Genomic DNA, 58,886 nt, shown 5'->3' with positions numbered 1-58,886 from the left:
AGAATTAATGTCAGTAATATCATATCAAAATTTTGTTAAAGACATGTACTATTACTTTATATATTAATGATAGATATATGTGATGCGGCTTCTGACTTGATTGGTACCCCATTAGGAGAGGTATTGTTCGTTTTGACTTCGTAAGAGCATCATGGGTTTATCTTGAAAAATGTGCATTGCTAAAGGAAGGAGGTCTTGGGGCTTATAAACCACTCAAACTTTTCGTCTGCGATCAATATCGAACGTTTGCCTATATCAATATATAACATGTATATAAAAAAAGTAATGATTGAGATGAAAATAATAATAAAATATTTTCAATAAAAATACATTTAAGCAAACATATTCAATTTTATTTTTATTAGTGTGTCAAAAATTGAAATGAAAATGACACCAAAACAAAGCTAATTTTGCAACAACTAGATACGTGCTTGGCAGCTGGCAGCCAGCTAGGCCAGTTTGAGTAGTAAAATTGAAATTGGTATAGATGTATTCGGATCCGAATGTGATACTTTGAGATGGAGCAGGTCCAGTTGGGTAGGCCCATGCCCATCCACCCTTCCTCGTCCTCCCTCATCAATTCCATCACTATCCTCGGTGACGCTGGATTAATTACACCAGCGGCCGAGGGACACCACAAGGACGGTATCTGAAAGCATATATATCCTTTCCTCCGGAGCAAATATAAAGCCCGACCCATTGCAGCAACAAATATCAACCCAACAACCCGAATTCGAAGACCAAGACCGTAGTGGTGGCCAGGGTCGAGGGGTCAGGAAAATCCAGTAAAGCACCTGATCAGGAAGATCCAAATTGCCCATATACTTGACCAGGACTATTGTACGTTACATCGCCGAAATTGTCAACGCGCCATGCATGATGTGATGTTTTTTTCACATGTTCACAAACCCGCTTAGCATATGTACGATTATTCTTGACATGGATGCACGAAATAAGTAATTCAATTGACAGGTTCAACCAACGTCTGAATTTGGACGTCCTCAAGGTTGCTTTATTTGCTTGCTTTATCATCATATACATGTAACATGGTCGTAAAACTAATAGAATTGGAGTTTGCGGATAGAATTTATAAAAAATTTAGACTTTTTTAAAATTTCATAAGAAACTGGACAAAACTTTCACTCCTTTGTTGAAAAATATAATTTTTATTTTTTTATTATTCATTTTCACACGTGACATGTGCATATCCCAGGTACATGTTTTTTTTTAGCATGAAATGAATGAATGAATTATGTTCTCTATCATTTCTTGATGGAAATCTTTTAACACATTTTGATATCGCATATTAGTATTACAACAATAAATAATTGACATAACTTCCTGTAAAAACATTAAAAATATGATGATAGCAAACAATAATTCAGAAGCAGGATATAATCCGCTAACCCCATGCTAGGTTTCATGCTTCCTTAGCTCTAGTCTACTACATTAATTTATTTCCGGTCTAAATCTTCTACATATAGACAAAGTGTTCAAACGTTAATGTCTCGTATTGGTATTGTGCTTCATATATACACTACCTCGTGCATAAAATCTGCGTTATATCTTTATATTCAAAACAAGATTTTATAGGCACGACGTGTATTATTAATTAATTGTATTTATTTCATATCCGCTAGGGAAGATGCTAGTTAGCCCCCCACAAAGTTAAGTCTATCACTTCATCTTCATCTTGAGAAGTCCAATTAAACCCTTTTTTCATAGCCGGTGGAGTTAGTAGCATGCCCTCCGCCATGCTATCTAGCAAAATCGGCATGCTAAATAACGCCTCCTCGTCCACGAACCCGTCTCTATATCCAATATTATCCTCATCTTCCCCACGATCACGTTCAAACTCATCTTCTCCATCATCAATCTTTTGCTGATCCGTAATCTCCGCATGAAGTGAATCCGAAGGATATTGAATGCCATTCTGATGACTTGCATTTTCCGACATTAACATTAATGAAATAGAAGCTGAAGAACTAAACTCCCTGGCTGCTTGGGCGGCGGCGCTTTTGATGTCTTGGTGGGAGGACGAGTGGGGGCGGGGGAGGCGGTAGGTGGAGCTGGGGAAATTGAGCATCGCGTTGTCCCCACGCAGTGCTAGGGCAGCGACGTCGTGTGCCACGGCGGCCATCTCCGGGTTGGAGAAAGTCCCAAGCCATATCTTTGATTTCTTGTTGGGCTCACGCACTTCACACACCCATTTGCCGCGGCTCCTCCGCCGCACGCCCCTGTAGACTGGGTGGCGCGTCTCCTTGAACACCTTCCTGCCGGAGCTTCTCTTGGGGTTGGGCGCCACCATTTGGAGTGAGGAAGAAGATGAACTTCAAGAATTGGCACTCATGTCTCCGAACTCCATTGATTGACTGAGAAATAATTATTAGAAATATATAAAAGTGGTGAGTTCTTTGAGAAATATTTATTATAAATACTGTTCTATATAAGTTTGCATGGGATTTACGATCAAGTATTGTACATATATATACACATGGTAAAGGAGATGAGTTGAACGTTTCAAAGTTAGAAACTATTACACTCTTCAAGAAGCAAATGCGGCCCCACAGTGTTGTCATTGGAAGACAACTCAAAAACACACACTTCTTCGTTTATACGTACAGTAAATGATTACAGTGTTAAAAATATATTGGGATAATTATATCATCCTTCCATGAAATTTAGGATAATTATATATAAATTCTATGTAATTTAAAAAATTATATGTATCACCCTTAAAGTTTACTTTCATCTAACAAATAAGTCTATTCGTTAATCAAACTTCGCCGAATTTATTGATATCAACAGAAATATAAAAAATATATATATATTTACCCCCAATTGACTTTTTACTGACTTATAACAGGTAAAATAAATTTTTTTATGATCAAATTATCCATATATGTTTTCAAGCGTTAATGCATGTGAGGAGGTATATCTTCACCGTTATAAGGGTAGTTTAGTCTGAAAAAATTTGTTTGACATTCAATAAGTTAATTAAGGATAAATATCAATTTTCATTCAGTGTTTTTTATTATTATCAGCAAATTTAGTGAATTTTGACTAATAGGGAATTCATTTGTTAGAGGAAAACAGACCTAAAAAATGGTAGTGTAATTACATCAAATCTCAAAAGATGAGAGTGTAATTATGCCAAATATATATAATTATACATCAAAATATACGTTCATATAAATAAAAATATAAAGAGAACAAACTCGAACATATATTTTTTTTAATTATGAGATTTCAGTCTCATTAATTCAAGATTTGTGTGTGTGTGTGTGTGACTTAGATATTGACAATGCCTAAGTTCGAAGTACTTATATTGTGAGTGGGATTTAATATTCGCATTATGTGATTAGTCGTTTTTCCATATATCATACATTAATTATATGATGGGTGTAATATTTAATCTGTCATTAATTTTAATTCAAATTAAAAATTTCCACATTTAGCAAAAATTGGAATTTCTTTTTCCATTTCTGTAAAGAATCAAATCTGGATAGTTTTGGTTATAATCATTATAACACTGCAGAAATTTAGGACACGTGAAACTGAGGTTTCGTAAACGCACGTGTGAGAGATGGGGACTCAAGAGGACGGTGTTGACTTCAACGCCGAAATGAATGGGGTGTGGTTTCATATTATCTGTTTCATTTTTGCAATTTATTTAGGAATACATTTTTTTTTTTAGATTTGATATAATTATACGTAAACCTCCTATAATTAGAAAAATTACATCTAATATTTTAAAGTTTGCTTCCGTTTAATAAATAAGTTACTTTATTAGTTAAAATTCATCGAATTTATTGATATTAACAAAAAAAAAATTATATATTTACCCCCAATTAACTTATTACTACTTATTGCAGGTTAAATAAAATTTTTTATGATCAAATTATCCCCATATATCTTCACGCATTAATTTCATTAAGGAGGTATATCTTCATCGTTATAAGGATAGAACAAAATAGTTTGAGCTACAATAAATTAGTATAAGTCAATTGAGGGGAAATATAATTTTTTATTCAATTTTTCTGTTAATATTAGCATATTCAGTAAATTTTGACTAACGGAGGGACTTATTTGTTAAAAGAAAACGAAATTCAGGGGTATTAGACGTAATTTCCCTAACCACAGGAGGTTTACGTGTATTACGCAAAACCTCGAGGGAGGAGAGTGTAATTATTCCTTTTATGTACGTATTTTATAGTACATTTAACTGTATATAGTATATTTTTACACTATAAAAAAATATCTCAATAGCTATAAAAAAAAAATTATTGCTATAATCAGCATAAAAAATTACTAAATTTATTGTTAATCTATTTAATATAAGAAATTTATTGAATATGAATTTAACAACGAATTGTTTAAATATTTAGCTCGGCACTACTGCATGTTAATATTTGAAATTTTCATAATTATTGAGTTATTTTCTTATAATGATCTCAGAGGTAAGTTATGGTTGTTTTGTATGCATACGTAAAATGAAATACAGGAGGAAAGATATTCCGGAATAAAGAATTCCAATTGCAAAAACATTTCCTTTGTTCTAAATATAAATGATCGATTTTTTTTTACTATGAATTTTCACTTTTGACCAAAATAATTAATTATAGTAAAAAATTTTATTAGCATTACTCGATAAATGGTCTGTTTATTTCAATCAGAAATTTCATATAAATGCGACAAATGTGAAACAGTTTGGAAAAAATAGGAGTCGTATTTTCTATTTGGGGAATATAATTAGAAGAAAACGTTACTTTTAACAAATACTTATTTCAGGTGATGTGCTGAAAAGTATGAATAATAAATTTATAATTAAAAAAAAGCCTTTCCTGCTGTCAAAATTGACCATTTCTTAATATGATGATTTCCGAGTTCCTGCAACACTTGGGGAGGGGGGAAAGATCACCTTAGTAACCCCTTCTGGCTTTGCTTTCCATTTTTGTCCGTTTTTTTCGTCTTTTATAAAGCAAATATATATGTTTCATAATAATTTGTTATTAAAAATTCAAGATTCAAATATTATTAACGAATAATAAATCACTTGTAATTTTTCACGAGAAATTTAAGAAAAAAAGCATAGCTCAACCTTATTTTTTATGAATAAATTTAAAAATCAAGAAAGATATGTTAATTTTTCTTCGACATGACGGTAGAATCCCCTACTGCCATGATAATTTTAGTTATAATAATATTTATTTGTTGATGAACACTTTAGTACAATTCGAAGCAGATCCTTATTTAAACGATTCGATTTCATAATTTATTCTATAAAAAAACACGTTCCATTCCACTTGAATTATCATTTTCGTGTTGATGGAAATGACCTACATTCTGTGTCTGACGTACGTAGAGGGCTCATTTACTTTTTAGGAGTTAATTGAGTTAGAATTAATTAGATTGTGATTATAATCATGATCATATAATAAAACCCTCAAGGTCTGGAGTCTTGGACCACAATTAAGTATGTTCAGTTCGGTGAACCAAATCGAATGATTGCTAAAATATATATAGGTCACTAGTACGTAAGTGCACTAGCTATTAAGTAAAATAATAAATATCGTTCCCACGAGTATTTAAATACAATAATTATCAAAACTATAACTAATTTACGATTAAAAAAAAACATGGAACAAAAATAAACATGAAGATTGTCCTAGGATTAAAAATATGGTAAACAGATTACTAATTAATCATATCCCAATTAGTCATCTTTACACTCACAAATTAATATTTAAACCTATTATCTCACATTGAGAGTAAAAACATGATCATAGCGAACAACATCAATGTGTGACATCATAGGTTCATAATCCGTTATTCGTCAGTTGGAACTTGGGAATTTTGAAAATCTGTCTTTGATATTGAAATCCTTCCATCGACCATCAACTTAAAACTAAGAAACAAAGCATACAAAAAAATTTATAAAACAAACGACAAGTATATTTATTTAATTAATAAATATAGAGATAACTAATTTATATAATTTAAATATATATAAAAACATTAATTTTTCGATTCGGTTCGACAATCAAACTACAAAAAAATGACCCATCGATTCAAATTAATTTATATATATAAAACTGAAAACCGAATCGATATTTCGATTCGATTTTTCAATCCAAACTAAAATTTCGGGTCGACCGATTATTAAAACTCTGAACAGCCCTAATCACAATTTTTGCATAATCCTAATTAGTAGCGGACAACATGTATTAATTGCTGGCTTAGGCGTTCAAAAGTAAATAGAATGTAAAAAAATAATTAAATGGGATATTTAACTCAAGATCAACAAGTAAATGGGGCCAGAGGGTTTTCTTGAAAGTCTTATTATTCTTTAATGTCTTCTTCTTTTTTTCAATCTTCTTCCCAATTCTGTTTATGAGAGAAACCTGTTTTTTCCTATATTATTAGGGCTCATTTACTTTTTGAGATATGGTAAATGCAAAATAGGATAGAGGGAGAGGTTAAATGTGTGATTTAATTATTTAATAAAATGTGTTTATTGTTTACTTAAATGTATTTAAAAATGGATAAGAATTAAGTGTGACTGATATAATGTATTATTTAAATGGTAGGATGATTTGAAGTGATTTGAGCCAATTTTCGAAAAATGCACTCAATTTAATTTCTAGATTTTTTTTTTGAACTTTTTACTACCCATTAATAACTTCTTATGTTGTATGCATGATAGGAGGGGTGATTTACATAATTTCACTATAATTTAGGGGTTGTCAGTGTAATTATTCTTATAATTTATTTAATTTTTGGTATTTTTTTAAAATAAAAACGATGAACTATTATTATTTAAATAAATTAATTATGATCATTTATCAAATATTTATATCTAATAATTACCAATAATTATAATAATCATACACTAATCATCAATAATAAATAACTATATCTGATCAACTACTACTATTAAAGTAGAATAACATTCCACGGGTGGGGTTCGAGAATTCATGGCCTTAAAATTATGGAGTCTCAACTTCATCAATTGAGTTAAACTTCTTAATTTTTGGTGTTTTAAGCACAGTATCTGAAGGGAGGGGTAAATTGATGCACTAAGAGTATGATTGGTCAGGGTGAAAATGGGAGTATAAGAGAAGTGGAAGTAAAAATAAATTGTATAAGAGACAATTTGTGTTTGGTTAGAAGGAAGAGATGGAAGTGAAGTAAAACTCGATGTATATGAAATTCTCTGAAGTCCAATTTTATTTTCGTATAAAATTGGATGGAAAAATGGAAGTAAAAGGCTCAAAAGACAAAAAAATACATTTTTTATTTTTACTTATTTGATTACCATATATATATAATTTTCTCAAAAGTTGTTTTTGGTATCAACAAAGAAATTGAAGTTTGAACTTGAATTCGTTAGTTGAAAACATTGTTAGTAATTTTTATTTTATTTAAACTAACAGTTTAAAATAAAAAAAATAATACTCATTTTGATAAATATTTTTATTAATAAAAAATATTCTTAGTTCTTATTTGACAAAATATTTTATTAATAAAGTTTTTAAATTTTTGATATACTAAAATTATATTGGTATAATATTAATTTATTTATTTTTTAATACAAAATGAAGAGAAGAGTTATTTAGTAAAATTACAAAAATTAGTTTTTTCTTCTCTATATATTTTTTTCGTACCAAATAAGGAAAAGTATTTGAGATTCTCTTTACAATCATACCAAACAACTTGAAAAAAAAAATAATTTTTTCCTTCCTTTCTCCCGTACACTTTCCTTTTCCTCTTATTTGAATCAAACGAATCCTAAAACTTAATATGAGGTACCCAAAAGAATGTTGTTAGAGATGAGGCTCAAGATTGAAGAAGCCTGTCCCAATATCAAGCAACTACTGGGCCCACAATGCCTAACGGGCTGATCAGTGGGCAACCAAGCAACTATGGACCATTATTGGGTATCTATCAGGCCCAATAAAGCCACACAGTTGGTTTCACAAGCCCAAAAACATGTGGGTCAACCCATATCTCTATATATTGGATTTTCTTATTTTTCTTTAAACGTCGAAATATTAAATTTCTTCAGTCAAAATATAATGTGAATTTAACGAAAAACATACTTCTATCTATATTTTACTATTTTTAACAAAAACTTGCATGTGTTAAAATGTTAAAGTGGAAAAAGTTGTATTTTTGGTCCCATATGTTAGAATTTTCTTCAGTTTAGTTTTATTTATTATAATTATATGATATTATATCCTATAATTTAAAATTTTTCTCAGTTTTAGTTCTCACGTGTATTTTCTGTCCAATAATTAATGGAGTCATTAGCATTTTCATACTTTTTCATACACTTTTCGTTGATCATTTTAAAAAATGCACGTGAATACTAACATTGAAAAAAATTTCAACTTATGAAATATAATGCAAGAAAATAGTAGCAAATGAGATTAAATCTAAAATGTTAAAGTGGTGTAGAATGTTGGCCCTACTAAATTCAATTAATCTCCCCAATAATAATAAATTTCATTTTCTCTCCTCTACTGATTTTCTTATTTGAAAAATTTAGATTCTCCTAAGATGGATTGGGATATGTTTTTACAGTACAGTTGTGTTTGTCTACCTCAAAATTATTGATAGATGAGGGGACCATTCTTATTTCTTACCTAGGTAGCTGCCTGAAATATGGTCTAAGGGACAAGATGAAGATGATTCTCCACAGTTGTCGACGAGCAAGAAATCGTGTTGTCACTTTCCATCCACCCACCTTTTGAAGGACTAGCGACTACACTTGAGACTTGGCATTCAAGGTGCACGGTGAATTAGATTGGTTCAAAATCGATACGAATCGATCGAGAAATATTTGATTCAGGATCAACGCACTACTATTTATTATCAGTTTTGAAGTGGTTTTGAACCTTTAAATGATCCCAATTTGGTTTACTTATAAATTCAGGCCCAACCCATGACCCAGTCCGATTGATGCCCAAACTAGGCTGGGATATGTGTGTTTTATTTTTATTTTTTTATGAAATTGAGATTTTTTTTTAAATAATTACTTAAATTTATGGTTGTACGTATTATGAGATAAATTAAATTACACAAAAAATAATAGTTAAACCTATATAATGAACTTAAAGAATAATCTGATGAACAAGCTTACAATAATAATAAACTTAGATGATAGTAAATTAAAAAAGGACTTGAACTTTGAAAAAAAATAAATAAAGAGTATTAATGAATTAAAGTATTGAAAATTTATAAGTAGCACAATAAAAATAATTATTTTTAGAGTTTCAAAAATATAAAAAAACTATTAGAATAATCAGTCTCAAGTTTCAATACTTAGGACCAGCTCAGGACCGGTCCGGTTCAAAGCGTTCCTGAGCCAACTCAGCTGATTTTTTATTGGTTTAATTCGATTCTGACTCGGATTGGCCTAGCTCGACCAATTGCGCATCTTGAATTGAGATATTGCTAAAGTCATCAATGGATAAGTACTTTAGTACAAAGAGAGCAAGACCAAAATTTTGAATATTATTAAGTAAAACTATGATGATATTATAAATTGAAATAGTGATGGTATATGACCATTAGTCTAACAAATTATAATTCATTTACATCATATTTGTAGGTAATATGTGAAGGGCGTTTGGGATTTAGCCTTTTCTTGGACGTTAATTGAAATTTCTCATCAGTACAGTATGAATCGGCTAATTAAAACCCTCTAATCTCTATCTACCAAACATCCCATTACATGCAGGGGTTTGTTTTTTTCTAGATTATTTATTTATTATTATGGTGTAGAGACAATTGCAGCATGAGAAGTAAAGATATGCGGACATATGATATTCCAAGTACAAAATGGCTTGTTCTTTTATCTTACATATTTAAGTTGGCAGTAGACGCAATATTTGATGTGCACGTGAAGGATCTAAAAATGGTGAGACTTGGGTAAATCTTGGAATGAGTAGGGTAAGTTGAAAAGGTGGTCCGTGAGGACCAAACCACATGCTAATGGTGATGAGAGTTGAGAGTAAAGTATATATGCCCAACATTCTATTCAAATCATTTGTGTTTCCATGTGAAATTTGACATTTGCAGCTCCCACTCACACTATCAATTATGATCTTAAATAAATTAAAAATTCCATTGAAAGAAAAATGTGCGTTTAGTGATGGCAGCACCCTCCTCATTATATATAAACTTTCCAGATACGGAATTCCGAAAAGAGAATACAACCTCGTTCTCATAGACGATGCTGAATAATATAACATGTAATACAATTGGATCTTGGGCATGAGGTAGAATCCATTTTGATTGTGATCTAGCTTTCGGCCCCATTTTGACAATCTTTGCTGCATTTAATTTAAATATCAAAATGCTTTAGTTAAGAGATGACTGCAACGAATCCGTCCAATATGATTTTAATTTCAAATCAACTCAATACAATAACACCTCCCATCTTAAATGCAATAGACCCTCAACACAACACCTCAAGTAGTAGGTATAGAAAAGTAGACGTAATGAAATATGAAATGTGGAAGTGGCATAAGAAGAAGAATGTGAGGTGGGGTGAATAATTGAAAAAACAGACTTTAGTAGTAAGAGGAGTGGGTGGCCTTATGAGTGTCGTCCATGATGTTGTGTTTGTCTCAGTTCTTTTGCCCAATGACTCTTCCCTTTCATTGGTACCCACTTTTTCTCTTCCCAAGAGATGCTCTTTCTCACTCTCACTCTCACTCTCTTGTATTTATGGGCCTTCACTAATATTTGATTGCGTTCTCTCTATTTTAGCAGACTACTGTTGTGGACAGATGCGCTAGTTCTTTAGCGTTTGCACGTTCATGCGCACGAGGGGCTGCCCTTCTCTGTCGGCGAACGCCTTGTCTCGACTCTCAACTGCAAAATTCCTGCCCACTTTTCATTTATTTTGCTTATCTCAAATTTATGTTATTATTTGAATTAAGGGGGTTCAGATCTTGTTGGACAATCACCTCCTTCAAAACATTCAATATTTGATATCTCTAATACCTCTTCTTACGTGCATGTGGTGTTTTTTTCTTTGCCAAATCTTGCGTGTGAATTTGTTTTCTTATTTTTTTTTTAAATTATGTATTACACAAAAATTTGAACCGTTAAAATTGTGAATTATTTTAATATTTAATTTAACAATTAAGCTTTGGATTCAATAATTTTTGGATAGTTTCACCAATCAATCTTAAGGGATTAACTTGAAATTTGGTCTATTATACGGTGACGAAAATATAATTTCTTAATTTGATGTCATGTATCGTTCATCAATTACTCAAGATCCGCATCAATTCATGAATCGAGTAAGGTAAGATTTAGGGTTTAATTACATCTAAATATCTTCTAAAAATATAAAAATTATACTCTTCTTAAGAACTTCTAAAATTAAATTTACACTCTCTCTGAAAATTCATTATTTATACTTAATCCCCTTTCGTGAACGTTTGGACAAAAAATATTGGCGTTAGCAGAAAAATTATATAAATTTTTAATTTGATGTAATAATTTGTACTTATAAGAAAAAATTATAATGATGTTAACCTCACTCCATATATATATATACTATATTTATTTCTTTATAAGTAAAAAGATATACATAAAAGTATTAAATGGTGAGTAAAATTAAAAATTATGCAATGTATATATATTTTCCTAAATTATTCAGTATATATAGTCGTGTAGTGGAGAGCATCTTATGTGAAGGCCCACCATAAGGCATTTACATCAAATAACATATATACTGGCAAATCAAATGATGTATCATTTATTTTACTGTTAAAAGAAATTAAAGGATGTATAATTTATTTATTTTATTAATTATGATACTAACAAGAGAATAATAAAAGGGTGTTTGCAAATATTTAAATAAAAGTCTATTAGCTTATTGCTGGAAAAAATGAAATAATTTTAATTTTAAATCTGTTTAATTTAAGTTGATTTAGACCAAAATTTATAAATGACTCCTTATTGATTTTTGCAGCATATTGATAAAAAATTATAAATCCTAAATTATTTTCCAAACACTCTAACTTCAACTTTTTTCACTTTTTATTTTTATTTTTAATTAAATTCGTTCAGTTTTCACTATTGCTTGATTTGCAACTTTTTTATTGAATTATTCCCACTATGAAATAGAAGTTGTTACAAACACTATTTAAATATTTTGTGGTTCCACAACTGAAATATTTCTCATCCTCACTTTTTTCCCCCTACATTTACTATTGGCAACAGTTGATCGGACTAAAATCATGGTAAATAATTATTATTAATTATAATTAAATAAAAATTAATATAAAAAACTAAATTAACATCATAAAAATTTTAATTATCATAATTTTTAGTCGTGACAAATACTTGAGCCTCGTTCGCAAAAATCATAACCAACAACCACTGTGTAGTCATTAGTCAATGATTATTTAATAATACGACTATTTATTTTTAACCATAGCAATTAATTATAGTGAAACGTTCAATTTCTTCTGATGATTGGAGCATATGCAAGTATAGTAGCAACGGACATAATTGTCATTATATTTCTATTCTCGCCAAATTGTTAACAATTATCTATAGTGATTATTTACTGCATAATTTTGGTAACTAATAGTGATATAATTCTTGAAACTGCATAAATTAAATTGATTTAAGGTCAAAAGTTATAATCAGCTCCTAACATCTAATATTATTAAGCAGTTTTCTCAAAGACTCCAAACTCCAACAATTTTCTATTTTTCACTTTTGTTTTTAAAATACTTTCAACTTTTTTCTACTGCTTAATTTAATTTACAACATATTTATACAGAAGAAACATAAATTATTGCAAACATTCCTTAAGTAACATGTTAACTATGAAGCATAAATATAAAAGTATAACAAAATACTAATATCACTAGAAATAATCAACGGTGCATATAGTGACAAGAAACATATTAATTGTTATACAATCGCTATAGATGTGTAGCGCTATCAATTGCTTTTAGTGATAATCATATTATGACAATAATAAATACATTCTTAGTTAATATATACATTCCAATAATATTTTAAAAAAAATCAAGTAATATATTTCATTACTGTTAATATATTTTGGTCCGTGGTTCTTGAAATTGCTTTTGACTAGTGGTTTTTGGGGTACCCTACCCTACAACCTAAGCGGCAGGCAAGTGATGTCATGTCATCAACTTAGTTTATTAATGTTTATTATTATAGTACTTGAGAGAGAGCACATGGGATGGAGGTGGAGACAGGAGTAGAGCCATTACCCCCCCTGCAAATTCTCAGTTTTTACACATTACTTAAAGTCACAAATGGTGGGAAAAAGTTAGTTTCATTTACTTCCAGTAGTGCTCATGCGGCTGCCTGCTTTCTTTCAAGATCAGTCAATTGAAATTGTCAAAGAGTTCATTCTATTACAATATTGTAGAATAAATTGTTGAAAAAAATATGAAAAAAGCAAGAGAATACAAAACATATCTTCTTATAATTATAATAGAATTTTATATAATTCTAAATATTAACTATTTGAATTAGGGTTTAATTAATTATGTGGGTTACATATATGACAAGTTATAAATTTACCCCTGATGATACTGCTCTATAGACGACAATGAGTGGGTTAGAGTGTGATGTTGGCTAGTCCACACTAGAACGAATTTGTGTATTATTATATTCAAGGACTTGGGGGTTGGAACCTTTTGTAGTAAAATCAGTCATCTTCATGTTTTGATATGATTGACATATATATTGACGTGGATTGTTGTGATAAATTCGTTGTTTCAGCAATAACAATATAGTGTATTCTGTATTATCAAAATTATAATTACAATCACGTGTAAAGAGAATTGTTAATGATCGTCGTATCCAGCTTTTTAAAGCTTGTAAAACTCTTAGAATGTCAAGAATAATGTCATGCATGCACTAGCTAGGGACCCCATCAACTGGGGGGAAAAAAGTAAAATTACAGGGAGGGTTAGTGGGACTTGGTCCCATTAAACAGTACCTTTACAAATATTGCATCTCAGATATTGTCTTGTAAAGGAGGGACTAGCTTCATGGTACATTGAGGTTTCACACTTGTGACTGTTGAAATTGACAAACACACACACAACACACACTGTTTGGTGTATATATTGACCGCTTCTTGCAGCCCATTTTTGCCTCATTGATTTGTATTCAAGTGGGCATCATGGCTGCTGAATTCAAGCACTTGGTGCTGGTTAAGTTCAAGGATGATGTGGTGGTGGAAGATGTCTTGAAGGGAATGGAAAAGCTTGTCTCGGAAATGGACAGTGTCAAATCCTTTGTTTGGTTCGTCTTACTCTTTAATGTGTTGAACTTGATTCGATGTTGTCTAAATTTATGTGTTTATGTCAAAAACGTTGTTTTTTGACCAGTTTCTTGCAGGGGTCAAGACGTGGAAAGCCACGAAATGCTTAGGCAAGGATTCACGCACGCTTTCTTGATGACGTTCAACAGCAAGGACGACTTCACGGCGTTCGCCAGGCACCCTAAGCACGTCGAGTTTTCATCGACGTTTTCCACCGCGATCGAGAAGGCCGTTCTCCTTGATTTCCCGGCTGTCAGTTTCAAACCTGCGGCCTGATCATTGGGAAATAATTAAGAAGCTAATAATAGTGTATATGTTGAGAGCGTCTTGTGTGTGTAATAATGATATGATGATGGTTTATTCTTCATGATCTCTGTCCCTTTAATCGCTTGAAGTGACTGTTTTGGATCTGCTACTGTTCTCAGCATTGATGTATCAGAACTCCTCATTTGCATTTATTAATGAATGGATAGTTCCCATCTTTTTTGACTTTGTTTGCTTCACCAAATCAGGGTTTTGATTGATGTTTTTGGGAGATGTAAACTCAGCAGCTCAATCATTGACAGATTAGCAGCTCTGTCTGCCACTTGAGACATCCTCTCAAGATGCTAATCACTTCAAATTCGATCCACTCTCTTGTTGAGACAATTTGCTGCAAGAATTTGACAACTTTTTGGAAAAGGGATTCATTTAAGAATTAAAAAAGAAGCAAAAACAACTCCTTTTCATGGTTTTTCAGAGTACATTGGAATAAGAATAAAGGAGGAGCAAAAGGCTGTATGGATCATAAGAGAAAAAGCAGATTCTTTTAGATTACTATCAATTTCAGATTTTCGGACAAGTCCCTCAATTTTCTAGACATCTGAACATCAGGAGGAAAAGGGAAAGATCTGTAAGAATGAAGGGCTGCAAGAAACACCATCTCCTTCAACTCCTATTCCTTCTCAACATGTCCTTTCCAAGATCATCAGTGTCCGGAGAAACCCCTGTAAGTTACTGTGGAGGCATTAGAGTAAAATCACAATTCTTGCATCAACATCCTTCAAATTCGTCCCTGTTGAGCCACATGATCATCTGCAAATCTGATAAGCTCTATTACAGAACATCCATTGGCCTGTTCAAGATTTCTCACATTGACTACGACAACAAACTCCTCACAGTTTCTCACAGTTCGTGTTCTTCTGCATCCAGCTTTGTCTCCCCTCATAATCTCTCAGCAGGATTCGTAGGTTCTTCATCGCCGAACTCATTAGTTCTCTTCAACTGCTCGAACCGAAGTTCAAAGTTTTCGACTGTCCCATGTAATGTAACTCAGTTAAGCGGCTGCTATGATCACAAGCAAGAACTGACAAAAGGGCTGTCTCCTTGTTTGCTCGTTGACGACGTAGGAAAACTCGAGAGAAGTTTTCATCCCAGACAGCTGAGCTGCACACATTACAGCCTAGTTTATAGAAATAAGGAAATTCTTGAGTTGGGAACAAGGATTTCGTTCGATATTCCTGATCATGTACCTAATCCTTGCAACGAGTGTGAGAAGCCTGATGGGAATTGTGGGGTTGGATTGAGATGCGTTTGCCATCCGCAAAAATGCAGTGAGTGTTTGTTATTTTTTTACAGGTAGCTAGTAGTTCTTGGTTGCGTTGTCGTTTAACAATATCTTACTCGTTTTGGTTCTTCTATTGATGATTTGACAGAGGATAAGGTGATTTCAGCCGGAGCAGTTTTGAGGCCGTGTCATAACATAGTTTTTTGTCTGGTTTTGATCGTTGTAGTACTGGGCGTGTTCTGTCAATCTTAAGGTTGGAAACTCGAAAATTTGTTCAAGTTGGGAGAATTCTTGATTTTACAGAGTTCCAGAGGTGTGTTTGCTTGATTTAGCCTGTCTGTTCTATGCTGTTATGTAGTTTCATGAAGCTCAATTGTCAAGTGTTGGTATCTTTCTATGAGGACTATGTTGTTTCCAAAGTGACCGATGACTGAGAATATGTCTGAAAGATCATATTAGATCACATGAATCTTCATCATGTCCTGGGAGCACTATATAACTCTTTTGATCACACTTCCCTGTTGTGTTTGGAAACTAATTTGGTTCTTTTTTTTTTTTTTGAAAGGGAAAGTACATTGGTTCTGAGTTTAGGGAAATTGAGCAACAGGGCATTGTTCCATGATCTATTGTAAATTGTTTTCGGGATTTTCCCTATGTGTTATTAACTAGAAGAAAGAAATGGACAAGCAGCTCTTGATCCCAATCAAATAAGTATTAACACGGAAATTTCAGAATTGAACCAATTACATGATAAGTATAACTGATTAATGTAATTGCATTGTCGTAACATGATGAATTTTGTCCAACAAAATTTGGTTAAAATAAGAATTTCTTTGTACTAATGAAGAAATGAAATATGGAGAATCCTGTTTTGAGGAGTGGCATTTTAATTAATGTAACTCACAAAAACCTATCCTTGTAAAAAGATGTTGCGCCACTCAACGTTAATTCTTCAAGATGCCAGAGAAGTACAAAAAATGGATGGAAAGATGCAACATATATTTTCATAGGATCATTGCAAATAAAAAGTAGATTAAAGACATCATAGTTATGCCTGAGGAATAAACATGAATTTTCACCATCATGAAGACAAGCAGCTGGTCTACATTTTCCTTAAATGCTATCTATATATAGTCCACTTTTCAGAAAAAATAGGAGAATCCAATTTAAGGCATCATGGATTACAAATGCAGAAAAAAAAAAAAAATATAATCTTGCTATTTAGTTGAATTGCAGTAACCCCCTTTGGATCATCTCCCTCTTTCCAACTTTATATGTTAATTTTTCATTTTCCTAAATTTGCCTCTATAAGTGAAAATATTCAATAATAATAACAAGAATTACAAGAATTATGCCATGGCTCAGTTTGTAAAGACGAACTACTGCACTAACGAACAATTTATAGGTACACCTGTAAGTGACTTGTGATCCCCGTGGCCTAGTCTAACCTGTGACGTTGACCAGAACTGACGCATTTTCCCCAATTTCTGTCTTTTGGGCAGAGCAAACCGTTGGTTTTGCGTTTAGACTACGTTGATCTTTGTGGTCTGAACTTACTTCATTTTGAATGGATTTTGCTGGTTCTTTTGTCAATGGCTCCAGCTCTCCTCCTGATTCGATGTCTCCTTCCTGCTGTTTAGTATTGTCTTTGTCGGGCTCATGATGCCCGGAAACAACGTGAAACTGAACTGCAAGAAACAAACTAATTTTCATGAGGATTGTGGTGCAGAGGAAAAAGATTAACACAGACATCATGGGCTATATATCTTCTGATGTACTCAGCCTCATTCTGACAACATTTGATGTAGTTTTTAATACTCAGTTTGTGGATTCTCAACGTTTCACCAATTGCGAAGATTTATCTAATCCATAACTTAATTTTGTGAAAGAATCAGTTGATAGATTGTGAAACTTATGTCGAAAATAAGGAAAAAAAAATAAAGACAAGATGCCGATTTATGCAACCAACTCTTGTCCATAGAAGGGGAATGGGAAATCCCATTAAATGGAGAGAAAGGTAGTAATAATATATTAATAATAATGTGATAAAGATAGAAAAGAAGATAATCTCTTATTTATTGAAGAAATCTGAGGATGGGCAGCAGCAAATTAGGATTGCAAATAAGTATTGTTTTCTTTTTAGTAGAGGAAACATGTCTTGTTGGAGTGTGCTTCGGGTCAAATAATGCGAATTCAGGTAGTTCAAATTTGAGATTTAGCTATTTTAACTACTCCATCTGGACATGAATTTCGTTGGGTACTTAATTTCAGAATTCATGTTTCTTTTTCTTTTTCTTAACTTAAAATACTTGTTGCTTCTTTTGGTTTTTAATTAAAATTTCAGTTTTTTTAGTTTATAAATGATAGAAATTTGAATATATTATTAAATAAAACAACAAATTTAATGAAGAAAAAAATAACTCTAACCTTTGAATTTGGTAATCTCAATTTCTTTTCTTCTTATAATATTATCGAAATTTAAGTCTTGTGAGATAAAAAAACGATGAATTTTGTTTGGTGTTTGGAAATTGGAAGTGAAGAAAAAGATTTGAAGGTAAAGTAATCCTTAGACTCAAACAATCTTTTATTTACACATCTTTTCAAAAAAAAAAAATAAACTTTGGATAGCTGACGAGTAGGAGAATTCTACTCGAACTCTAACTTGATATTTTAAGTCAGATAACCTTATACTCGAAATATTTTTAAAAAATTTCAAAAGAACTACCCGAACTTAAATGGATTGTGTCGGCATGTGAACTATCAATACCATCAATCGATACTATAAATCACAATAAGAAAAATTAATTAAATTTTGACTATGATTAATCAAACTTTATGACGATCTCATTACATTTCAAGTTAACCAAAATATATTTTTACGGTTGTTCATTAATTATAATAAAAAAAAATTCTATGATCTTTTATTATAATTCATTTTTTATCCCACCTACTAAATAGCACCCGAGAATTGTCACTGAACTGTAATTAATTACTATTTAACTACATGTTTTCGCTTCCAATCATAATTATTAATTGTATAATATTTTTTGCTTTATAAGTTAGGCCGTTTCACTTTTGGTCATATTCTTTACGAGATTAGCGTTTTTAGTCGCTAACTTATAAAAATTAACACTTTTGGTCCTGATCCACTTTTTTTGTCTATTATTTAACAGTGTAGTGCACGTGTTTAAGCATGTGATTGATAGGTATTTTTGGCTGGAGAAAAAATTGGTTTGTTTCCAACTTGGGACCATTTTGGGGGAAATATAACTACATTTGGGGGGGGGGGGGGGAATAATTCTTGAAAGAAATTAGGATAAAAATCATAGCAATTTCTCTCTTCTCTCACAAAAAATTGAATCATATACTTCTTATATTTAACACCAACAATCATGTCTTTCATAGGTGAATGAAATAGACCAAATGAAGCAATCATATGCTATTATTGGAAAAAGAGCCAATTTTTCTTCCAACAAAAAATATTTAGTGTCAATGTACTAGGCATGTAATCTACATCGTTGGCCCCTCTTATAGCATTAAAAATGCTATTTCCCAACAAAAAGGTATAAGATACTTCGTATATTGAAATTTGAAATTTAAAATCATCAGACATTAAATTTGAAATTTAAGATCAAACACTATAAAAGAAGCCTCTCCCCAGTCTCCTTAACGCGGGTCGTCTTGTCATATACACCAAAACGTAACATAAAAGTTATTCAAAGAAAAACACACACAAACGAAAACAAAAAGAGTAGGCTGAGCTGTCACCATCACCATAACTTTTTTACCTATATGTTCATGCAGATATAAAATGAATAGAATTTATTTAAAAAAAGCATCAATTCCGATCAATTATTATTTAATTTATTTTTGTTTTCTTTTTTATAATTAAATAAATATAATGAAATTTAAATTATTGATATACACATCAAATATGACAGGTGAAATGAAAGAAAATCCTTAAATAGCGTTAAAAATCGTACTTGCAAAGGTCTCGACACGATCATTGATTGTGAGAGTGAGTTTTCTTGGATTCTTGTATGGAGCTAATTACCCTTAAAAAAACCGAAGAAAGAATGTAGAGTCAGTGAGAAGCAATATGTGGTAATTATTGGTTCAATATTGTCGGAGTTGAGTCAAAATGTGGCAAATGGAATTTCTCAATGTATATTATCAATTATTGCATTTTTACATTTTTAAAAAACATTAATAGATACAAAGACTTCATTTGAATTTAAACTTCACAATAATCTCGTATGCGATTTGTAGCTATCGTTGATTTAAGTGATAAAATATAATTTAATACTTCTATGCATGTTTATCTCGAACATTTTATAAAAATTTTATTGCATACATCCTTGAATTATATATATTTGAACGTAGGAGGTGTTGTGACAAGATTTAACAAAATGGAGTAAAAATAACTTATTTAGACTTGGAAAGTGATGAAAGAAAACGAGGGATAAAAACAGACTTAAACTGTGACCAATGCCATATTGAGTGCCCAAATTTATTCTCGTGAAAATGGGAGATGTAACAAAATTTTGACCAAGACTAAATTCCTTTTACCCCTTTATGCAGAGAAGGCAACTCAAATAACAAGCCCTTCAAAAACTATTTTTAAGAAATGATTAAGAAAATATTGTGTAAATTGAAAAACCAAAACAGGGTTTCATAATTTCATCCGTTCTTACAAGCACAGATCATTAACGAGAACTGATCATCAACCTTATCTTCCTCATTCTGCACCTGTTTCTCTTCCATCCACAGTCTGCTGTCCGAACCACTTCTTGTCCTGAACATAAACACCCCACATCCCAAGTCGGGGGGACCATGAAACCAATCATGGACATCCCACATCAGATCAACCAGCAAATCGTCCAAGAATATTGTCTGATTCCCCCTGAAATTCCACTGCAGCCTCTTCACCAGAATCACCATCTTACCGTCGATGCTCACAGACAAAACTGGATGCTTCAGCCCCTCGTTTTCCCCGCTGCAATGAATCGAAATCTCATGGGCGGGGCCAGTTTCAGAGAATTGGGCCCTGGTTGAGTAGAGGGCATTCCCCGAAAAGTATTCTTGACGCGAAACTAATGAGAATTTAGCCTTTCGGGTCCCGGTTCTGAGCTTCTTTGTCATCACTTCGCGGGCCATGCATGTGTCTCCGAGAACTAGGCTGAGTTCTGAGTCGACAGCAACAACGACGTAGAAACAGTCGACAGGTTCGGGCCTGGAGGCTTGGTACCGGGCCGTGGAGAGATCCCAGAATACTTCAATTTTAGAGGCCTGGAATTCAAGTGATTTGCTGCCCTTCAACTTTCTAAACAACCTCGGGTTCGTGCTGAGCTTGAGGGGCGTCGATTCCTCATCGCCGAAGGTTATGCTCAGGCCTTGAGACAAACTGTTCTTGCTCCACGTGACTCTGATCAAAACCTGTTCCTGTGTAGAGAAAACAGTTCTGTATATACATGTCACGGCATTTTGAACTGAAGGGACCGAACTTTGAGAAACCGAGAAGTTGTTAGAATTGCTGGAACCTGAACTACTAGAGACCTCTACTGCGTATTCACTGAAACAAGATCCAAAGTCTCTCATTTTGGGAAGAAATATTGTTAAACAAAAAAAATTGAGAGGAAGACAGGAAACAAGATCGGTATCGGGTATCTGACGGGCCGTTTAATAGGCCCGTATAATAGAAGATTCGAACTGCTTTCACGTCTTACCTCTAATGATAGAGGAAACAAACTGTGGTATAAATGTGAGAAAGATGGAGAGAATTGAGATGCAGCAATGTGATGATCACGACAATGCTGTAAAATTGTATTTTTTTTTTTAATATTGTTGTTGCGTTGGGGATGGATGGTTGACTAGAATGTAAAGATAGTGCGTTATGGCGAACGTGGTGGTATTATGTTATAAATTCAACCTTATTAGGTACAGAAAATCGATGGTAGTCAATAGTCATGGTAAGAAAAAAACTCACTTTATATAAAAATTGAGAAGTCGTAATGATGCAACGAATTCCTGGTGTTAATCTTGATTTATGTAGATCTATATATAGAATGTTTATTTCGTTCACGCCTCCAATGTCGCCAGAAAACAATATTATTTATCGAATTTCTAAAAAGATAGTTCAATCTTTTTATTGCAAAATAATATTATATATATGCGTTTCATGTTATAAAATATTTTGTTATATATATTAATCATGTGAACTTTATGCATATCATTTTATAATAAAAGATCTGAACTGCAGAAGAAAATTTTGATCTTTATTTTGTATTAAAATGCACACATGTGTATTAATTAATTTTAAGTGTACATTTAAGATAATATATTACATATTTTTGCTTGTCTGTGTTATATATGTTAAATAAAATGAAATACAAAATTGAAATATATAATATCATATTTGTTATTGTATATGAAAATAGTTACGAAGAGAAAATAACTATTTAATATTAACGTAATAAAAGATATTTTGCAGAGAATTCAAATGTGCATATTCATTATCGAATCTTAATAGAAAATAAAAAAAATCTAACATTTATCCACACCAATCAATTATATTGTGAACATGATTGTATTTATCATGTTGGGATTGTTTTTTATAAATTGTATATCAATTATACGAGATATAAATCATGTTATTTATTAAATATATAATTATTTTTATCGTAATGCAATATATTCGAGTTAGTGGACGACTTCTTAATGTGAGAGAAGTAAAGTCGTGGTAGCGCCTTTAAATCCGGAAGTGGGAATTGCATTCCTATTGGTAGTGGTAATTAAGAGGGTGCAGGCGAGCATGAGAGTGAGTGTTTGGCCCCCCACAACTTAAAACCCTAGTCGACGCCTATGATTAAAACCCCAGGAATAACGTGAAACAACTAACTTTCCTTTTCATCTTTATGGTGGAAGTCACCAGAGCTCCATAATTACCCTAACATATTAAATCCACAGCAATTCTTTCTTTTATGACAAGATTGATATTTAGTGGGGGAATACTAATAGGATTGTATAGTATTCGAGTCGAGTTGAACACATATTGAAGTTTAAAAAATTGTGTTTGAATTTAGTTTGATTATTGATTTATTCGAGTTTAAATGGGTTTAATTGGATTAAATATAAAATAAGTTAGAGTAGTTTATTAATTTTTAAATATATTTTATTATTTTTGCAGTGATCGAATTGAGCTCGGTCGGGTTTAAAAGTTTATCGAATAAAAAATTTTGTTCAAGTTTGATTTATTTTGTGACCTTGAAGACGAGTAATATTGCGATGGTCTTGTTTTATGTAATTAGATGATCGATACGTATTTTACTTTGAAAAGACAAGTGATATATGGGAATAATTCATACATCTGATGTAGGGGTAATCTTCTGATCATGTATAGACCAAATGCCCTAATCCTGCCTTGCATTACGAAATAGGCTGGACTCATACTGACCATCTGATCATTTTTAGATTTTGTGATTCAAGGGACTAAGAAACTATAAATATTTGGTCCCAAAAAAAAAAAACAAAAACTATATAATATACACAATTCCCATTATAATAAAATATTTACGTGCCTCATTAAACTCAAAACTTGAGAATGAGTTATCATTTAGTGTTTTGACATTTTTCATATGACATGATCTACATTATTATTGATATTTTTACATTTGATATATGATTCTTTTTTCATAATAACACATAATTAAATATTTTCACGTGTCTTTTAATTAGCTTATTTAATTAGAGAGAATGTAAATATAATTATGTTTTAATTAAGAGATATAGCACATCATGTAGTAGGTAGATGGAGCATGTGCAACCTAATACTTAACATCTAGAAAAGTTGAATTGATGATATATATTGTTGCACCTTCAAATTCAATTAATTTTCCAAGTCAAAACTCAAAAGGGTATTGATCTGGATCAAAATGTTCGTGACGTCCATAGTCGGGTGAACAGGTCCTTCAAGCGATTCTAGGTCGCTATATCTCCCAAACTAATGTAAGAGTCCTGAAAAAGAGAAGCAGATCGTTAGGCTTGTTGGGGTGGCTCCCAATTAAGACCCTCCGACGTTAAGTCGGTGTGGTTTCGAGGTGGTGAAAGTAGGTCGCTGGCGAACTGTTGAGTCGAAGCGATCAAAAAGTAAAGAGTGGTAAAAAATATTAACCATATTTTTAATTTTGGTTGAAAAATATTAACCTCTTGGTGAAAAATTTATAATTTTGTATCGATTTTATTTAACTGTAGTCAGTAAAAAATATTAACCATATTTTTTAGTCCATAACTATTAAAATAATAGCCAATAGTCGTTCCCCACTAATGTTAGCAAAACTCTATTATAGGATTGACAAAAACCATGCCAATTGCCACCAATGAGGCTCTGCTCAAAATAATAAGATTGAGGTATTATAATAGCGTGGTTGTTGAATTGAGTCTCATAAATATAAATATATGTACATATATAACTTTATAATACTTCCATAATTTTTTGATTTTAAATTATTGTATTTGATAAGTTTTTTATGGGTTTAACGCAATTTACTTTTTTATAATATTATGAATGAGCAAATTACTTCATATAAAAAAATAATAACAAATTACCCCATATCCGTTCATGTATAATGAAACCCTCCACGTAAAATCCTTTTTTGTGCATAAGTGGATGGTTATGAAATTCAAATACAAAACTTAGATGTTAGGCTTGATTTTAATGTTTTTGGTCCCGAAATGGATTGGCAGCTGTTACCCCATTTCTTTTCCTAGTGGTTAGGTTTCCTTTCCCCGCACTGCCACTGCCACTGCCACTGCCAGCTATGCTATAGATATTGAACTATGAAGTCCGGTTTCCCTCTTTATCAGGCAATATACACAATCCCAATTCTGAACTGGGCATTAAAGGCGTGTGTCGCAGCCTAATTGGAATTTACCTAATGCTCCCTACAACACTGCTTTTTACATTCTAGGTCCTCCACTTCATTAAATTTGATCGGGACTAAGCGTGTTACGCTGAATTTATTTATAACGTTTTATAAGATGTTGGATTTAGTTTTGAGATAAGGTCTTAGACTATTTGAGTAAAATAAGGTTAGGGAACTTATAAAATCTTAGTTATAATGCTAACACCAGAAAAAAAAAATTACTATTAAATACAATAGTAGTAAATATAATTAAAAATCATGGTAAATGACTACTATATATTAACTACAATGCAAAATCGATGCTAAAAATTAGTTTTTCCACCATGAAAAAAGTTATTTGTCACGGCAAAGAGTAATGATTAAAATATTTATCATGATAAATGTTTCAGCCACCCTCGCAAAAATCACGACAACAACTGTTGTGTGACCGTGATCAATAATTATTTACTATGACTATTTATTATTGATTATGACAATTAATTGTAGTTAAATGTTATAATTCTTGTAATTTTATAAACAATCTTATAATCTAAAATAGTTCATTAAATATTCTCAACCTGCTATAACACGTTTTGAAAAATTTATAAGATGAACAAACACTCTCTAAATATGGTGTGGCATTCGGACCTAACTCACATGTTAAAAGTAAAACATAGAAATTTAGAAAATTTAGATTTAATGCATAAGTGAAAAGTTAATTACTTTTATAATAAATATTTTATTATATTCTTGATTAATTATTTGACATATAGTAATTCACAAAGTTCACTCTCTACCCTCTCTATTTTGATAAAATATTAATTATTCTTGGAAATGCATTTTTATTCATGCACAAAATTTTGTAATACAAACATATTTTCAATCTCGTGTCAACTGAATCATCAGTTCCAACACTTTAATAAATTCACAATTAAGTAAAACGTATATAATTTAATCTTGTGTATGATGAAAATACTTAGTTTTAATTACAATATCACCAAATAGGCTAATTTTGCATTTCTTCATAATTGCAGGCATCTAGCTCTCAAATTAATGTTATTAAGTATTTAAAATTCAATCTTACAAATTCCAGAATTAAATTTAAATATGTGCTAAGCCCTCAAATTAAATTTATATATTTTCAAATTCAAGTTGGAAAGAAATTCGAATGGAGATTTCACCCCCTCAAATTGTCTAATTCCAATTTCTTATTCTTGAAAAGATGAATGAAATAATAGAGATTTACTATTATTATCCCCTAAATTCACTACACTTCATTTTTCATAATTATCTTATATTTTGATAATTAGACAAGACAAAATTTATATGTATAAAAAAAAAAAAAAAGACAATCTAACAAAAAAAATTAAATGATGTTTTTTTCTTAACCCAATAATTTCCTCGCAAAGTCATATTTCTCTAAATTCGAATTTACAATATATCCCAGTCCGTTGAGGGACACCCCAATGGATTGGGATGCAATACTTTGTTATGGAGATTTAATTTTAAAACTCGTTGGGAACATGTGTCATGTGTGCATGAGTGCGTACATGGTTAAAAAAAATTATAATACATTCCAAAAATTTGTATTTTTGGACTCATTCAAACTTTTAAGATCCATCAGCTTATCCGGGTCCAGACCCGAATTGGGCCAACAAGCTACAAGCTCATGGTTGGTTTTGCTTTCATACTCAGTTTTCAGTTTTCAAAGGAACTGTCTGTTTTTAAATTTGTATAGATTTTCGTGTAAAAATAAGCTATTGATTTTCGTAAATAATATATACAAATAGATCAACGATCGGTATATTATTCTACAGCAGTCGTCGAAGAATTTGACATATGATTCAAAATTGTGTTCAAACATTTGATTCCATCTACGTCCACAATTAATATTTTCTACGTAGCTGACCAAATTAAACAACATAAGCTGCTCTTCTTACTCTGCACTAAATGACGTTTTGATGTTATTTTGACTTCTCAAATTAGACCAACTTCGCACACTTTTCTTAAATGTCTCAACTCCAATCCCATCTCTAATAGATATATTCTAGTTTTTTATATGGGACATCTCCATCTTTATTTTTCCTTTTTTTCATTTAGGAAAAAATTGGGACAAAAATGATCATAAAAGTTGGAACATTTACGTGCACTATTTTCCATGTGGGATAATCTTCTAAACATGTGTACATAGCACATACACATAGTTTTATCTTTAATTATGAAATAAGCAAAGATTAAATATTTCTATTCAGCTCGTTTTGACCTAATTTTCATCGATTTTAAACTCGAATATGTATAAATTCATGATTATCGATCGACTATTCATAAAATTATATTTTACATAAAATTGTACAATTAAAAACATATATAAATATCAGTCGTTCATGTCTCAAATACAATTTTTGTTCCCTTAATACTTATTACTAATTTAAGTATTTCTATTTTACAATCTGTCTGACTTAGATATCGATGAACTATAACTAAGACCTTTTGAGAATGATTCTTACGATTTTTTGGCTTATAGGTCTTTTACCAGAAGAAATCCAACCATACATATACTATACAAGAGCATATTCTACTTAATGACATAAACAAGATCGAAGATTAAACTACGCACATTAATTTCATTTCGTTATGGATTTTGGAGTTTGTTATTTAATTTATCTAGCTAATGATGCATTTTTATAGTCGGATCCCCACAATAAATTCGGAGGATCTTCTGTCGCACCAATATGTGAATTAAAATATATTTTATTTTTGGAAATTAAATAAATGTAGACAGTAATACGTATTAGTGTAATAATACTAATATGTAATGTTAAAGTAGGATACAAAATCTTCACTTAATGTCAACTGCTCTGTACAATATAATGACACTATCGTAATTTTCATTTTGGACGTTGTCACCTAAATCGAGAACTTAAGAAGTGATATTAAATCCCACAAATGAGTAAGTTTTTGTTTATTTTGATAATAGTTGTTTGCTAATTATTAATTGTTATTTGATATTAATAATTAATATATTGATTAATGGTTGAAATTTATTATTTAAATGTAATCAATTCAATAAAAAAAATATAGAAAAAGAAAAAGAACTCGAGCAAATTAAGGTGTGCACAAGGATAATTTGACTCTATTTACACTTAAAATGAAGATAATTTAATGATGCCTTGATGTAGATTTAAATTTTAAATAAAAGAGATAATTATGTCGAGATATTAAATTATTAAAATTAACAATTACTCATATATATAATAAAATTATTTCATATAGGACCTCATATTTGTAGAACTATAAAACATTAATTTAAAACAAACCTTTTCAACAAGTGTACAAATTTAAGTTTGGAAGTTCCATACGTTTGGCCTTCATAACTTCCACGGAACTTCACCTTGTCTTTTACATTAATTTTGGTCCCTGGGTGGACAGCATAAAATTTTATGAAAACCCTAATTATATATGTTTAGAGTGTGTTTAGGAAACCTTGAGCAACCAGTTTAAGAATTGTAATTTTTACTTATCATGGCTAATTATTATGGTCGAAAATTAAAAATTATGATGCACTAATTGATTGTATATAGTTTCGCAATAGCTATGGGTCATTATTTTCACAAATGGAGTCTAACATAACAAATAATTTAATTGTAGTTATTAATTAATCATGATTTAACAAAAAACTAATGTTTTCACATTAATTTATTACCACATTTAATTTATTGAATCATGATAAATAATATCTCAATTTATTAGTGGTTGTCATTTATTTATTTATTTTTTTAGAAAACATTAGAAAAGTAATTAATGTTTACTTTTAAATGTTTCACCTACTTTTGAATATTGTCGTGTCGAATAACTTCTCTAAGTTAGGAGTACTAATTATATTAAAATATAAAGAAAAGATATTTGGAGGTATATATATAGATAATAAAAATAAAATAAAATAAAATAAGTAGGACGTGGAAGGAAAAATAAAGATCATCCCATTTTTTATGGAAACTTCTAGTAAAAAGTCAAAGTTTTTCTAGAATCTTAAGGTGGATAATTAGTGATGCACCAAGTAGGCAGTGGCTAAAACTTTAGATCTTGATGATTTTCCACCTGGCGCCTGCGAGTTTAATTAACGTTAATTAAATCATTAATTATTTTTACAACATGAATAATTAAATCTAGGAACAATGAACTTGAAACGAATTTAAGGTGAAGTCCTAAGTTGAACAAACACAGTTGGCAAAAGGGGGCTGCCTCCAACTGTATTTTCTTGTCCAAATTTAAAGAGGAAGTGTCGATTGGGATTATATTGCACGTTAATTTGGTTAGCAAACGTTGATGTATAAGGATATAAGTTATGGACTAATTATTTTGTGCAGTAATGATAAAATATTTTATGTATTTGAAATACGATCAGATTGAAATTAAAATTCGTCCCTTAATTTCTTATATAAGAATTTGGTAGATCGAGGTAATTAGAGGTGTTTGATATTCTATACATTGTTAAAGAAACTCATTTTTTGTTTTTTCATTTTTACTAACATAAAAAAGAGAAACCCTCTATACTCACAAACGACAATTAATAATACCATCGTACTTATTTTTTATGAAGCTAAAACTGCCCGTTAACTGATAAATTAGTTTTCTTTCCTTTTTTTATGTAATGTGGTGATCTATACATATTACTCTTATTTATATACTATATTTTAAAACGTGAAAAATTTATTTATTTTATACAAGTAAGAAAAACGCGTCACAACGGCAAGTCTTAATAATACTCTGGCAAACAATTGGCTGGTGTTGGTTTATTTGAATATAAATTATTGGTTATTTATAAACACCTGATATTGATAATCAATGTGTTTATTATTGATAATTGAAATTCATGATATAATTATAACTTATTCACTTTAATTTTTTTTAAATAATATTCCTCTTTTCCCCCTTTTTTTCTTTTTATTTTAAATGTAGACATATATATATATACAAGATTTATGAAATTATATCTGAAATAAATTTAAAAGACATGAATTATTTCTTATTGTATACTTGTATAGCTTTTTTCCCATTGACCTCATATTTTATTATTCTTTATGAGAATAATATTGCCAAAACTCTTCAATTGGCATTGGTGAATGGTCATGTGGACACGTAGTTTAGTGAAAATATGGTATAAATGCCAACATACTTATTAACGTGCCCCAGTCCTTTTAATTGGTGAAAGCTTGCTTCTTCCTCGAAAACCAACGGAAACATCATCTGAGTTAGGTAACAAAAAACACCCTATTTTTTTTTTAAGATATTATGTTTATTATTGAAATGAGATACAAAAAGTATTTCCATAATATAAAATTATATAGATAAATATATATTCAATAATTAATTAATATGATACTTGAATATATTATTTTTTTTCCATTAACCCACATAAATAAACAATATATAGATTTTTGAAAGAAAAAAGAAATGCAAAAATAATTTTTTTGAGAATATATATAAATACATTGCATGAAGAGTTGACCTTGTCAATACTTAAGGCCGTGGATCAGTCTGCGCTTTCCTTCACAAGTCGCTGATTGCGACTCTGTCGGCCCTCCCGCAGTGAAGATTTTATCTCTATTAATCTATGTCTAACTTTTGTTTTTTTTCACCAACATCTATATAAAAAAAATAAAATCGTGTTTTAAGGTCTCAAAATTCTATGATTATAAGATTTTGAGTTCAAATGTCTATATATTTGTTAATATTTCGCCTCATATATGTGAATTTTGTTTTAATTGTATTTGTTGATATGATGGTTAAATAACAGATATGCGGATTATTATTTTACATTTTGATGTAATATTATTAATTATTATTTCACAAGGAATTTTTTTTTGTTCATTTCTTACGTCACAGTGTGATAAATTGCATTTTGTACTTTTTGCATCTAAACAGTTTTGAATGCCTGCAAATTGCACGAAGATTTGGTTGGAACCAAGTCTCGTGGAATCATGTTGACCGTGATTTTTGTGAAAATAGTTAAAATATTTGTTATGGTTAAAAACATGGCAAATGTTTTGATCATGGCTCTTAGCCATGACAAATAATCTTTTCGTGAGGAAAAAATTAGTTTTTCATATCGATTTAATTTAACCGTAGTTAATAGTAGTTATTTATTATGATTTTTAGTCATAGTCACTAATAATTTTTTTTTCTAGTTTAAATTGTGTTTTCCCCCTTTTTTTGTATGAGGCTCTTTGCCTCTAAACGGTTTTGAATGCTTGCAGATCGACACAGAGATTTGGTCAAAACCAAGTTTCATGTCATAAAAAATCGTCTGTTGTCAATGAAACTTAAAAGAGAGGTTGGTGGAGCTGGATTTAGGGATTACATTCCCCGACGCATTAATCTAAGCTAATCGATGTGGGAAATAAAAGCGATTAGCATAACTCCAAAAGTGCTTTTAATTATTAAAAAAGAGAAATTACCCAATTCAATCCTTATCAGGCATATTATATTGTAATAATTATTATGCTCATTGATTAAAATTTCATTTCTGACCCATGTTTCGAGTCAATAAATATAAAAACTTTTGAAAATTTTATAGAGAAATTGTAAAATTAATAAAACATACATAATTATAATAAAATATTAAAAAATTTACTTTTCTATTTTGAATTCAAGGATATCTGATTTAATTTTTCAGCATGCCTACCAAAATAATTTATTTTATTTAGTATAATCATATATTTTGAGATATTATTTGATGCAGTAGATATTGAAACTAAATAATATAATATACTACTTATGTTTTAACTATGTGTTATACAATATCTTTATTACGTTGATATATATTCATATAACATTAAAAATTTAGCCTAATACTAAATCAATTACAATAAAATAAGATATTTATGTGGGATACAATTTTTTATATTTGTAGCAAAAATATGAAATAAATGTTCTGCTAAAAAAGTTTTAAAAAAATAAAAAGTTTTCTAGAAAAATTCAGAAAAATGGAGTGTTTCAAAGGAAACTAAATAATTCTGAAACTACTATCTATTTTTGTTTCCATAAAATTAAAAATAATTTTTTTTCTATAGTTTCTATGGAGATGTATGGAAATTTTGACCGATTATTATTGGGTAAATAATTAAATTCTTTAATATACTCATAATTTAATTGATTTGAACTTAAAGGCCACATGGTTAGTGCCTAATGGGTAATTAGCAAAATTAACCCCCCACCAAACACAATGTTGAGAAAGTTGGCACTTGGTGTGGGTTAAGACTTGAGATAAAATGTTACTTGACTTCCAATTGTGCCTCATTAACATTAGAAACTCTAATTCGAGAAATTTTTATTTGGATTCAACTTGATTAAATTTGAACCAATTACATAATAAATATAATTTATAATTAATGTATTCTTTAAATAAAATAATTAATTACATAACAAATATAATTAAATTGATTCGATCCAATTAAGTTTGGATAAGAATTTTCCCTCTAATCCACTTTTAGCAAAGGGTGGATGAATGGCAAAGAAGTGAAGTAGAAGCTCATTGGCTTAAACATCCCCAAGCTCCAATCTATGTCTGCCACATACTTAGGTTCATCTACATTGGACAGCCTTTCTCATGTCAAAGAGCTAATTATTACATAATAAGTGGATATATAATTTTTAGGCTATATTACATCTGGACTCTTTATTATTAGTTCTACGAATATTGTAAATTGAAAATTATAATTACTTCATTTAAGGTTTTGTTTTATAACTCCATATATAGAGGGGTCTCGATTGGCGATTGATTATATTTTTTATGCAACTTCTAACAATGAATGTTTGGTAAAGTGTGAGATGGGACTAAATTAACAAAGAAAGGAATAGACGAAAATGAACTGAAAAATACAATGTTGAACTTATAAAGAGATGTCGTGAGGTCGGAATTGAGTAATAATCTCATGATTAACGATCGATGATGACAGTTTGAACAATAGTGAATTGATGAAAAAGATATGAGTAGTGAAGTGATGAGAAGTATAAGAAAAACACGAGTGATACTCTGATAATATATATTTGAACAAGAATTCTTGATATTCTAATAATATATAATCTAAATTACATCAGTAGTTAATAATTTTTGAGTTTATATAACAAGAAGAAACACAATCACTTAGAAGTTGTTGAGGCACAAGAATTTATATTTTATATTTGAAACTTAAGGATTTTGTTCAAAATGAACTCTTCTAGATCAATTAATTACCCAAAATTAGGGCAATCCCACACTCAAACTAACTGGCCAATTAACCAAATTACCTCGTATCTTCTTTCTCCAAAAAAAAAAAAAAAAAAAGGAAAAATAAAAATGGAGGAAGAGCAAAAAATAAAGAAAAAAGAAAGGGGTGGGGGGTAGGTGAGAGATTGACCAAGAACCAACTTCACGCGCGCACACATCATCATCTCCCAAGTCTTGTCCGCTACATACCAATATATAAACCCCTTACTCCCCTTTCTTCCCTCTCAGCTTGCACGTTCCCTTCTCACGGCGAACTACAAGCTTTCTCTCTATTCATTCTCACTTTCTTCATTTCCAACCATGAAATCTTTAACTACTCTTTCCCCTATGGATCTCAAATCCATAACCCGGACTCCCCCTCTCGGCTTGACCCACAACCGGGTCGCTCCCGCCCGTCTGATCGTCCGGTCTGTCTCCCGGTATGATTCCGCCGACGTTGATTCCATCTCCGGTGCCACCACAATGACGGGATACAACTTCGGCGCCGGCCATGTTGGGAGGTCCCGCCACGAGTGGCAGACCGCCTGCGCTACTCTCGCCAGCAAAGTTATGTCGCAGCAGCAGGACATGGAGAAAAGCAGCGGCGGGGCCGATGGTATCTCCGCCGTCAACGGCCATCCGACGCTTGACCTCGTGCCTGTTAACAAGCCCAACTCCCCTGCTCCACTTCCTAAACCGCTGAGCATCGCTGACCTTTCCCCCGCGCCGATGCACGGCTCCCAGCTCCGAGTTGCTTACCAGGGAGTTCCTGGGGCGTACAGCGAGGCCGCCGCCGGGAAGGCTTATCCCAATTGCGAAGCCATCCCCTGTGATCAATTTGAAGTCGCATTCCAAGCTGTGGAGCTTTGGATAGCCGACAGAGCCGTGCTTCCGGTGGAGAACTCCTTAGGCGGCTCCATCCACCGGAACTACGATCTCCTTCTCCGCCATCGCCTCCACATAGTCGGAGAAGTTCAGCTTCCCGTCCACCACTGCCTCTTGGCTCTCCCCGGGGTCAGGAAAGAATACCTCACGCGCGTCATCAGCCACCCACAGGCGCTCTCCCAATGCGAGCACACGCTCACCAAAATGGGCCTCAACGTCGTCCGGGAAGCTGTGGACGACACCGCAGGCGCGGCAGAGTACATCGCAATGAACAACCTCCGGGACACGGCTGCAATCGCCTCCGCGCGGGCCGCCGAGCTCTACGGGCTACAGATCCTGGCTGACGGGATCCAGGACGATTCCGGCAACGTTACCCGATTCGTGATGCTAGCCCGAGAACCCATAATCCCACGTACCGACCGGCCATTCAAAACGAGCATCGTCTTCGCGCACGATAAGGGAACGAGCGTGCTGTTCAAGGTACTCTCAGCGTTCGCTTTCCGCAACATCAGCCTCACCAAAATCGAGTCGCGACCCCATCGGAACCGCCCAATCCGGCTGGTGGACGACGCCAACGTGGGAACAGCGAAGCACTTCGAGTACATGTTTTACATAGATTTCGAAGCGTCGATGGCGGAGCCCAGGGCGCAGAACGCCTTGGCAGAGGTGCAGGAATTCACCTCTTTCTTGAGAGTTCTCGGCAGCTACCCCATGGACATGACGCCATGGAACCCCTCTTCTTCAAGGGAAGACTGAAATTCACCTCCCAAAATTGAAGAAAACAGGGAAACAAGACCTGGATCCACTGCCATTGCATATTGAAATTTCCCTTTCTAGACCTTTCTTCATGTGTATAATTTGAAATATTTATTTTTGAATTTTCATATTTTTATTCAGAATAGTATGGGAAAATGAGGAGTAAATATGAGACTATGTCCATGAAATTTGTGGGACATTGCATCTATTTAATTATTGGGTGTATACAGAGTATGGTCCACTTCCTCAAATTCTTTGGAAGAGGTGGCTGCCTGCTACTTATATATGTACCATTTCTCCTTTTCTTTTTCTTCCCCCCTCCCTATAATCCAACAACTATAACTCAAATTTTGCAATTATAATGTGTTCTATTTTAATTCAACTCTTTTATTTTCTCTATTATTTTCTATAATACAAATATATCACCTGTATAAAAATTACATCGCTGATTTTATTAAAAAAAACTCATACCCGTAATACATGCGTATTAAATTAAAGGAAAAAATGCAAGCAATTCTCTTTTTATATTGCAAATGAGCAAATTACTTCATTATGAAAAACAAATAACGAATTTACCTCCTTGTATTTTTTAAAATACAATAATTTATCCTCCTATAATTTTTAAAATGAAGCAATTTACCTCCTTAAATTGCTTCATTTTAAAAATTTTAAGGGGATAAAATGCTAATTATTTTTTTCATAAAAGAGTAATATGTTCATTTTTAATATCATAGGGAGATAAATTATTATTCACCCTTAAATTAAATAAAAAAATACAATAAGATTCGCCTCATTTTGCATACACATTCCCATAATTTTATTACGAGAATCAAGATCTTCAATATTTCGTGAATAGTAATGAAGTGGGGTTGTATTGGTACTATCAAAATAAAATACTCACAGTCGTACATGTAAATATACGTAGCACCTTTAAGATCCTGCCCAAGATTTCATAATAATATTTGAAGGCAGCATTCCAAATTTTGCATATGAAACATTAATAGAAAATGGGGAGTATCAAGAATGGGTTAATTAATTAGGTGAGAAATTAATGAGTTGTTACATTACATGTGTTGACAGCGCAACCATTACAAGTTGGCTACAGTCGCAGTTCACATTAAACCAGACAGTCTAAGCTATCATTAGCAACACCCAAGACAGGTTTAAGGTGACAATCTCATTCACTTCTGAAATCTTTGTAACATCCCTATTCGCGTACGATCTTGTCTTATTAATAAAACTTACATTTACCCTAAAAAAAAAAAAAAAACATCCCTATTCACCTGTAAATCCCAAGCAAACATTTACTCATAACTTTATACATATATAATAAAATTATACGAGAAAAAATTCAATTTAAAATAGAGAAGAGAAGTAATAATTCAGATCATGTAAAATTACAATGCTTATCTCATACAGGGTTGTGCATGCATGCTGCACAACATATTATTAATTAATTTATTACCAACGATCAAATAATAATAACGTTCAATTGAAACCGTGAGTGTAGGGTCAAGCTCGTATTCATAGTTATGAATCACTGGATAGATTTCAATAATTGTTTTTTATTACTCAAAATTGAATAAAAAATCTTATATATACATTTTATGTATAGAGCATTTGTACGAACAGTCTACTTGAACTAATCACATCGAAATTCAATAACTAAATAAATTTTGATGATCTGTCAAGTCGACCCCACATGAATAAACGACTCCAAATAGTAAGATATTTAAAGTTAGATTAGCCAAAATATATTATTTGTATTTAATTCAATAAATGCTTTCTTTAATTTACCAACCGGTTTTATGCATAGGTATAGTTAATAGAAAGGGGGAAGGGGGCATGCTACTAAGTAGGGCAACCTCACTAACAAAGTAATAATTTTAAGAGTTTATAATTAAATTAGAATTATTGAAATCACATAAGAAATAATGAGGATGTAGAATTAAGTAATAATGTGGGGGCCTTAGCCCTTAGGAGTTTTCTTCAGAAGAGTTGGTGAAATAGTTCCCCCTGTCCCACTGTTATTACTCCACTACTCTCTTCCATGTAGGCCTATATATATATTTATTTTTAAATAAAATAATTAAAGTTACATTATGAATTTTAATTATTATTATTATTATATCGATTAATATATTAATTATCACCATGTAATGATAGTTATAACTAAGTAATTACTACTGGATATTATAATAAACAAAAGTAAGGAAAAATTTGGAGGAAAATTGTAATTCAAATTGAGTTTAATTGAATTTAAATCAATTATATGGAAAGTGCAATGTATTTGTTATATGATTGATATATAATTAAAAAAAATAACTAAGGATAATTATGTTGTGTGATTAATTTGAAGAAGAAATTTATAGGGTAATTATGAACTAAGGAATAAGGGTTTGGTGGGGGAAGAAAAAAGGGGAAGACGGCAGATGGTGTGGTTTGTGATTTGTGCGTGTGGTGGTAGGTGAAGAGAGGGGGGGGGGGGCGATTATATGTGTTTGTGGTGGTTGAGACTTGGATACCTTTGTATAATAGTGACTTCATGCTGCCGTACCCTTTCTTTTAGGTTGATTATCCCCTCTTGTCAAAAATAAATAAGGTTGCATTTGGATGGATTAGTTGCATGAGAATTATGAATTTTCAAATTTATAATAATAAATTCCTTACATTTATTTGGAAACTTCTCAATTTAAGATATTTCAAAAAAATTTAAATGTGATTTGCTTTATGTAATAGCATCACCTAATTGAGTTCGCGTGCAGTTTCTTGTGTTCTATCAAAGAGGAGAAAGTGCTAAGTCGAACTCATCTATTACAATAGTTTTAATTGGATGAAAACAACACCCGCCTTTTCAACTGTCTTTACTATATGTTTACTAGACATTAGCATTGAAGTAGGCAAGGCCAATTTGTACGAAGTCTGGACCAATATTGAGAGAAAGTGCAACTTCTAGAACATTTTCGTCTTGAAGAATTCAAACTTAAAGTGAAGAGGGTTATGTTGATTCATTTTGGATCTAGTTGAGACATCGAGAAATACGGGACATCTAAGTCATATAAGTAAACAGATATATTTATTGATAAAAAAACAGAAAAAAACGTGAATGGGGATTGATGACAAAACAAAATTTTGGATCACAAATAGTGATACGATTGATGATAAAAAAATATAATTTTTGATTCAGTTCTCTATTTAGATTACTATTTTTTGTCACAAAGAATAAATTATATTTAACACAGTATCAAACTATATTCTATTAACTATTGATGATTTTCATTTTTTCTTTATATGGAATTATTTGAAATTTATTGAAATCCAAGGATCCACATATGGGCCAAAAGATTTTGTTGGGTCAAAATTGGTCATGTGTCGATCCAACAAGCAAGAAAATGTCATTCTTGCATTCTTTTCGCCAAATTTTCTATTTCTACAAATTTAATTTCTTGTTATTGTTGTTGCAATTGATAAGAACAAAAACAAATAATAAAGTGTCTGAAAAGAAAAGGCCTATTGGGTGATGGTGGGCTGCTGCTGCTGCTGCTGACTGGGAAGTATACATGTACTTTTCCTGCCCTGTTTTCTTTTTCCTGGTTTAGATCAATAAAAATTAGGTTATCAAATTCAAAACAAGGGATTAGATAAGAATGTTGAGAGTGGGATTCGAACCCACGCCCTTTCGGACCAGAACCTTAATCTGGCGCCTTAGACCAACTCGGCCATCTCAACTTCTGTCTTACATCTTTCGGAACTATTTTCATCGATGCCCATGACATGAAAGAATCTTATATATCTTATAATTGGTCACTTGATTTGAAATGAATCAATCGATTATAAGTATTATTCATTTCATAAGTAGTTTAGTTTAAAACTCGATTCCAAGATAATATATTTCCCTCAATGAACTATCTAGATTCTACAAATAATGGAGGAAAAACTTAACAAAGGACAAAAAAGTTATTTCCACAAGAATATGATGAAAGATAGACCACATAATTCTAGAGTGGCATGTATTTACTAGATTAATCTTAGCAAAATAATTGTGTAAAAATAATTTTACACCCACCCCCCAATCCACTCCATATTAAATGTTTGAAATAGTATAAATAGCCCTTCAAACATCATAAAAAATAACATTTAACTGAATTTAGAGAGAAAATTTCTAATATGAGATATACCACATGTTTGAAGCAAATTTGAATTGCTTGCATCTAATTGATTTTCCATCATTGACAAAATAGAATATGGTTAATGGATCGATAAAAAGATGCATACTCACCTAATCATCAAGAATCTTACTCTTTTTTTTTCGGTACAATGGGAGTGGGGTGTCAGGATAATTCGATTTTGAATTTAGTACATTCCCTTCATCAATAAGAGTGATATTAATTCAATCAATTGATTGTTAGCTCAAGAATCTTACTCAACATATCATCTTTAATATTATTATTCAGTAATAAATTAATTGGGTGATCAATTCGACCCAAATTTTCTAACAGGTATTTGATTGTCGGTTGAAATGAGCCCATACTAGTTTACATGAACTGAGCCATCTACTGTTGGGCTCTGTAAATGAGGCCTTGCGCCCCAATCATCTTTCAGTCCATATCTGTTAGTAGTTAGGATATAATTTGGGCAGAGTTTTGTCAGGTCTAAGATCTACCCGAATTTGAAATTTGCCGTGATCGGCTTTTAGAACCACCTCGCTGCGCTCCGTCCCGCCATTAGTTGAGTTGGATTGTAGACTTGCCCTGCTCCAACCCAAACCCACCCTTAACCCAATTTGCCTCTAAAAGATAATTTATTTATAAATATATGTTATCAGATAAAACAAATATAAAAATATTATTTAAAACAAGTTGGGAAGAATCTTGAACTATATCCAAACCCAAACCCAAACCCGATAATCTGTAATGGAATGGGTTCGGTGCGGGGCCTCGCTCTACCACTACGGCACTACCCCATTCGTTATTCCTATCTATTTTAAATGATTCAAATTTTATAAAATTTAAAATTTGTCTTGTAATTAATAATTTGAATCGGAAGTAATCACACATATATGTTAATCATTTTATAACTCACCGGATTGAAACACAGATCAAGAACGAATGTTTTCTTGATAAAATATTGAGATTATAGAAAAATTGAGATTGGTGGAAAGAGATGCTACTTATAATTTCTTGGGCCACTTTTCCTCTCATTATGCTCTAGGGTATCACCATCATGCTACGTGTTTCTCCCTTAATCTCAAACATACTTCACTCCTTTCTCACCATTTTTTTATTAATTGTTTTTAAGAATTAATTCAAGAAATTTTGAACACTACAATAAAATAGTAAGATTTGAATGTCTAATAAGAACAAAAGTACTCGGCCATGTTTTATCAACCTAGATTGGATAGGATATTCACAGTCGTTCAGTCTAATGTATTATTTTTGAGTCAACTCCTTGATAAATCTTATATTGATATTGAACAAGTACATGTAATATTCTTACATACTCTCGTACAAATATCAATCAAGTGAGCTAACTCTCTCTCCTCCATTATCGTCTTGTTGCATCCTCTCTTCAAGGTTAATACATAAGATATTTATGTGTTCAATCTTGAAAAATTGATTTGTCAATTTGCTATCGCATTTCCACTTATGTTTTAGTATGATAAATAAAGGTGGTGGTGCAAATGACCAACCAACTATGAGAAATTAAAGATTACTTGTAAAGTGCGGTCATCAAGCTAATTTTTATGAACTTATGTTCACAAATCTCGATAAAAAAATATGGACGGGCCCTAGTTATATTCTTAGATGCTTAAGTTATACCAGATGGCTCAAAGTAATCGATATTGCATTAACTAAAGTAATTAAACAAAATTAAATCAATACGACTTGGATAATTGAACATCATTGATAGCAAGTAGATTGTATGATTTATATAAATGATGACCTGGCTGCGTCATGTTTGACCCAAATAAGTGCAATTATATATATATTAAAAAAATATTTTATTCACAATGCAAATTACAATTTAGAAGAAAGAATTTAAATTGGCGTAGGGCAAGAATTTCCCCTTCCACTGTATCCTTTTTCCCCAGAAACATAAAAGAAAAGAATGGGTGGAACTAGAAGTTCATAACACTCCACATGTCAGACAACTAGTGGTTCCCAACAGCCACAAGCTGCATGCCAATGATCGCGATAAGATATGGCGATAAACCAACGTTGGTAAATTAATAAAAATCTTTCTCCTCTTACATCGCCCGATTTCCTGTCCTAAATTGAGACCTCGATGGCCATCGCCAATTCCCTGGATTTTTCCTTAACTTCTAGCATCAACAGCAAGAACAGAAAAGCCCTCCAATTCTCTCACTACTCCCACTGTAAACGTAGAAGCAAAAGCCCTTTCCCCTTTATCTCACATTTCCTCTTCTTGAACCTGAATCCGAGAGCTGTAAGAGCAGATTCCTCGGCTTGTTCGCCGCCGGTGCTGGAAGACAACGCGCCAGTAATCGAGCTGGCTTTGAAGCTCCAAGATTTTCAGCCCGCCGATCATTTGCCCGAAGATTACAAAGAGTCAAACGCTCTGATTTGCAGTTTGTTGAAGGATTCTGAAACTGCACACCTTGGATACGAGTACTATGAGAAGGCCAAAGGAAAACCCAATTTCAGACCTCGGAGAAATACGCTGAAGCTGCTCGTCAGGTACCTGATTCGTTCCAAGAACTGGGGATTGTTGTTCTCTTTCTGTGAAGATCTTCAGGTCTTCCGGGTTTTGCCCGACAGGTCCACATGTTGTAGGTTGATTAGTGCTTGTCTTAAAGCTAGGAAATTGAGAGTTGTTAATAATTTGCTGGAGGTTTTCTTGGTTAACGATGTTGAGACTGCTGTTTTGGCCTTTGGGTTCGCGATGAAAGGCTATAACCAGCTGCATATGTACTGCAGCACTAACGATTTGTATCAGAGGATGAAGTCTGCGGGCCTGGATTTGGACCCTGCCTGTTATTTTCACATAATGGAAGCGCATTTGAAAATGAAACACTATGAGAAATGCATCACGATCTTTCAAGATTTCGAGAATCGGAGAATGATCGAAATTGGGAATCCACCACCGTTTTGCTCTCAAATTTACTGGATTCTGTGCGAGTCGTTGGGTAAAACAGGGCGCCCTTTTGAAGCGCTTGAGTACTTCAGGGAAATGTCTAAGAAAGGGATCCTGGAAGATCATTTCCTGTACTCGTCTTTGATCAGTTCTTTTGCAAGCTCCGGTGAATTAGAAATGGCTGAGGAGCTCCTGCAAGAAGCGGAGAGCAAGAAAATGCTGAGGGATCCAGCGCTTTTCTTGAAGCTTGTTCTGAGGTACGTCCAGGAAGGGATGATGGAGAAGACGCTCGACGTTGTTGCAGCGATGAGGCGTGTGGGAATCAGAGTTTCCGACTGCATTTTCTGCGCTATCATCAATGGCTTCTCCAAGAAAAGAGGGGCTAAAGCTGCAGCAAGAGTGTATGAGGAGCTTGTTCTGCAGGGGTGTGAACCAGGCCAAGTGACCTATGCCTCAATTCTAAGCGCATATATTAGACTTGGGCGGTATTCCAAGGCGGAATCCGTGTTTGCAGAGATGGAAAGAAAGGGTTTCGACAATTGCATAGTTGCCTACTCCAGCATGGTCGCAGCCTATGCCAAAATGGGGAGAACGAGGGACGCAATGAGGCTCGTTGCTAAGATGAAAGAGAGAGGCTGCGAGCCAAACGTGTGGACTTACAACTCCTTATTGGATATGAACGGGAGAGCGTTGAACTTGAGGTTCGTGGAGAAGACATGGAAGGAGATGAAAAGGAGGAAGATCATCCCGGACCGTGTTAGCTACACAACCGTGATCAGCGCTTATAACAGGGCGAGAGAGTTTGAAACGTGCGTGAAATACTACGAGGAGTTTAAGCTAACAGGTGGGAAGATGGACAGGGCGATGGCGGGTACTATGGTGGCGGTTTTCTCTAAAATGAACAGAGTTGAAGAGGTGATTGAGCTTTTGAGGGACATGAAATTGCAGGGGACTGAGTTGGATGCAAGGTTTTATAGGTCGGCGATGAATGCGTTGAGAGATGCAGGGCTTCAATCCCAGGCGAGATGGCTGCAAGAAACGTTTAAGCATTCTTGATTCATTGCAAGAAATTGAGAACCTTGGAAGATAGACAGAGATGTCTGAATTGGGAATTGGGGTGGGGATGGACATGTAGTTGAGTTTGATGAATGTCGGTTAATTGTTATTACAGAGAAGATGAAAACAACTTACCTGGAAAAAGAAATTGTAAAACAGAAAGAGCAGTGAATAGTCGGGCTCGGGCCTGTCTTACATCAAACATCAGTTAGAACTTAGAACCCTTTTTATTTTTAAACTAGTGTTTCGTTCTATATTTACTCCAAAATGTTAGAATGTATATTACACGGTAAGGCCCGTCCAGCCCCTGATTGCATAAATTACACTGTAAAGCCCGTCCAGCCCGTGACTGCAAGTAAAGGCCCGTTTTTTTAGTTGTAAAATCGTGACGAATGAAATGGGCTGGACTACAATCCGCCAGCCCATGTTCAAGGAATAAAATATAGGTATCACAATTCGTATGGATAATTGTGCCTCTTTTTTTTAATCGTAACTTTGGACATTTTGATAAAAATCCTAAATAATCATCTTTTTAATTAACTTATCAATTTATAATCATAATTTTATCACCTTTTTATCCCATCCTAAGCCCAGGCTGATCATGGAATTGAATTTCTATTAAATATTTTATTTCATTTTTTATTCCTTTAATATAATATTAAACAATCACGTATAGAATTTAATTTTTATTTATATATATTAAATAGAATAAAAAATACATAAAAAAACTCAGATCAATCATTTAGACTGTGAGGACAAAAGCAACACACCGTTTCAAGGCCCTTAAAGCATTCTGGACCGGACAAGAAAGGCCCAAATATTATTGGTCCATTATCTAACTTGGACTAAATCATACAAAAATATTGCAACAAAAGCCCTCCCACTTATAAATGGAGGTACTGCTGAACAGTACTTATTGTGTAATTACATTATAGAAACATTATCTTTTCATATTTACATGGATATGTTTTTCAAAATATATTTTCTAAAATATAACATAAGTCTAGGAGATATAATATAGTAGGTCTTAAGTTTAGATCGGGTCAACCCTCTATCACAAAAATATAGGGTTAAATCAATGATCCCTCTTTAATATGTGAAATGAGCAAATACCCCTATGTGAAAAAAGAATTAGTAAATTATTCATCTATGTTTCAAAAAATGAAGCAAATTACCTCCCTATCAATGGTTTAGACAGCGCGTAATTTGCTTCATATTTCAAACACAGGGGACGATTTGTTATTTTATTTTTTACAAGAGATATTTTATTCGTACATCGTATCGCAGCGGGATAAATTGTATTTTTTTGTTGAAACCATTAGCAGGTTGATTCCTGGACATGGTTATCTCCAAACTCATGGTGTTGCCATCCCTATCCCAAAAATCACCAGGAAATGCCAGCAAAAGTTAAAGGGGAATAGCATATATGGCATATTCGTATATTAGATGTTGGTATTACAAATGGAGATGCCACTTTGTGCATGTAAAAAGCTAGAAAGCAAAAAGCTGGAGAAACACATCTTTTGTTGATAGAAAGTAAGCATATGCTTCAATTTTGCAAGCACCTAATGATATGGACATAATTGAATCTGTTCCTTTTGTAATTTAGTTCAAATAATACTAACACCAAATCCTTATTTTATTGCATTCTAAATAATATTGATAGACATTAATTCAGATTTTATTTCATCTTATCTCGTTATAAAATGTAAATGTAGAAACGACACCTCACAGACTAATTGAGGAGGATTGTGTTTGTACCTGTCCGACTCGCCAAATTCTTATAATTAACTGATACTTACAGAAATTAAGGTCCAATAGTGTAGAAATCGACATACATAAATCAAATAAGAATGTTTAGTCCAAACAAATATTTAATCAAAATTTAGACCTATTATAAGAATGAGTATGACAACGTTGGATCCTAAACAAGTGTGGCGTGACATTTGGTGGTGTTGATGTTGCAAATCGATATAATAAAATTATGTGAGGTGTCAATATCACAAAGTCTATCACTAATAAATGTTGCATTTATTACTTAAGTCTTGTATTTGCATTAGAAAGGCAATTAATGCCAATTGGTGTGGAACTCAACTATCAATATGTTATGATGGCTGTGGAAAGCAAACCTAAAAAAAAAAAAAAAAAAGCTAATCTGTAAACATTAACAAATATTTATAAGTTAAAGAAAAGTTTTTAAATCCTACAACCCCTGTAACTGACAGACACGTTAACATAAAATCAACTCATTTAAAATTATTGGATGGAAGAAATAATTACAAAAATCAATAAACAATGAATGATCGGTGTCTTGCTCATCTATTCACCATCAAAAAGGCCCTTACTATTATAAATATATTCCAATCAATTATTTATTCTTAATTAATTAAATTCACGGTTGGGACAAGAATGTAATAGAACACTTTAAGACAACCAAATCCTACGAAAAGAGAAGTGTAATCTCCATCTCATTAATATGGTGACAACTAGTGGTTCTAGATATTCTAGAAGCATCTTCTTTTTCAAAAAGAAAAAATATCTTCTTAATTAATAATATTCATATAAACTTGTGAGCCACATGTCAAGGGGTGAAATTTTTGATCTCGCATATTTCGATCAAATTCATATTATTTGCAGTTTTATTAATGACTTATAACCAGCTTCCAATGTATAGAGCTTATTGACGTAAACATTAATTGAGTACTCACTGTACCGCTCTTATATATATAATAAAATAAAGGGATAAAATTATTTTATTTTTGAACTATGACTGTCTTTTTACTTTGTTATTTATTTATTTTTAATTTAGTTTGTCATACTAACTGCACGAGTTTTGTAAGTTACCACCTCATATCATTTTCATCTGGAAGTTTGCACCTAAAAATAGTCACAAGCAGCTCATATGTCTAATTTTCTAGAGCAAATCTCAAATCTGGTCTACATTTTTTAGGAATCCACCATGTTCTTATAACAAAAAATGAAATTAGATATAATTTTACAGAATTCACAAATGATTTTTTTTAGAAATAATGAAGATTCGCACATACTATAAAAAAAATAAATATTTCCGACATATTAATCACTACGGCTTAAAAATCGTAACGGAACAATATTATCACCACGATCATATAAAATTGATTTGAAAACTTAAGTTTTAACCACGTTTAATTAACATTTAGGTTTTAGCTATAACTAAAGTATATTTTACCATAGTTTGTAGTTGTACTAAATACTTTGGGCTTCACTTGCAAAAACAACAATTATAGCCATTGCGTAGGTGTGGTTCATTAGTATCCACTATAATTTTTAATTTTTAGCTGCAGTAATTAATCCTAGTAAATAGCCTATTTCTTCTAGTGACAAGTGCTGACCAGTTTTTGTTGAAAAATTTCACCGAGGAATGTTTTGAGGCGATAGTTTATACAACTCGTGTAATTGATATGACAAATTTATGAAATTAAAAAAAAGTTTAGATGACAAAGTACAAATTCGATCATAGTTCAAAGGCCAGAGGATTTTTTATTCCAAATAAAATTATAACATAAAATCTATTGACTAATAATGTTACTTGAACACCATCCAGTTAATGGATACTTTATCCTACTCCTTAGCTAATGAATTAATTTAAGAATAACATGGAGTGAGAGCAAAGAGCACAAGCCAACAATTTCCAAAAATAAGCCATGTTTTGCATGCCAAAAGGCAACAAATCAAGAAAATGAACTCCAAGAAAGTAGGTTTTTACTGTAGAAATTGAACATAAAATAATCAGATTGAAGGAAAAATTAGGTAAGATATTAGGAAGTAAGAGCACTTAGGATTGGTGGAGTTCCCACTGAACACACATATATACAAGGCTGCATACATGTTGGGAGCAATTTCATGTAGGGTTTGCAATTTTTTTACTTAGTTCTGTTAAACAAACACAACTAGGAGTTCCCACTAAACACACATAATATGTGAATGTTGTTTTCACAGGTTAAAATAACAAGACATCCAAAGTTGTCCTGGTGATGATGGGATACACTTGTCATCAATGTCCTAAAGGTTGACTTCTTGTAGATACTGTCAAAACACTACTGCACATTGATTTTTGGGAGAGGTTTGGACTTTACTTGGACCATTATTGACAATGACTAAAGCAAAAGCCTAATCACTAGTCTATCATCATCAGTGTACTACTTAGTGGTTGTATGATATCACATGAGTATGCCAAGAATATGATAAGATTGTGGTGGGGAAATTCATCTTGATGCATGCATTCAAAGTTAAAATTTGAAATAATCAAAATTTCAATTGCATTAACAGCTAAAATTATATTGTAACATTATGTATATATATAGCTATGATTTATATATAGTGTGTATACTATTACACTTGGTGCATATATAAAGATGATGTTATGACATTAAATTGTGAGATGTAAGCATGCAAGCATCACAATATTTATTATACAAAGGACAAATTTTTCATATTTAAGAAAACAACGGATTAAATAACATGGCAACTTCTCGAAGTTTCATATAATATTTACTAGAACAATAAAATATCTAAGTTTAACTATCACGACTGCATGCACAAACACCGTGCAGGTCAAGACATCCATTCAATGCCACATGTGAGATTGAAGCCGCTCTATCATATCTGGTAAATCCGATATAGCCAACACATGAACTCAATCTCGTAGCTTTTTTTAAAAAAATATATATTTTTAAAAATTTTTATTTAAATCATATCTCATGGAACAAAATCAAATCTGACATGATGGAACCAATCACATATATCATGTAACTAGTTAAAATCATGGTTGAGGAATATATAATCACAAAATGAAGCCCATTAAAGAGGGGCACATGATGGTGAAAAAGGGCAGTTGAGTTGAGTGGCATATGATGCATGGTATTTATACCGGGCATATGCTGCTCACTCCACCTCCCAACTCCCAACGATAACCTTCTTTCTCTCCATTAAGGCCTTGTACTCCTCACTCTCATAAACCCACACATTTCAGCACCTCAACTCTCTCTACTGCTATTCAAGAAACATGAAGCACAATTTTCAATCACTTGCACTTCTCATCTTCCTCCTTGCCATCCTTATCAGCACCTCCGCCAGAGAATTTGCACCAAAAGAAGGTGAAATATCAAAGAATTTCTCTCCAGATCAAAAAAAATAAAAATTCAAAGAATTTCTGCACATTTCTTACTTTATTATGTATTTTTTTTTTCTTGAAAATATTAAGAAAAGATATTGCAATTCTTGTGCAGGAGAAGTAGATGAAAAGATCAGCGGCAAGGGATTATCTGTTGAAAAGATGGGCAGCACCGACTCCTTTGATGTAATTTTCTAGTTCATTTCTTCTTCTTGATTTTCTTTTTGATAATTAAGATTTTTAAATGCTACTTTGCTGAATTTAAAGGGTGTTTTTGCCAAGTTTATTTAAATGGTCTTATAATCTGATACATCAATATGTTTTTAAAATTTATAAAATAAGTTCTTATATAAAAGTTTGGAATAAAATAAGATCACGAAACTTATAATAACGAGATGGTTTTAATTAATATGTTAATTTCAAATAGTTCAAGTAAATTAAAATCCAACTTAAGAGAAGTTTCAAGATTTTAACATTTTATGGTTAATTACCTACGTGGCAGAATCTGATGGGGTTAGAGGAGTGTGAAGGTGAAGATGAAGAGTGCTTAAAGAGGAGGGCTATTGCAGAGGCTCACCTCGACTACATCTACACTCAGCACCATAAACCTTAATCCAGATAGATACATCCTATGTAGAAATAAATTAATGAAGGTGGTGTTCGTGTTATCTGTATTCCCACTCTTTGAATTGGAATTTCCTATAATTTCAATTCTAAATTAATTACCCGATTAATTTATTTATTTTGATAGAAGCGATTAATTACTTCGTATAATATATCACGATATATACTCAAAACTCTATCAAGTAGTTTTCGAACATCAGTTTTACTATTGAAAGTTGAAACATAAAGGATGCGTTATAATTTGTCTAAATCGCCGATTATTTTTTACGTATCGAATAAGATAATAAATTATAAATATCCAAAAAATAAGGTAAATATGCACGCACATTTAATTAAAATTAAAGACATGCATGCATGGATTTTATTCATTCACGAGACCTCAAACTTAACAATAAAACAAAATTATGTGATACAAAAAATGTCTATAGCTAATGGCGTTATATATTTTCTAAAGTTAATTAGTGCGGAATTTGTGCAACTTCCTTAATTATAAGGTTATTTTATTTTCGCACTTTTATTTATTTGCTTCTTCATATTATATCAATTTATATATTTATCATATCCTTATACCTTTGCTTCATACATATCTAAATAGGATATATATTACTTTTACCAACGTTTTAATAAAAAATTACGTACTCTCTACATGTGAGTGAGTTATACATGCATTGCATTCCTTACAAGTTGAAAATATTAAGAAAGTATATGTCAATTACTCACCACTGTATAACAAATATTAATGATCCCTGCAATTATAATAATTAACGTATTTGCATCATGCCCATATACATTTTAATTAATTTAATTATAGTTGCATGTGTTTAATAGGAAAGTAATTAACGATTACTAGATACCTCTTTTTTTCACTATAAAAAAAGTAAATCTCAATCAATTACTAAATATATGATAAGTTAAATTTATATATATATATATAGGGTTAGTGAATAATTATACTCTATATATTTTGTAGTGGATTTTATTAATGTTCCAAACAGGATTTAATTTTGTGCATGACAAATTCTTTGGTGTTGGGCCAATTGGGTTGTTCGTAACCCGAAAGAAAAAGTAATTAAGTAGCGACCCATTTCATGCTCTTACACAAGACCCCAACTTTCATAATTTTGTGGTTTCTTTACTGCATTGCTTGAAATTAAATTGATCTGGAAATTGGCACCTTTAAGAGGGTCTGCAATTTTTTTTTCTAAGAAAAAATTATAAATTTAATTTTAGTTTGATTTTGTGGTGGGTATCATCCTTATAAGTATTAGTATATATATATATATATATATATGCAATATAATTCGTGGCATTTAGAAATCACTTGAAATATTGTAAAATATTTACCGAATAAAGGATAAAAATATTTATGTGATTCAATTATTACTGGTATGTTCATCGTCGTTCAGGTTCAGTTTTCACTAATATAAATTGTTCGTGTTTTATAATTAAAATTACTTATCAACTATTTATAATAAGTATTGTAAAGTTATAAATTCACCTCTAACCTAAATAAAACGTTGGGACAAATTGTACGATAAAATTCCATTATAGTATTTGTAGAATATCAATCATCTCAAAGTTAGCAAAATAACAAAATAAAACAAATTAGGAAAGTTGAAGAAAGAATAGATACAAATAAAGAACTTAGATTGTCGGTATAGAAGAAATACCATGGTTCAAAATTAAAAAATTATGGTGAATATTAATTATTTATAATTGCACGATAACTATATATTAGCGTTGTTTCTGCATAAATGTTTTGATTAAAATTAAATCATGACAACTCTGATCAAAATTTTAAATTTTTATTTGATTATAATAAATATTATCGATTTGTGATCATTTTTGAATTACTGATATTCCATCTCCTGCTGTTGAATGCTTGTTTTTTTTTATCTTCAAGTTGGATTATAGTTTGCTTTTCCGCTAAATTGGAAAGAAAAAAAAAAGGATTTATAATATAAATGTTTTAATTTAAATTAGATTAGACCGAATTTAAATTAATTATATAACAAGTTTAATATACTTGTCATATGGTTGGTATACAGTTTATGAAAAACAGAGACAAATCACATTGTAAGTATATTACAATTACTTTGTGATTGATTTAGTTCAATTAAAAAGTGAATCGGATAAGAATTTTATTTGAATCATTGATATGTGGTGTGTAAATTTATTCTTTTCAATCACAAAATAAATATAATATATTTATGATAATCATCTTTTCAAGTTATACATCAATAATATTAATATATAATTGATCTAATTTCGACCCAACACCAATTAAATTAGAATTTGTAATCAGAATTGTGTCTCCTTCTCAATCTCATTATCAGTCCTCTCTCTCTCTTTCTCTCTCTGTGAATAAAATGAAGACATTGATGCAGTGATAATAAGGTGGAGAAGAAGAAATTATAATAGCTTTTCCATTACAGTAGAATCAATCTTTACCAATGCCGTCGAATATGAATTGGAAGCCTGATCTTGCCGCCACCAGGCCTCGCCGACGGTCCCAGGCGCTACTACCGTTTGTCAAGGCTCCCGCCGCACAACCCCCACCGCCGCCGGGGGAAGATTCTCCTGAAGCACTCTTCAATCTCCAAGACGACAAGAAAAAAGCAGAAATTATTTTCATAGGGAGAAAGAAAAAGGGTTTGTTTGATATCGGTTTGAATGCTCTGCCTCAACATGGCTCCCGAGCGGCCGAGAAGGGTGACAATGATCCAGAACGCGGCCCGGATACGGCGGCCGCCACCGTCGCTTCTACTTCTGGAGATGAGAAAGCAAGATTTCATAGCGAATGTGGTTCAAGTTTTACTGCAGAGGAAGTTCTTGATGAACATAAAGAAGAGAAAGAAAGGAGACAGAGACGTTGGGAAGCACTTCTTGATGTGGCTGAGGATGCTTTACGCGAGTACGAGGAAAATCTCGGGAAGACAGAACAGAATCGGAGAACGAGTAGGGAACCGGGAGAAGGCGGCGAGTTGCTAAAAAGGTGGGCGAAGAAGACTACTATTGACCAATGTCGGATCATCGGAGAAGTGGGTAGTTGTGATCTTCAGGTGGCCGCGGAGGTAGTGGCGCCGCTTGTTGTGAGGTCGAAAAGGGAGACTTCCGTGGCGCTGCCGAATAAGTTCAGGGACTCATTACTCAGTTCCGTGGTGGCTGCCGAGGAATTTCCCCGGCGGAGTAGAAGCGGCAAATCGACCACCAACCGGAAATCAAGGTGACTCTTCGTTGCGGCCTGTTAATGGTCGGTATCGCCGTACATGGATTCTTACCAACAAATATCCATAACAAATTTTTCATTTTCTACTCATACTCTACCTTATAAAATACCTACAGAGTCTTATTGAAATTGTATCTAAAAGAATTAGATAGAATCTGGGTCTCACGATTTGAAACGATAAAGTGGAAATTTTATAAAATTAAAATGATAATTTAATACAAAAAAAAAATTAGATATCAAATTATAAAAACGATCATAATCCGAATAATAAAATATCTTAATGGATTTTCATAATATGTAGGTCGATAAAATAAAAGTATTTATTTAAATTTTAATATGCAAATTGATCATCAATAAAATTTAAACAATAAATTTGATTTTGTCCAAATAATGGGTAGATATTAATAAAATTTAAATAAGATTTTGTATTTGCATTCAACTTTGATTTGTTGAATTTTTAATAATTTGAGTTCAAATAAATTTTATTTATTTCATTGATTACTCAAATTTAACTAAATTATTTTTCATCCATTTTACTTTCTAAATGTCAAGTTAACTTTTGCATAATTTGATCAAAAAATTAATTTTGAGTAATTACGAAATCAATATAAAAAGTTCTAGCATATTGATCAAAATTTAAATACGTAAATAATATAAATAAAATATATAATGAAATGATTATATACTATTTAATTTTTTAAAATATTAAATAAATTTAATCAATTGATTTACTAAAAGTTTACGAATTCAATATTTTAAATTAATGAATAAATAAATATTTTTGGGCATTAGACTATCAATAATACCCATGAGTATTTTAGAATACTAAATCATTATTCCTACCCATGGGTATTTTAGGGTATTAAACCCTATCCATATCCATTCATTTAGTTTCATGAATTTAGGGGGTAGGGTAGGATCTTTTATTTATTAGGTAGGTTATGAGTATAACTATAGATATCAAAATTATTTTTAAGTATGATTAGGGTAATACTCTATTCATTGACAAGGTTATATTTATAGAGTTTGAAAAATTACATCTAACATCCCTACGTATTACTTCCGTCTACCAAATAAATTCTTCTATTAATTAAAATTCACTGAATTTATTTATATTAACAAAAAAATTGAAAAAAAATCTATATATATCTACAATTAACTTATTATTGATTTATTGCAAGTCAAATAAATCTTTTTATTACTATTTTTTATTTGATTTTTTGTAAACATCACTTTTTACTATGCAGTAAAAAATTGAACTGAATAGTGAACTAGAACTGGTGGTTGCCTTAATTACTTAACTACTTTTCTAGAAATTCTATCCCAGACTTGTTTGGGTCAAATCGAAACTAACAAGTGTAATATGATTAGCGAGCAATTTAGAAAAAGTGACCGATTACAAACATGTATATTATACTTATTTTGTGGTTGATTTGATTTGATCAAAACCAGATCAAAATTAAAAAAAAATTCTAATTTTCTCACTCAATTTTACTACCTAGTATATATATATATATATATATATATGATCTTGTCATCTAATTATCGAATATCAATATTTAATAATCATCATTTCATAAGGATGGGTTCAACCCTATGACCTTAACTAGGGCCTCATTGGCTACGCAATTTCACTTCTTTAAGTGGATATAGATTGGATAACTTTTAAGTGATCTATCATCATCTATCATGATCAAATCTGATTTGATTAAAAATTAATTTCTTTAATCACGTATGACGTACGTACATATATGTAGACGTTGATATCTGCCATCTATTCTATTTTATTATTTAATTTACCCTTTATATTAATAAAAGTGAAAATTTGATGATGACAAACAAAACCTTAACTAAACTTGAACTAGCAAGAAAGAACCATATAAAATGAAAGTGAAGTTTTCAAGTTAGAATGGATAATACCTTAATTAATTAGACATTGACTACATATCATGTCGTATCAGACTTAAATCTAAACGAAAATTTAAGAGTTTATTTGGCTGGAGTAAAAAATGAGTGTATAAGAAAAGTAAAAGTAAAGATGTACAAGAAAAAAGTTTGGTGTTTGGTTAGGAGAATAGTTTGAAGGAAGATAAAACTGGATGTTTATAAAATCCCTTGGAGCCTAATTTTAGTAAATTATGTGTAAAAGTGAAAGTATACTGCCAAAAATATAAAAATATATTTTTTTAATTTTTATTTACTATATTACCCATATATATAATTTTTCTCTAATTTTTTTTCTTTCCACTGGTAATACCAATACATAATTTTTGAAAAAAGATAAACAATACACAGTACTGATTCTGATGAATATTTTCATTAATGAAAAATAATTTTGTTCTTGTTTGATGAATATTTTAGGAATAAGATTTTTACATTTGTATATACTAAAATTATTTTAGTATAATATTAACTTATTTATTTTTTAATATAAAACACAGGTAAAGGGTTAATCAGTAAATCTATTATTATTTTCCTTTTCCCGCCTTTTGATTTTTCCTTTTCTCTCACTGAACTAACCCTAAGAGTATGTACTCTTTTACTCATTTGTCAAATTTGAATTCTTTTTTTGTTTGAAAATTGATTTGTCAATGAGCGGATCCCACTTACCTTGTGCGGATTTTAAATCATAAAGAATCTCCAACGTTAATTTTTTTTTCCGATCCTAAACCCAATCCAATATCGAGTGTTATAATAATTTTTTCTTTATTTAAATAAAAAATAAATTTGTCAGTAACATAATTCAATTTTTTTATATTTTATATAATTTTTATTGATTACCATATTAAAATTTAAATATTCTTTATGAATTAGACATATTATATAATATAAAATTTAAAATCTTTTGTAACTTTTTATTTATCAACTTTTTAGAAAAATAGAATTCTCCCATGCCAAGTACTAACTAATATTTAAATATAAACAAAAATGAATTAAAAAATAAAAACAATAAGAAACGGGTCGATCTGAATCCAAAATCTAAAACATAAAAATGCATTCCAAGACCCATTTATGGCTTCAGAATCCAAGTCCGGCCCAAACCCAAACATATGAACGGAGGATCCAGATTGTTGTAAATATGCAAGTGCAGAATTCGCTAACCCATCCCATACCCAATTTCTATTGGTTGGAAACAGTCCAAGAGTGACGTAAGCACACGTTTCATATTTATTGAGTTTAGAAAAATAATGTGGGGGAGAAGGAAGCAGGGGAATTGAGTGCGCAGATTATTGGGTTGCAGGGCTGAAAAGTTTGGGAAGACAGAGCCAACTTTTATTGCATTGAATTGCACTCCAACACGACTCCCATAGTCTCCATCTCCAATCTGCAATCCAACAAAATTTTGCCTAAATAAGACATGCCCTCTTCTTACACACTTCAAACTCCTACAATAATTGCATCCAATCTTTTCATAAGTTTTAAATTTTAAGATATATATAATTATTTGTACAATGAGATATGCCTGTATTAATAAGAATAATTATTTTTTATATTCGTGACACGTCATTTCTGTGTTTATATATAATATACAATATATATCATGAATAAGAAAAAATATATATAAACCAACATATTATATTTTTTAAAGATAAAAAGAAAGAAAAAAAAAGCAAAAATATAAAAGAAAATAAATTTTAAGGGTATTATCTGTATTACAATAAAATTGGTATTCGGTATTATAATCATCGTTTGTGAGATAAAAATGCATTCACTTATATATTAATATAGATTATAAACAATTGTCATTTAAAATTGCAGTAAATACTATCACAATAAATAAATACTTAAATAAAGTTGAGCAAAAGAATGTGAAAACATAAGTTTTAATCATATTTAATTAATATTTGTCATAATGTTAGTCACAACAACAATATTTGTCATGATCTGTAGCATTAGCAAAACTATTTTGTCATTAGAAAGACATCCCCATAAGGAAGAGAATGCTGTGGGGTTTATAAAACTCTCAAACTCTTCATCTGAAATTAAAGTGGGCGCGTGATAACATCATTAGATCCCCGTTAGACAAGAGGCCTCGGATGGGAACATAGCCTAATTCCACAAAAGATACCAAATAATACTGCGTGCAGTGTGAGCGGGGTCGTACTGCATGCAGTATTGGTTGTTACTAACGTCCCATTTTATAAAGTACTATTTACTCTCGATGTCTCATTGTATGAAATATTATTTATTGTGATATTATAGACCTTACTAATTTATCTTTAAAAATTTTTTATAAGAACAAAAAGATTTCAAACAGACAAATGCGTGAAGTTGCTCATTGCAACCAATGTAGAACGGCTAATAGGATGAGTTAATGAGTAGTGGGAGGTGGGATGGCAGGGGCAAGACCAGTTTGAGACATTACTACTCCAACCTTCACTAGTCCTCATTCCCCAGTCCCCATCCTAATTTGCCTCTTAGTGGTCCAATTCTAGCTGCCAAAATTATAATTACTAGTGGTAGCAGCCTCCCACACCCCACACGCATGATACATATTTTTTTTTATTTTTTATTTTTCTAAATAAGAATTGTTTAAATTCATCAAAATAAATGAAAAGTAAAAGTGATAGACTACCAATTGAAATATGACTAGCACATGCATAGCTATTAAAATTCTTTTATTATATTTAAATTTACAATATTTCTAAACGTGAAAACATACATATGTATGTATTCATATATTATGTTTTCTTTTTCACTTTTTTTCCTTTGAAATAAGATTATTCTGGTAATTTATTTGCTTGCATATCAAAATAGATATTTTTATGATCATCTAACATAATAAAATAATAATATAAATTTATTATTAATACCACCTCAAACCTTTTTCATCAAAGCCCAAAGAACAAGATAGTGAGTGGGACTTAGTGAGTGATAATTGAATCCCCAGATATTCTAACACACAAGGCAACACTAGATTAAAAGGTCATATCTTCATTTAGATAAGTCCAAATCCTTCGTTTTTTGTTATGTAGCTAATACATGCAGTTATCCAATGGTATTAGATTTACCCCAACTACCTTCCAGATTTTGCTCTATAAATATTTATAAATTCAAGCAGTATGCAGTCATTTTAGTAACACAAGCTATCATACTCATACTCTTATTCTCTCTCGATTTTTAGGTTATTTTTAGCATATTTTGGCACTCCACACAATTTTCATCACTTTTAATATTACTTCCAACAATTATTCTTGCTTTAACTCAAGTTTTCCTTTTATTTTTTCAGTAAATTCATTATCAATTTAAGTGTTGGAGTACTTACCTATGTTTTGCAGGTTAGTCCCTTGATAATTTTAGGATTTTCATGAAAGTCCTTTGATCTTGTGTTGTGGCTGAACTCAAGTAAGCATCAATTATTATTATTATTATTATTATTATTATTATTATTATTATTTGATGTATATTTATAAGCATACATCAATGTATATAATAAGTGAGTAACCAAATTAAAATTTAATTCCAATAGCGACTGCGCTAAGGAAAAGATAAAAGTTGGAAAACTATAACACTCACCTTAATTATTTTGTCAACAAAAAACTCTTGTATGTATTTAATGCATAAATACCAAAAAAAAAAAAAATCTATATTTTTGTTACATTGATAATATACTGGTCCCTTATATTGCCATTTTCACGACATCGTATATTATAATTTTCTTTAGTAGCTAAATTCATTCATTTTAATTTAAATTGAAATTGGTCAAATCATAATTTAGTCACATAATAATATATTATACTTATTATATAAGTGATGTACAGTTTAATTGGTATGATCATTCATATAAAAAAATATTTACTTATTATATAATTTAATCATTTATAAATATTATGTGGAAAAAAAACGAAATCATGTAAGAATTTGATACGATCATATATATTTTTCTTTTATATCCTATCCTTATTATATTCACTTTGGAAATTGTAAGGAGGTGGTCCGTGGGGCCGCTTATTAGCGATTACTATAAAATCAAAATCAAATGATACCTTATCCTTTACATTGTATCTTCTGCAGACTGAATATTCGTAGTGTCCCGCACGCAATATTATGTTAATTTAATTTTTAACATTAAAATATTTTAGTATGAGTGATTAGTTGTATCCTACGTCAATAATAATAATGATAATTAATAATCGAAGTAGCTAAAAATAATAAATTAAAATTAAGAATTATTTCTTTTATTTATGAAAGTTGTAAGAATAGTCATCTTTGAGATGGATAGTTTTTATATTTGCAATTTTGCCCCATCTTTCCACAGTAAATCAAACTACGTATTAATAGAAAAATGACTAACTACAAATTCATTCAATAACACAAATAGCCATTTAAACATACTGTGGTTCCTACTTATAAAGTTACAAGATTTCAATTTAATAATTAGATTAAGAAGTTCATCCGTATATTTTGAGTATCTATTGCAGCTAGATTTTTTTAAAAATATATTAAAATCTAGAGCATGGAGTTGATCATAACATTACAACCGATCGAGAGACAAAATTTTCTTAGTAATTGAAAAATCAATTTTTTTCAGCAATCAATAATAGTCGATGTTCACTTACAATTACCTTTGTTTTCGTATTTTTCTAAAGAAAAACATCAATGATAACTTTTATAAATATTATTTAACACATATTCTTGGCCGATAACACGCATTTACGATAATAAATAAATAATAATAAAAAAAAATCGGCCAACAAATCACACTAAAATAGTTTACGAATGATCAATCATTAACGATATTTAATTTGCCAAAATTGAGCTTATACCACCACATACAATCAAGCTAAGTGTGTGTGTATATATATAAATAAATAAAAATTGAATTATAGAGTTAAAGAAATGAATATTTTGGGCTTTGGCATGCTTTAGAGTTCAAAGTATGTTGGAAGCTTCTCTAATAATCATGACATTACGTGGGACCTACAACCCATGATTAACATTATTTAGTATTAATATAAGTATTTTCCAGAATTGCACTTCCCTAGATCTTCCGAAATATTTGGTAATTAGGCAATTCATATTATTCAAGAAAATATCAAAATAAATATAAGGACAC

At 31.5% G+C, this 58,886-nt stretch overlaps 7 protein-coding genes and 1 non-coding gene across 8 annotated transcripts; 5 read left to right on the top strand and 3 right to left on the bottom strand.

Moving 5' to 3' along the window:
- Positions 1 to 1,319: 1,319 nt before the first annotated feature.
- On the bottom strand, positions 1,320 to 2,440 carry LOC105170890 (dehydration-responsive element-binding protein 1D). The gene has a single exon (XM_020696949.2). It carries the CDS (start codon positions 2,306 to 2,308, stop codon positions 1,649 to 1,651), a length of 660 nt encoding a protein of 219 aa, XP_020552608.1. The 5' UTR covers positions 2,309 to 2,440; the 3' UTR covers positions 1,320 to 1,648.
- An 11,622-nt stretch (positions 2,441 to 14,062) lies between these two features.
- Positions 14,063 to 14,827, top strand: LOC105170792 (Stress responsive A/B Barrel Domain-containing protein). The gene is made up of 2 exons (XM_011091706.3): positions 14,063 to 14,319; positions 14,416 to 14,827. The coding sequence occupies exons 1-2, from the start codon at positions 14,198 to 14,200 to the stop codon at positions 14,612 to 14,614; spliced, it is 321 nt and encodes a 106-aa protein (XP_011090008.1). The 5' UTR covers positions 14,063 to 14,197; the 3' UTR covers positions 14,615 to 14,827.
- A 137-nt stretch (positions 14,828 to 14,964) lies between these two features.
- LOC105170791 (uncharacterized) lies at positions 14,965 to 16,397 on the top strand. Its single transcript, XM_011091705.3, has 2 exons — positions 14,965 to 15,930; positions 16,033 to 16,397. The coding sequence occupies exons 1-2, from the start codon at positions 15,237 to 15,239 to the stop codon at positions 16,134 to 16,136; spliced, it is 798 nt and encodes a 265-aa protein (XP_011090007.1). The 5' UTR covers positions 14,965 to 15,236; the 3' UTR covers positions 16,137 to 16,397.
- Positions 16,398 to 20,294: 3,897 nt separating this feature from the next.
- Positions 20,295 to 21,787, bottom strand: LOC105170889 (uncharacterized). The gene has a single exon (XM_011091812.2). The coding sequence runs from the start codon at positions 21,480 to 21,482 to the stop codon at positions 20,565 to 20,567; it is 918 nt and encodes a 305-aa protein (XP_011090114.1). The 5' UTR covers positions 21,483 to 21,787; the 3' UTR covers positions 20,295 to 20,564.
- An 11,505-nt stretch (positions 21,788 to 33,292) lies between these two features.
- On the top strand, positions 33,293 to 34,984 carry LOC105170790 (arogenate dehydratase 1). The gene has a single exon (XM_011091704.3). The coding sequence runs from the start codon at positions 33,354 to 33,356 to the stop codon at positions 34,671 to 34,673; it is 1,320 nt and encodes a 439-aa protein (XP_011090006.3). The 5' UTR covers positions 33,293 to 33,353; the 3' UTR covers positions 34,674 to 34,984.
- A 3,337-nt stretch (positions 34,985 to 38,321) lies between these two features.
- TRNAL-AAG (transfer RNA leucine (anticodon AAG)) lies at positions 38,322 to 38,402 on the bottom strand. The gene has a single exon. It is a non-coding gene; the product is annotated as a tRNA-Leu (tRNA).
- A 2,424-nt stretch (positions 38,403 to 40,826) lies between these two features.
- On the top strand, positions 40,827 to 43,292 carry LOC105170789 (Pentatricopeptide repeat (PPR-like) superfamily protein). The gene has a single exon (XM_011091703.3). It carries the CDS (start codon positions 40,959 to 40,961, stop codon positions 42,822 to 42,824), a length of 1,866 nt encoding a protein of 621 aa, XP_011090005.1. The 5' UTR covers positions 40,827 to 40,958; the 3' UTR covers positions 42,825 to 43,292.
- Positions 43,293 to 47,686: 4,394 nt separating this feature from the next.
- On the top strand, positions 47,687 to 48,718 carry PSK3 (PHYTOSULFOKINE 3 PRECURSOR). Its single transcript, XM_011091702.3, has 3 exons — positions 47,687 to 47,959; positions 48,092 to 48,162; positions 48,479 to 48,718. The coding sequence occupies exons 1-3, from the start codon at positions 47,869 to 47,871 to the stop codon at positions 48,587 to 48,589; spliced, it is 273 nt and encodes a 90-aa protein (XP_011090004.1). The 5' UTR covers positions 47,687 to 47,868; the 3' UTR covers positions 48,590 to 48,718.
- The last annotated feature ends 10,168 nt before the right edge of the window (positions 48,719 to 58,886 follow it).

This window comes from Sesamum indicum, linkage group LG9, assembly GCF_026168435.1.
Source record: "Sesamum indicum cultivar Baizhima isolate 11 linkage group LG9, ASM2616843v1, whole genome shotgun sequence".
Lineage (NCBI taxonomy): Eukaryota > Viridiplantae > Streptophyta > Magnoliopsida > Lamiales > Pedaliaceae > Sesamum > Sesamum indicum.
This window is presented reverse-complemented; position numbering and strand designations above follow the sequence as displayed.

Coding starts and splice junctions, on each gene's coding strand:
- LOC105170890 (XM_020696949.2), bottom strand. CDS start 2,308: ATGGTGGCGCCCAACCCCAAGAGAAGCTCCGGCAGGAAGGTGTTCAAG.
- LOC105170792 (XM_011091706.3), top strand. CDS start 14,198: ATGGCTGCTGAATTCAAGCACTTGGTGCTGGTTAAGTTCAAGGATGAT. Junction 14,320..14,415: donor AGTGTCAAATCCTTTGTTTG/GTTCGTCTTACT, acceptor AGTTTCTTGCAG/GGGTCAAGACGTGGAAAGCC.
- LOC105170791 (XM_011091705.3), top strand. CDS start 15,237: ATGAAGGGCTGCAAGAAACACCATCTCCTTCAACTCCTATTCCTTCTC. Junction 15,931..16,032: donor TTGCCATCCGCAAAAATGCA/GTGAGTGTTTGT, acceptor ATGATTTGACAG/AGGATAAGGTGATTTCAGCC.
- LOC105170889 (XM_011091812.2), bottom strand. CDS start 21,482: ATGAGAGACTTTGGATCTTGTTTCAGTGAATACGCAGTAGAGGTCTCT.
- LOC105170790 (XM_011091704.3), top strand. CDS start 33,354: ATGAAATCTTTAACTACTCTTTCCCCTATGGATCTCAAATCCATAACC.
- LOC105170789 (XM_011091703.3), top strand. CDS start 40,959: ATGGCCATCGCCAATTCCCTGGATTTTTCCTTAACTTCTAGCATCAAC.
- PSK3 (XM_011091702.3), top strand. CDS start 47,869: ATGAAGCACAATTTTCAATCACTTGCACTTCTCATCTTCCTCCTTGCC. Junction 47,960..48,091: donor AGAATTTGCACCAAAAGAAG/GTGAAATATCAA, acceptor ATTCTTGTGCAG/GAGAAGTAGATGAAAAGATC. Junction 48,163..48,478: donor GCAGCACCGACTCCTTTGAT/GTAATTTTCTAG, acceptor CCTACGTGGCAG/AATCTGATGGGGTTAGAGGA.